The sequence below is a fragment of the Engystomops pustulosus genome, chromosome 1 (genome assembly GCF_040894005.1).
Source record: "Engystomops pustulosus chromosome 1, aEngPut4.maternal, whole genome shotgun sequence".
Taxonomy (NCBI): domain Eukaryota; kingdom Metazoa; phylum Chordata; class Amphibia; order Anura; family Leptodactylidae; genus Engystomops; species Engystomops pustulosus.
In genome coordinates, this window is record NC_092411.1 from 350,500 (window position 1) to 421,908 (window position 71,409).

General features: G+C 48.2%; 4 protein-coding genes across 4 annotated transcripts in view; all 4 read right to left on the reverse strand.

Moving 5' to 3' along the window:
* Window positions 1-1,372: 1,372 nt before the first annotated feature.
* Window positions 1,373-54,325, reverse strand: LOC140114334 (uncharacterized). The gene is made up of 10 exons (XM_072132699.1): window positions 54,212-54,325; window positions 52,428-52,600; window positions 52,203-52,346; window positions 52,016-52,124; window positions 51,869-51,930; window positions 51,665-51,785; window positions 44,553-45,138; window positions 25,662-25,867; window positions 24,896-25,535; window positions 1,373-2,282 (listed from the first exon to the last, which is right to left on the reverse strand). The coding sequence occupies exons 2-10, from the start codon at window positions 52,503-52,505 to the stop codon at window positions 1,553-1,555; spliced, it is 2,676 nt and encodes an 891-aa protein (XP_071988800.1). The 5' UTR covers window positions 52,506-52,600; window positions 54,212-54,325; the 3' UTR covers window positions 1,373-1,552.
* LOC140114282 (uncharacterized) lies at window positions 2,462-8,232 on the reverse strand. Its single transcript, XM_072132695.1, has 5 exons — window positions 8,103-8,232; window positions 5,058-5,468; window positions 4,871-4,979; window positions 4,724-4,785; window positions 2,462-4,640 (listed from the first exon to the last, which is right to left on the reverse strand). Exons 2-5 carry the CDS (start codon window positions 5,373-5,375, stop codon window positions 3,720-3,722), a joined length of 1,410 nt encoding a protein of 469 aa, XP_071988796.1. The 5' UTR covers window positions 5,376-5,468; window positions 8,103-8,232; the 3' UTR covers window positions 2,462-3,719.
* Window positions 54,326-67,245: 12,920 nt separating the features above from the next.
* Window positions 67,246-71,409, reverse strand: part of LOC140114503 (uncharacterized) — a 95,757-nt gene continuing 91,593 nt past the window's right edge. Inside the window, exon 7 of the mRNA XM_072132712.1 lies at window positions 67,246-71,254. Within this exon, the coding sequence (XP_071988813.1) occupies window positions 69,960-71,254 (1,295 nt within the window). The 3' untranslated portion in view covers window positions 67,246-69,959. The remainder of the gene's footprint in view (window positions 71,255-71,409) is intronic.
* LOC140114477 (gastrula zinc finger protein XlCGF66.1-like) overlaps window positions 71,230-71,409 on the reverse strand; it is a 20,929-nt gene continuing 20,749 nt past the window's right edge. Inside the window, exon 6 of the mRNA XM_072132711.1 lies at window positions 71,230-71,401. Coding sequence (XP_071988812.1) covers window positions 71,381-71,401 — 21 coding nt within the window. The 3' untranslated portion in view covers window positions 71,230-71,380. The remainder of the gene's footprint in view (window positions 71,402-71,409) is intronic.

The window sequence follows — 71,409 nt, forward strand, 5'->3', positions numbered from 1 at the left end:
CTCCCCCTCTCTACGCCCCGGTTAGAGAAGGGGAGGGGGTACAAGGGTTTTACCCCTTCCTGCTGCTGCCGCTCTAGTATCTTATACGTTATAATCATATCCATAAACATTCATAATTGCCCATATTTATTCTGGCACATGAAGTGTTAATGTGTGAAGTGCGGTAAATCCTGAAACACTTTAAAGCCAGAAAACTGACAAAATCAGAAATTTGTCAAAAAATTAGAACAACTATCAGTTTTTAAAATACAGGCAGTCCCTGACTTACAGACGACCCCTAGTTACGGACCTCTGGATGTTGGTAAGTTACTGTACTTTATCCTTATTGGCTACAATAATCAGCTGTAACAGTTATCACAGACTCTGTAATTAAGCCTTATTGTTAATTCTGATTGTTAAGACAACCCAATATTATTAAAATCCAAAAATTTGTCTCGAGTTAGAATGATAAAATATACAGTTCCGACTTACATACAAATTCAACATAAGAACAAACCTACATAACCCGGGCACTGCCTGTATACAATTTTCTATCCTGACTCCAATGACAGCGACCTCCTGCGCTGGCGGTGATAAAACACAACTCTGCCCCCAGTAAGGTGCCTGAGCATTGGGTTCAGTAGGTCACTGCTTTTCGGATGCCCGGGTTCCTGACTCTGTGTCGGCTCTTTGATTCTGTATCCTTTTCATGGCCTCGGCTCGTCTGGACGCTGATCCTTACGTTCCTACAGTCCTGTTGCAGTGAAGTCTAGATCCCTGTATAAGAGGCCTAATAATGGCCCAGGAATTAGACCCAAGCCAAACTGCTCGATGGCACAATCATATTGAGACTTCCCGTACTGGCTGCCAAACTCCCTCCGAGGGTGCACACGGCCGACTCTGCCCGGCTGCCCCCTCGCCTCCTGCACCGCCGCCCCCTCGCCCCCTGCCCCGCCGCTCCCTCGCTCGCCCCCCTGCCTCGCCGCTCCCTCGCTCGCCCCCCTGCACCGCCGCTCCCTCGTCTCCTACCCCGCAGCTCCCTCGCCCGCCCCCTGCCCCGCTGCTCCCTCGCTCGCCCCCCTGCCTCGACGCTCCCTCGCTCGCCCCCTGCACCGCCGCTCCCTCGCTCGCCCCCGGCCACGCCGCTCCCTCGCTCGCCCCCGGCCACGCCGCTCCCTCGCTCGCCCCCGGCCACGCCGCTCCCTCGCTCGCCTCCTGCCCCGCCGCTCCCTCGCCCGCCCCCTGCCCCGCCGCTCCCTCGCCCGCCTCCTGCCCCGCCGCTCCCTCGCCCCCCCTGCCTCGCCGCTCCCTCGCTCGCCCCCCTGCACCGCAGCTCCCTCGTCTCCTACCCCGCAGCTCCCTCGCCCGCCCCCTGCCCCGCTGCTCCCTCGCTCGCCCCCCTGCCTCGCCGCTCCCTCGCTCGCCCCCTGCACCGCAAGTCCCGGGCAAGTCCAAAGGAGCTGAGACATAAGAGGGAATCTCATTGGTTCCTCTATAGTTTTCCTTTTTTACTGCCCGATGGGAAAATCTATTAGATTTTTTTCTTTTGAGGGAAAAGGGAATAAAGAAAATCCTAGGATTCAGTGCGAGGTCTCTCAGGTTTATCGTGTGGACATGGAAACGTTTCCTGTGTGTGAGTCTTTTGATGCAAGAGCAGAGAGGACTTTTGGGTGAAGCGCTTCCCGCATGGACATGAGAAGGGCTTCTCCCCCGTGTGAATTCTCTGGTGCCTAAGGAGATCTGATCTTTGGATGAAACATTTCCCACATTCTGAGCACAGGAACGGCTTCTCCCCCGTGTGAGTTTTCTGATGTAAAATTAGAGACGACTTTTGGTAAAAACACTTTCCACAAACTGTACATGAAAATTGTTTCTCCTTTGTGTGAATTTTCTGATGTTCTAGAACGCTCGATTTCTGCGTAAAACATTTGCCACATTCTGGGCATGGAAAGGGCTTCTCCCCTGTGTGGGATCTCTGATGGTCAACCAGATAGGATTTCCAAGGAAAACACTTCCCACATTCCGGACATGAATACGGCCTCTCTCCTGTGTGAATTCTCTGATGTGTAACAAGATTTGTTTTCTCGGTAAAACATTTGCCACATTCTGTACATAGAAATGGCTTCTCCCCCGTGTGGGATCTCTGATGGTCGACAAGATAGGATTTTCGAGAAAAACACTTCCCACATTCCGAGCAGGAAAATGGCTTCTCTCCTGTGTGAATTCTCCGATGTACAACAAAATTTGATTTTTTAGTAAAAGATTTTCCACAATCGGAGCAGGAATACGGCTTCTCTCCTGTGGGATTTCTGTGACGTCTGTGATTCTTATCGAGGCCGACAGTCTGTGATGGTAGGTCTCGTCTGTGAGGGGCTGCGGGATCATCTGCATATAGATCTTGTGTGACACCACGAGCTTCTGCGTTACTATAGGAGGAGATTTCATGTCCCTCTGAGCTCCTGGCGCAGTCATCTGCCAAAAACAAAATGGATTTTACCATTTGTAAATAATATAACGTGAAAAAACTCTATAATATCATAAAAGATTTTTACACCATCATTAGTGGCGCCGGACACTACTTTTCCATCATGTAGAACAGCAGATATGAAGGAATCTGCATCATTATAGGTAACAAATGTGTAACAGAAGGAAAACTTGGACCTGGGAATGGACGGCAAAGAGAAAATCTTCCTTTTACCTCCAGTTTAAGGCCCGTTCCACACTTGCGAGTGTGATGTCATGTCAGTTCACTCCCGCGGTGCAGCGTTCGGGCCGTGCGTTCCCGGCAGCATGTGTTGCGAGTTCATTGCATCACACTCGCAAGTGTGGAACGGGCCTAAGGCGTCTGATATTCTATCCCATAAAAGCACAGAGTGCAATGACAATGGTGGAGACACAGAACGTGGGCTACTAGATAATGAGATGAGGCCACAGGAGTGCGCGGTTATTACTTGGGTCACGATATCTTTATATAATAATAATTTGTTATTTATATAGCGCACACAGATTACGCAGCGCTGCCCAGGGATTGTCACATCAGTCCCTGTCCCCATGGAGCTCACAATCTAATCATTTATGTTTTGCAGTGTGGGAGGAAACCCACGTAAACACGGAGAGAACATACAAACTCTATGCAGATGTTGAATTATATGTGTAACCTTCATCCTGCCCCAGCCATGGTCCTGCCGTTACACTGCTCCCCTTCTCTGTGCTGCTAAACGGGGATCGTATGAGGGAGAAGAAATGGCGACAAGCAGAACCTTCCGACTGGAAGTTTAGGGATTGATATAATAGAATCACAGAATATAACGAGGGTCGGGGTGTAAGTTACTTCCAGACACAGTCACAATACAAAACAACACAACTTTATCGATCCCCTGGGGGGAGGTTATTTTGTACACAGTGTTCTGGCGATTGTTACACAGTTAGAGACGGTTATAACGATACAAATATACATAGGCCTCTCACTCAGCCGATCCAGTTCTCTGCGCTGTACTGAAGAGACCCAACCGGGTCAAAACATCGTACAGCGCCGTCTACAGAGGGGAGTCCACTCCTTCTGGAATAAATAGACTGGTTTGGATTTAATCCCATGTTATTAGGCTCCCTGAAGGTCAGGCTTGATGTCATGGGAGCCACCCTACAAGAGGGTCCTACATCACAACATCCCGGTACAAATGTCATTACACAATCACGTTTTACGCTCCAGAGCGAGAGGACTAGAGGGTTACATGTAGTGGTCACTCCTCACCTGGGGGGACATGTGCCGGGGCGTCCTCCTCACACTCCTCACCTGGGGGGACACGTGCCGGGGCGTCCTCCTCACACTCCTCACCTGGGGGGACATGTGCCGGGGCGTCCTCCTCACACTCCTCACCTGGGGGGACATGTGCCGGGGCGTCCTCCTCACCTGGGGGGACACGTGCCGGGGCGTCCTCCTCACACTCCTCACCTGGGGGGACACGTGCCGGGGCGTTCTCCTCACACTCCTCACCTGGGGGGACATGTGCCGGGGCGTCCTCCTCACACTCCTCACCTGGGGGGACATGTGCCGGGGCGTCCTCCTCACACTCCTCACCTGGGGGGACACGACCAGGGGCGTCCTCCTCACACTCCTCACCTGGGGGGACACGTGCCGGGGCGTTCTCCTCACACTCCTCACCTGGGGGGACACGTGCCGGGGCGTCCTCCTCACACTCCTCACCTGGGGGGACACGTGCCGGGGCGTCCTCCTCACACTCCTCACCTGGGGGGACATGTGCCGGGGCGTCCTCCTCACACTCCTCACCTGGGGGGACATGTGCCGGGGCGTCCTCCTCACACTCCTCACCTGGGGGGACATGTGCCGGGGCGTCCTCCTCACACTCCTCACCTGGGGGGACATGTGCCGGGGCGTCCTCCTCACACTCCTCACCTGGGGGGACATGTGCCGGGGCGTCCTCCTCACACTCCTCACCTGGGGGGACATGTGCCGGGGCGTCCTCCTCACACTCCTCACCTGGGGGGACATGTGCCGGGGCGTCCTCCTCACACTCCTCACCTGGGGGGACATGTGCCGGGGCGTCCTCCTCACACTCCTCCTCATCACTCACACACGTCTCTTCTTTTATGGTTACGGCCACAACATCCAGACTCTCCGGATCCTTCTCCTGACTCAGAGGCTGCAACAAAATATAAAGGAACATGAGGGAAACGCAAGAAGTTTCTGCTTCATCTGCAGATTATAGGAGACATCTCCACCTACCTGATCCTCCTGTGCAGGACGGGGACATCTCTCCGGGGATCTGCTCTCCCTGGATGGAGGGACTGTAGGGATCACATACACAGACTGAATTCCTTCTTCTATACAGATAATACAGAGGGGACACGTGTCTATAGTCCTGTCTATTACCTGGTGATGCAAGGCTCCGCGGCTCCTGGTAGCGCTCCTTGTGTCCTTCTACATACTCCCACTCCTCCATGGAGAAATAGACGGCCACATCCTGACACCTTATAGGAACCTGACACACACAATGGCTACAGTCATCCCCCGGAGCCTCCATTACTGGATCATGTCCCAGCATTCCCAGCAGTGTCACCTCTCCAGTCAGCAGCTCCGTCATCTTCATGGTCAGTTCTAGGATCTGGTCATGTATCAGGGGGTGAGGCCGGGGGATGGGGCGCAGGGGTCCCCCCCATTCTTCATACACAGGGGCCGGACAGCGCTCACTAGACGTCTTCTTCACTAATGTGTAATCCTGGTTATGGGGAGACAGCGGGATAATATCCCCACATCCATGTCCCATCCCCCACCACCACATGATATGGGGGGCTCTCACCTCTCCTGTCAGCCGGTACAGGATCTCTAGGGTGAGGCGCAGGACGCTCTCCGCCATCTTGTCCCCCCCTCTCTCCATCAGGTGAATCCTGCGATACAGAAGATTTCGGCTGCGGATCCTCTGGTATAGGAATCTCAGTTACTCAGGACATTGATCTTCCATGAAATGAACCTAAAAACAAAGAAGAGGAGAAGATGTGATAAGATGCTCCAGATGTCAGTATAGGGGAAGGAGCCGGATAGAGGGGGAGGATACAGAACATACAGAAGGGTATACAGTATATACAGGACATACAGAAGGGTATACAGTATATACAGGACATACAGAAGGGTATACAGTATATACAGGACATACAGAAGGGTATACAGTATATACAGGACATACAGAAGGGTATACAGTATATACAGGACATACAGAAGGGTATACAGTATATACAGGACATACAGAAGGGTATACAGTATATACAGGGGATGTACAGGACATACAGAAGGGTGTACAGTATATACAGGACATACAGAAGGGTATACAGTATATACAGGACATACAGAAGGGTATACAGTATATACAGGGGATGTACAGGACATACAGAAGGGTATACAGTATATACAGGGGACATACAGGACATACAGAAGGGTATACAGTATATACAGGACATACAGAAGGGTATACAGTATATACAGGACATACAGAAGGGTATACAGTATATACAGGGGATGTACAGGACATACAGAAGGGTATACAGTATATACAGGGGACATACAGGACATACAGAAGGGTATACAGTATATACAGGACATACAGAAGGGTATACAGTATATACAGGGGATGTACAGGACATACAGAAGGGTATACAGTATATACAGGACATACAGAAGGGTATACAGTATATACAGGGGATGTACAAGACATACAGAAGGGTATACAGTATATGCAGGACATACAGAAGGGTATACAGTATATACAGGGGATGTACAGGACATACAGAAGGGTATACAGTATATACAGGACATACAGAAGGGTATACAGGACATACAGAAGGGTATACAGTATATACAGGACATACAGAAGGGTATACAGTATATACAGGACATACAGAAGGGTATACAGTATATACAGGGGATGTACAGGACATACAGAAGGGTGTACAGTATATACAGGACATACAGAAGGGTATACAGTATATACAGGACATACAGAAGGGTATACAGTATATACAGGGGATGTACAGGACATACAGAAGGGTATACAGTATATACAGGGGACATACAGGACATACAGAAGGGTATACAGTATATACAGGACATACAGAAGGGTATACAGTATATACAGGGGATGTACAGGACATACAGAAGGGTATACAGTATATACAGGGGACATACAGGACATACAGAAGGGTATACAGTATATACAGGACATACAGAAGGGTATACAGTATATACAGGGGATGTACAGGACATACAGAAGGGTATACAGTATATACAGGACATACAGAAGGGTATACAGTATATACAGGGGATGTACAAGACATACAGAAGGGTATACAGTATATGCAGGACATACAGAAGGGTATACAGGACATACAGAAGGGTATACAGTATATACAGGACATACAGAAGGGTATACAGGACATACAGAAGGGTATACAGTATATACAGTACATACAGAAGGGTATACAGTATATACAGGACATACAGAAGGGTATACAGTATATACAGGACATACAGAAGGGTATACAGGACATACAGAAGGGTATACAGTATATACAGGACATACAGAAGGGTATACAGTACATACAGAAGGGTATACAGTATATACAGGGGATGTACAGGACATACAGAAGGGTATACAGTATATACAGGGGATGTACAGGACATACAGAAGGGTATACAGTATATACAGGACATACAGAAGGGTATAGTAGGGTATACAGTATATACAGGACATACAGAAGGGTATACAGTATATACAGGACATACAGAAGGGTATAGTAGGGTATACAGTATATACAGGACATACAGAAGGGTATACAGTATATACAGGACATACAGAAGGGTATACAGTATATACAGGACATACAGAAGGGTATACAGTATATACAGGGGATGTACAGGACATACAGAAGGGTATACAGTATATACAGGACATACAGAAGGGTATACAGTATATACAGGGGATGTACAGGACATACAGAAGGGTATACAGTATATACAGGACATACAGAAGGGTATACAGTATATACAGGGGATGTACAAGACATACAGAAGGGTATACAGTATATGCAGGACATACAGAAGGGTATACAGGACATACAGAAGGGTATACAGTATATACAGGACATACAGAAGGGTATACAGGACATACAGAAGGGTATACAGTATATACAGTACATACAGAAGGGTATACAGTATATACAGGACATACAGAAGGGTATACAGTATATACAGGACATACAGAAGGGTATACAGGACATACAGAAGGGTATACAGTATATACAGGACATACAGAAGGGTATACAGTACATACAGAAGGGTATACAGTATATACAGGGGATGTACAGGACATACAGAAGGGTATACAGTATATACAGGGGATGTACAGGACATACAGAAGGGTATACAGTATATACAGGACATACAGAAGGGTATAGTAGGGTATACAGTATATACAGGACATACAGAAGGGTATACAGTATATACAGGACATACAGAAGGGTATAGTAGGGTATACAGTATATACAGGACATACAGAAGGGTATACAGTATATACAGGACATACAGAAGGGTATACAGTATATACAGGACATACAGAAGGGTATACAGTATATACAGGGGTCGGTCCCGGTCTCTGTTGCCGCTCACTGATCTCCGTCCTGTACTGTATCCTGGAGCTTCTCCTGTTACAGGACCTGTGATGATGTCATCGTCATGTGATCAGCCATGTGTGCGGGAGGAGTCAGGGAGTCACATGACCGGGTCTGTTCTGCAGGAGTATATGGCCTGTATGTGTGTCACAGGGACATAGCAGGGCTGTATATGTGTAGTGAGGATGTAGTAGGTGTGTATATGTGTAGAAGAGCTGTATATGTGTAGTGAGGATGTAGTAGGTGTGTATATGTGTAGCAGAGCTGTATATGTGTAGTGAGGATGTAGTAGGTGTGTATATGTGTAGCAGAGCTGTGTGCGTGTAGCAGAGCTGTGTGCGTGTAGCAGAGCTGTGTGCGTGTACTGTCATGGCCAGAAGATGTGAGAATGACACAAATCTCCTCCTGTCACATGATGTGTCCCTCTGGTCTGTCAGATGTTTATCACATACAGAGATACAAGTGCAATCATATTATGGGGAGCAGAAGCTTTTATTGTCAGGTGGGAGGAGTTACTGCAGCCAGTCAGTATCTGCAGGACCTCTCCTTCTTCTCCAGGACCTCTGCAATTCTCCCTGGCAGCTCTCACTCACCTCCTGCACCAGATCCTGACTGATCGCCGTCCATTCCTGCACTATCACTGCTGCATTCTGTCACAATGTGTTGGTGTTTGTTTGTCCCCCGTCTCCTGATGATTGACCACAAGTTCTCAATGGGATAAGATCCGGGGAGTTTCCAGGCCATGGACCCAGAATCTCTGTGTTCTGTTCTCGGAGCCATGGACCCAGAATCTCTGTGTTCTGTTCCCGGAGCCATGGACCCAGAATCTCTGTGTTCTGTTCCCAGGCCATGGACCCAGAATCTCTGTGTTCTGTTCCCTGAGCCATGAACCCAGAATCTCTGTGTTCTGTTCCCGGGCCATGGACCCAGAATCTCTGTGTTCTGTTCTCGGAGCCATGGACCCAGAATCTCTGTGTTCTGTTCCCGGAGCCATGAACCCAGAATCTCTGTGTTCTGTTCCCGGGCCATGGACCCAGAATCTCTGTGTTCTGTTCCTGGGCCATGAACCCAGAATCTCTGTGTTCTGTTCCCGGGCCATGGACCCAGAATCTCTGTGTTCTGTTCTCGGAGCCATGGACCCAGAATCTCTGTGTTCTGTTCCCGGAGCCATGGACCCAGAATCTCTGTGTTCTGTTCCCGGGCCATGGACCCAGAATCTCTGTGTTCTGTTCCCGGGCCATGGAGCCAGAATCTCTGTGTTCTGTTCCCGGGCCATGGACCCAGAATCTCTGTGTTCTGTTCCCTGCACCATTTAGTTCTCCCCTTTATGGCCGGTGCTCCATCATGCTGGAGGAGGCTCTGCTCATCACCATCTGCTCCTGGAGGGTCGGGAGAAGCGGCTCCTGGAGGACATTCTGCTCCATTCCTTATCCATGGAGGTGTTATTAGGCGATTCCCTTGGCTGAGAAGCCCTGATGGTTTCTGGAGAGAGGCGGCTTCTTCTCTTCCCTCCTGGACACCAGGCCTTGCTCCAGGAGTCTCCGCAGTGTCACAGTGCGTGCAGATGCCTCACACCTGCTGCTGCCATTCCTGAGCTCTGCGATGCTGGGAGCCCCATCCCCAAGCTGAGACACTTGTAAGAGACGCTCCTGGCGCCTGAGGTGCAATCTTTCTCGCTGCGATACTCTTCCCTGTTCGGCCAGGGAATGATGACGCAGTGCAATGATGACGCAGTACAGCTACTGCACAGGAGCCAAACCGGCATCGGGGGTCGCGGGATGTCAGCGGTAATCTACCATTGACATCCCCGGCTAACACCCGCGGTCGGGAGAGACACATGCAGGATATCGGGGCAGGATCTTAGTGACTCCCCGCACAGCGCATTATACACGGACAATGCACTTACATGCACCAGGAAGAAGAAGGTGAACTCCTGGGACCTGAGCGGAGAAGCGACACATGCAGGATATCGGGTGCAGGATCTTAGTGACTCCCCGCACAGCACATTATACAAGGACAATGCACTTACATGCACCAGGAAGAAGAAGGTGAACTCCTGGGACCTGAGCGGGGAAGCGACACATGCAGGATATCGGGCGCACGATCTTAGTGACTCCCCCGCACAGCGCATTATACACGGACAATGCACTTACATGTACCAGGAAGAAGAAGGTGAACTCCAGGGACCTGAGCGGGGAAGTGACACATGCAGGATATCGGGCGCACGATCTTAGTGACTCCCCGCACAGCGCATTATTCACTGGCAATGCACTTACATGCACCAGGAAGAAGAAGGTGAACTCCGGGGACCTGAGCGGGGGAAGCGACACATGCAGGATATCAGGTGCAGGATCTTAGTGACTCCCCGCACAGCGCATTATACACGGACAATGCACTTACATGCACCAGGAAGAAGAAGGTGAACTCCAGGGACCTGAGCGGGGAAGTGACACATGCAGGATATCAGGTGCAGGATCTTAGTGACTCCCCGCACAGCGCATTATACACGGACAATGCACTTACATGTACCAGGAAGAAGAAGGTGAACTCCAGGGACCTGAGCGGGGAAGTGACACATGCAGGATATCGGGCGCACGATCTTAGTGACTCCCCGCACAGCGCATTATACACTCACCGGCCACTTTATTAGGTACACCTGTCCAACTGCTCGTTAACACTTAATTTCTAATCAGCCAATCACATGGCGGCAGTGCATTTAGGCATGTAGACATGGTCCAGACAATCTCCTGCAGTTCTCCCGAGCATCAGTATGGGGAAGAAAGGCGATTTGTGGCCTGTGAACGTGGCATGGTTGTTGGTGCCAGAAGGGCTGGTCTGAGGATTTCAGAAACTGCTGATCTACTGGGATTTTCACGCACAACCATCTCTAGGGTTTACAGAGAATGGTCCGAAAAAGAAAAAACATCCAGTGAGCGGCAGTTCTGTGGGCGGAAATGCCTTGTTGATGCCAGAGGTCAGAGGAGAATGGGCAGACTGGTTCGAGCTGATAGAAAGGCAACAGTGACTCAAATCGCCACCCGTTACAACCAAGGTAGGCAGAAGAGCATCTCTGAACGCACAGTACGTCCAACTTTGAGGCAGATGGGCTACAGCAGCAGAAGACCACACCGGGGGCCACTCCTTTCAGCTAAGAACAGGAAACTGAGGCTACAATTTGCACAAGCTCATGGAAATTGGACAGTAGAAGATTGGAAAAACGTTGCCTGGTCTGATGAGTCTCGATTTCTGCTGCGACATTCGGATGGTAGGGTCAGAATTTGGCATCAACAACATGAAAGTATGGATCGATCCTGCCTTGTATCAGCGGTTCAGGCTGGTGGTGGTGTCATGGTGTGGGGGATATTTTCTTGGCACTCTTTGGGCCCCTTGGTACAACGCCACAGCCTACCTGAGTATTGCTGCTGACCATGTCCATCCCTTTATGAGCACAATGTACCCTGTAACATCTGATGGCTACTTTCAGCAGGATAATGCGCCATGTCATAAAGCTGGAACCATCTCAGACTGGTTTCTTGAACATGACAATGAGGTCACTGGACACAAATGGCTCCACAGTCACCAGATCTCAATCCAATAGAGCATCTTTGGGATGTGGTGGAACGGGAGATTCGCATCATGGATGTGCAGCCGACAAATCTGCGGCAACTGTGTGATGCCATCATGTCACTATGGAGCAAAATCTCTGAGGAGCTTCCAGCACCTTGTTGAATCTATGCCACGAAGAATTGAGGCAGTTCTGAAGGCAAAAGGGGGTCCAACCCGTTACTAGCATGGTGCACCTAATAAAGTGGCCGCTGAGTGTACACGGACAATGCACTTGCAACATCCCCCACCGGGGCCTAGCCCTTGAGGTGCGGCCTGGAGTCAGCCGGGGCCCGCGGTACCGGAGTGGCTGGCGGTTGCGGCCTAAGCACGCTGTTGTCACGGTGCTTGGTACAGGGGAACCGGAGGGCTGTCCTACAGCCTGGCAGGTCTCCAGCAGGGTGGTGTTGGCAAGAAAATGATATGGGAGCGGCTGCTATAGCGGATCTCCCTGGGGCAACCCCTTAATGACCCGAGGGTGAGTCTCTGGGTGATGGACAGGGTGCCGGTGATGAAGGCAGCCGTATTAGCAGGGACCAGACGGAGGCAGAAGTTGAAGCAAACAACTTACAGTTTATTGCAACCGGCAGGAACTGCAGGAAACGTGCCTTTAACAGGTAGGTAGGGTGCCGAGATGTGAGTTGGAGGGAGCCTCAGGAGATAGTTCACCAGCCTGGATGTAGAGGGCAGGCTGGGGGGCAGCTGTGTCCTTATAGGAAGCTTCAGCTTGTCCTGTAGAGCTTCAGGTATCACCCTTGAAGGTAGGAATGATACCCCTTTCCTCACTACACTACTCTAGTCTAATAGCTCCACTCTTCAGAGGCAGGGGCTAGGCTCTTCCTGCTCTGGTATGGGCTAGACAGAGTTACACTCGCTCACTCACTACATAGACTGAGAGACTTCTCTCAGTCTCACTCTCTAAGAGTGCTTGCTGAAAGAACTCTGGAAAGACTTCTCCTCTCTTCTCTCTCCTGAGAGAGACTTCTCTAGAACATTCCTCCCCAGAGGTTTTATTACCTCCCTTTGGTCAGGTGGTGGCTGCTCCTCCAATCACATCTCAGCTACAGAGCACAGGATGTAACACATACATTGGTTGACATAATTACATCATACATTAACATCTGCCTTGCCAGGCAGGATTAACCACTGCAATTTCCCTTTGATCCTACAAGGACCATGTAGTGTAATGTGATGTTACCTACAGGTGGGACGTATTCGCAAGCACTACCTCGCCATTGCATCGGCGAGGGTGTTGCATACCCCGGGGGCAATTGAAAGAGCCGCCCTCGGCTCGACTATAGATGTTTTGGGGCACAGAGGGGGCTAAGGGCACTTCTAGGAAGTGCAGGCTATGTGAGGTGTAGGGACAAACCGCCCATGGTCCTGGAGACAGGCACCTGGGTTGGTGTCGGACTAAGACAAAAATATAGCTGTATGACAGTTGGTCGCTGACGCCATTAAACCGAACTGTACAGTAGGAAAGGTGTGGTGTCATGTCCTGTAATCCACTCCTTGCACCAAGGCCTGTATATTTGTTTTATCAACGCTTCTTCCCTGGCGGCAATTATATAGTGTATATATGCATACATTGGCATATGTGACACAATAAAACATTGTACTACATAGAGACGGTCCGACACAGCCACTCTACAACCTGAAAAGCCTATTAAAGGGTTAATGCAGACTACTGGCAGATATGACAGTGTGCAACAGGTTAGCAAAATCACATTGGCTGAGCAGCCCAATGGGTACACATCTTATAACATAACGTTACAGATAGATAGGCTACTCAGAGTAGCACGGTAGCAAATGTCTCTTTTCCTGCAAAGAAAAGGCATAAAAAGTGCAAACAGAATGTCCATACCTAAAAAGGAAGGCATTAAGTGCAAAATAATCAGTCAATAGACATAGCAACTTTTCCTTGGAGTATCTGGCAAAAGTCTCTCAGAAGGTCTCTACTGACAAAGTCCATCTTCTGGGTACAGCCCTTGATGTGGGGAAAAGTGCAATAAGATGCAAAGGGTCTCCTCTGGTGTGGAGGGACAGAGTCCTTTGAAGAAATCTCTGCTGCGGCAGAGGAAGGGTGCTATCATAGCACATGACAGTGTATAATCTCTTGACTGAGATAAATAAGGGTAAGAGTCTCAGGAAAGTCTCTGGCTCTTTGGGGTAAGGACAGAAATATACACAATATGTACAGTACCTGAAGTGGGCTACAGCCCTTCAGGGGTTACTCTGCATCTTCTTCGGTGGTAAGTACTTCGGTGTCAGAAAAACGTACCTGCCTCCTGCTTCTGCGTGTCACCAGCTGGTACTCCTGCAGGTACGCAGGAGCTTTACCTTTTGTCTCCCTTTGAGACCTTCGAAGTTCCGGCCTGGAGAAGATAACAACCTCCTCATCGTCCTCCTCTAAGTCAAGCGCTGGAGTCGGAGTCTCAGCTGCCTCTGATGCTTCAGGGGTTGCAGACACTGGAGCCGGATCATCCTCCACAGGCAACAGTATTGGAGACTGCGGTGGGGATGATGGTCTCTGCGAGGTACCTCTTACTGGAGTGGAAACCAAACAGAATTGAGGCACAGTCACAAGTTCCAAGAAACTGGGGGTAGGTGAACACAAGGAGGTCTGTAAGTTGGGGGTCGAGGTGAGAGGTGTAGACATAGGGGCAAAAGGACGAAGACATCTCTTCAGCCGGTTCCTATGTACCCGGAGTGGTGGACGGTCTCCTCTTGAAATCTCGTAGACTTCAGGGGAGAGACTGTCCCTAACTAGGTATGGCTCACGCTCCCAACGCCCATCTAGCTTACTGGTGGGATGATTGTTGCGCAGCCACACTCGATCTCCTGGGGCAAAAGGCTCAGCACAGGCATTACGATCGAAGTCCCTTTTTTGTTTCTCTCGGGCCTCTTCCAAACGCAGATCCACAACCTCTCTGGCATCCGCCAGGCGCCTCTGGTGTTCGTGAACCCAGTCAGTCTGGGGGAGTAAAGACTGGGAATCAGGGGACTCCATGTCCCAGGTCATATCAGCAGGGAGATGGCCGTGTCTCCCGAACATCAGATAATACGGGGTGTATCCTGTGGAGCAATGAGTGGTATTGTTGTACAGGTACACTAATTCGGGCAATAGTTTTGGCCAGTCAGCCCTTTTTGCAGGGGTCAGAGTCCTCAGCATATTGATTAGAGTCTGATTCATCTTTTCACACAGCCCGTTGCCTTGGGGATGATAAGCTGTGGTCCTCAGCTTCTTGCAGCCATATAGGGTGCACAGCTCCTGGAAGACTTGGGACTCAAATGCTGTTCCTTGGTCTGTAAGGATCTGGTCCGGACAGCCATAGGGGAGGATGAAGCTCTTCCACAGGGCCGCTGCGGTAGTCCTTGCAGACAGATCTCTGACAGGTACTGCAACCACAAATTTGGTATAGTGGTCGATGATCGTAAGAGCATAACTGTGACCGGATCTGCTGGGCTCCAACTTCACGTGGTCCAATGCCAGGATCTCCAAGGGCCGTTGGCTCACAATGGGATGGAGAGGGGCCCTTTGGTTGTGTCGCTCTCCTCGAGCGATGGCGCAGGCCGGGCATTCTCGACACCAGGCTTCAATGTCGGACTTCATGTTGACCCAGAAGAATCGCCTTCGGAGGGTGGCTTCAGTCTTCTGAGCGCCAAAGTGTCCAGACTGGTCATGGTACATTTCCAGTACTATCTTGGCGTCCCTCCTGGGAATCAGAATCTGGTATATCCGATCATAAGTGATAGGGTCCAGAGTTCTTCTCTTGAGCAGACCCTGGTGCATGCTCAGAGTCTTTCTCTGGCGCCACAATTGAGACAGTTCTCCATCAGCTCTTCTGCGCCGGATTCTTTCAGGCACTCGCCCACTAGAGAGATAGTCCATTACTTCTCCTATGGCACGGCTATCAGCCTGAAGACTCATCCAGAGGTCCTTTTCCGCAGGGGGCTCTGACTCTTCTTGAGGAGTAGCTGGCGCTGCCTCTGTCGGTAGGGAGTAAACTCTCTGGGCATCTTGACGCACAAACCGGGCATAGAACGCTGGCATCTCCACATCTTCCCACTGAGCATCCGTGGAGGGTCCCTCCCACTGGTCAGGGAGACGGGACAGAGCGTCGGCGTTGTCATTGGTCTTACCAGCCCGGTACTTGATGGTAAAGCTGAAATTGGCAAGTCTGGAGGCCCACCGTTGTTCCAGTGCTCCAAGACGTGCGGTGTTCAGATGCGCCAACGGATTATTGTCTGTGAAGACAGTGAAAGATGATGCAGCTAGGTAGTCCTTGAACTTTTCGGTCACAGCCCAGACTAACGCCAGAAACTCCAACTTGAAGGAACTATAGTTCTGGTCGTTTTGCTCCGGTTCTCGGAGGGAACGGCTGGCGTAGGCTATGACCCTTTCAGTTCCGTTTTGGAGCTGGGATAATACCGCCCCTAGACCTTGCTTGCTGGCATCAGTGTATAGGGTGAAAGGCAGACTGTAGTCTGGATATCCCAACACCGGAGGTTCAGTCAGCCGTTGCTTGAGCATCTGGAAGGCAGCTTCTCGTTCGGCCGTCCACTCAATGGATACTCGGGAACGTTGGCTCTCTTTTGGCAGGCCCCTTAGGAGCTCTTGTAGGGGAGCCGCCAGCTGGGCAAACTTCGGGATGAAACGCCTGTAATAACTGGCACATCCCAAGAAGCTTTTGATGTCCCGTACGGTTGATGGGGTAGGCCAGTCGTAGACAGCTGCAATCTTCTCTGGATCTGGCTCAATTCCATGAGCGCTCACCACATGTCCCAGGTACTTGACGCTAGGCTGTAGCAGGTGGCACTTGGATGGCTTGACCTTCAACCCATGTTGGGTCAGGATTTGGAAGACTTCAGCCAGATGGTGGAGGTGGTCTTCATAAGTCTTGGAGTAGATGATGATGTCGTCCAAATATAGCAGGACGGTCTCAAAGTTGCAATGACCCAAACATCTCTCCATCAGCCGTTGAAATGTGCCTGGGGCGTTGCATAGCCCAAACGGCATGTTGTTGAACTCGAACAAGCCCATTGGGGTGGTGAAAGCCGTCTTCTCTCGGTCTTCTGGCGCCATGGCCACTTGCCAGTAGCCACTGGTCAGGTCCAGGGTAGAGAAGTAGGCAGCTGACCCTAGGGCTGCGAGGGATTCCTCAATTCGAGGCAGAGGATAGGCGTCCTTGTGGGTGATATTGTTGATTTTCCTATAGTCAACACAGAATCGAAGGGTTCCATCCTTCTTTTTCACAAGGACCAGCGGGGCAGCCCATGGGCTGCGACTCTCCCGGATAACGTTGGCTGTCTTCATCTCTTGTACCAGCTTCTTCACCTCTTGGTAACGGGCTGGAGGTATGGGCCGATATCGTTCCTTGATAGGAGGATGAGAGCCAGTAGGGATGGTGTGTTGGATCAGAGTAGTCTGCCCAAAATCCAGTGGGTGTTTGCTGAAGGCCTGGTGGTGCTTCATAACGACATCCAGGACACCTTGTACTTGGTCTGCAGGAGTAAAATCGTCGTCTCCAATATTGAGCTCAAGCCACCAGGATTGCTCGGCAGGCTCACCTTCAGCACTTTGCTTCACTTCCAACTGTTGGGAGGCAGACAGAGCGGTTTCCACCAAGTCTTCAGGATGCACGCTGAAGAGAGTGGCTACGGCTTGGTACTTTCTCAGATCCACTGGGGAGTCTCCCACATTTAGTAGTCGAATGGGTACTTGTCCTCGGGATACAGTGACTAGGCTCCTGGCGGCTAGAATGGGCAGGTCTTCATCAGCTGGTAGAGGTTCTACTATCGCCTGGTAGTCTTGACCTTGGATGCCCATGCAGGCTCGACACCATACTAACGTCTCAGTCCCAGGTTGAAGGCGGACAGGTTGGGGATCCTTGATCCGGGCTCTGCAGATTTCTCCATTAGGGCCAGCAAACTTCTGTTGCGCCGCTAGAACCTGCATAGTCTCCTGAATTACCTTCCGGGAACCGTTGGGCACTGTTGGCAGGGAGTCGTGGAGAGCCTTCAGCACTTCAGGGTAGCAATTGCGGAGGACATTGGTACCCAGTACCAGGGAGAAGTTACCGTTTTCGGGCACACGTGTCACCACTACGCCCTGTCTGGTTAACTCAGTGTCTCCAATGGTTAGCGTGGACTCCCAGTAGCCGCAGATGGGTACGGGTTTTCCGTTCGTAGCAATAATGTTCAAGTAAGCCTTGGGAGGCTGGATTAAGGATGCTTTTCCTCGGCATTTCTCGAAGGCAGCACTCCGGAGGGTGGTCACTTGAGAGCCGGTATCAATTAAGGCCGGTAGGGTAACTCCATTGATGGTTACATGAACCATGGGGCGAGTCCCCACGAACCTGGGCATCCAGTTAGCATCTCGGGGACTTACAAGTTCTTCCCTTGAAGGTCGTCCCTTAGCTCCAAGGGTTTGTCGTTTAACTGACGACAGTCATTCTCTTCATGCCCATATTTATGGCAGTAGCTGCACCGCTGACGGGGTTTCTTCTGACTCCAGGTGCTTAACGACTTTGCTTCTTTTGGGCGCTGCTTAGTCGGAGATTCACGAGGAGTAGCTGACCGTACCGGGTTCTCTGGAGGTTTCCTCCTCATAGCGGAGACAGTTACTTCCAACTGGGTCAACCGATCAAGGATTTGATGCAGGGTGTCCGCCAGATTAGGGACCGGTCCTGTTATGCCAGTAACTTCCATAGGCGCAGGAGTAGGTGATGCTGACTGCGTGGGATGGCAAGCGAGAGCAGATTCTTCCATTTCCACGAATTCAGGCTCTCTCTGCGATCCAGTAGGTGGTCGGTCTCCTAAGATGTCAATGGCAATTTCCTTAAACTCAAGGAAAGAGGCCTGGGCATGTTGAGAAGAGATGATCTTTAGTTGACACCTTTGATTTCTATCAACAAGTCCATTGATAAATTGCTCCCTTAAGGTTTGGTCAGAGGTTTCAGCGTCTTTGGGCTCAAGGCAGGTGATGGCCTTCCATGTCTCCTGTAGGGAGAGGGCAAAGTCACGGAGGGACTCTTGGGGCTTCTGTCTTTTCCCGAAGAATTTCTGCTTCAACTCGGAGACAGTACACTTGTCAAAGGTGTTACGCAGCCTATCAAGAATCTGGACCACATTCTGACACTGTTCTCGGGGCCAAGACTTGACTTCCCGGAGAGCGGGTCCTTTCAACTGCCCGATGAGGATGCCCACTTTCTGTTCCTCTGTAAACGGACACAGGGCGAAGGTGGCTAACAATTTGTCTCTGAATTCAGAGAGAGTGTGTGATTCTCCCTCGTAGTGGGGTAACCAGGGGGCCCCCGGATAGTAGGGCATAGTCAGAGGCATCATGGTGGGAGTCCCAGGGACACTAGCTGTAGCAGGGCTGAAGGGACTCTCTGGAGGACTTAACATGCTCCGGTACCCTGAGGAGGGACCAGGGGACGGGACTTGCGCCAGTCCCGTATCTTCGTCCTGGGCGGACATAACTGGCCTAGCTGAGGGAAACCTGTAGGGTTACACAATGTCCGTTGCTATGGGCGATGGCTAGAATGGGACGTGGGCACTTTAAGACACAGTCACTATTCCCTGGGAGGTGAGCCAATAACCTAGCATCGGAAACAATCTCTACCCCCCTTTAACTTCCCCAGCGGTACTCACTCAGGATCAGCCGCGGTGACAGGACAGTTCCGGTACACGAAGGTCTTCGTTCCCGATGTCCGGCAGGCAGCAGGGTCTCGGTGATGCTCAGCGGTGTTCTCCTCCAGTCGCAGGACACGTGCGCCGGAACTCCGGATGAGGCGCACACTGCTGGCAGGCTTCAGGCGCGGCCTGCGCCGAAATCCAAGATGGCCGATTAACCCTCTTCGTTGCCGGCCGCACACGCTCCAGCTCCTCCTCCACGGTGCTTCGCGCCACTCGCGCAGGGGGCGGGGCCTAATGACGCCTCTGGAGTTCCCGCCAGTGAAGATTTGGCGGGCTTGAAATACTTGCTGCGCCACACGCCTCTGAGGTAAATGCTTCAGGCGCAGCAGCGCCGGATGTAGCAGAGCTGACACAGTTCTTGCAGGAATTAACCTCTTGAGTGCTGGAGCGGCGCTCGACAGCACGTGGCAGCAGTATAAAGTTCAATGTAAAACACACAAATACTTGGGCCTAAACCCGGATGGCAGCAGGGTTAGGCAGCACAGTCTTTTTAATAATAAAGTACAGTCTTTAGTGCCAGGATAAGGCACAGAAGTAAATATCCTGTTCGTGACGCCACTTGCAACATCCCCCACCGGGGCCTAGCCCTTGAGGTGCGGCCTGGAGTCAGCCGGGGCCCGCGGTACCGGAGTGGCTGGCGGTTGCGGCCTAAGCACGCTGTTGTCACGGTGCTTGGTACAGGGGAACCGGAGGGCTGTCCTACAGCCTGGCAGGTCTCCAGCAGGGTGGTGTTGGCAAGAAAATGATATGGGAGCGGCTGCTATAGCGGATCTCCCTGGGGCAACCCCTTAATGACCCGAGGGTGAGTCTCTGGGTGATGGACAGGGTGCCGGTGATGAAGGCAGCCGTATTAGCAGGGACCAGACGGAGGCAGAAGTTGAAGCAAACAACTTACAGTTTATTGCAACCGGCAGGAACTGCAGGAAACGTGCCTTTAACAGGTAGGTAGGGTGCCGAGATGTGAGTTGGAGGGAGCCTCAGGAGATAGTTCACCAGCCTGGATGTAGAGGGCAGGCTGGGAGGCAGCTGTGTCCTTATAGGAAGCTTCAGCTTGTCCTGTAGAGCTTCAGGTATCACCCTTGAAGGTAGGAATGATACCCCTTTCCTCACTACACTACTCTAGTCTAATAGCTCCACTCTTCAGAGGCAGGGGCTAGGCTCTTCCTGCTCTGGTATGGGCTAGACAGAGTTACACTCGCTCACTCACTACATAGACTGAGAGACTTCTCTCAGTCTAACTCTCTAAGAGTGCTTGCTGAAAGAACTCTGGAAAGACTTCTCCTCTCTTCTCTCTCCTGAGAGAGACTTCTCTAGAACATTCCTCCCCAGAGGTTTTATTACCTCCCTTTGGTCAGGTGGTGGCTGCTCCTCCAATCACATCTCAGCTACAGAGCACAGGATGTAACACATACATTGGTTGACAATTGCCAGGCAGGATTAACCACTGCAATTTCCCTTTGATCCTACAAGGACCATGTAGTGTAATGTGATGTTACCTACAGGTGGGACGTATTCGCAAGCACTACCTCGCCATTGCATCGGCGAGGGTGTTGCACACTTACATGCATCGGGAAGAAGGTGAACTCCGGGGACCTGAGCGGGGAAGCGACACATGCAGAATATAGGCTCTACAGTAGGGATGGGCTGCACCTCAATGTGGAGGGGGCAGCTGTTTTGGGGGAAAAAATGGCTAGAAGGTTGGAGGACCTGGGGGAGGGCAACTACACTTGTGCAGGGCAAATAGACAGTGTACATAGAGAGCTGGGAAGAGTCATAGTCCATGGGGGAGGAAGGGGGGCTGGAATGAGTTTGGGGAATAAGAACAAAAGGAATACGGACAGGGAAAACCATATAAAGTGTATGTACACAAATGCCAGAAGCCTCACAAACAAAATGGAGGAACTGGAACTCTTGATGTTGGAGCGGAAATCTGATATAGTGGGTATCAGCGAGACATGGCTGGACAGTAGCTATGACTGGGCTGTTACTATAGATGGTTATAGTCTTTTTAGAAAGGATCGTATAAATAGACAAGGGGGAGGGGTTTGTTTATATGTGAATTCTTGCCTCAAGCCCGTCCTGCGAGATGACATCAGTAACGCAAATGCAAATGTGGAGTCCCTATGGGTGGAGATAAGGGGAGGGAAAAAGAATAATAAAATATTACTAGGGGTTTGTTATAAGGCTCCAAATATAATGGAGGCAGCAGAGGAAATGCTGATAAGTGAAATGGATGCGGCCTCAAAGCACAGGGAAGGACTTATCATGGGGGACTTCAATTACCCAGATATTGACTGGGGGGCAGAAACCTGCAGGTCCTTCAAAGGTAGCAGGTTCTTGTCAACAACAAAAGACAATTACCTGTCGCAACTAGTTCTGGAGCCAACAAGAGGGGGGGCACTGCTGGACCTTATCCTTACCAACAGACCTGATAGGGGATCAAAACTACAGGTTGGGGGGAACCTGGGGAATAGTGATCATAATATCATTGATTTTGTATTACGCTTTACTAAGAGCGTTAGTGAAGGGGCAACCAACACTCTAAACTTCAGGAGGGCAAACTTTCAGCAACTAAGGGAAGACCTTAAAGGCATAGACTGGGATAATGTTCTCAAAGACAAAAGCCCCCCCCAAAAAATGGGACTTTTTCTCATATATTCTGAAAAAGTCCTGTGAGAAACACAAACCTTATGGGAAAAAGCATAAAAGGAACAAGAAAAACCCTATGTGGCTAACTAGTCTTGTAAGGAAAGCAATAAGCGAGAAAGATAAAGCGTTTAAGGTGCTAAAACGTGAAGGTAGCGATGAGGCATTACAGGATTATAAAGAGAAAAATAAATCCTGTAAAAAGCAGATAAAGGCCGCAAAAATAGAGACTGAGAGAAATATTGCCAGGGAGAACAAAAATAATCCCAAATTATTTTTCAAGTATATAAATGATAAGAAACTAAAACAGAGAGTGTGGGTCCCCTTAGAAATAACATGGGGGTCATGGTGGAAGGAGATGAGGAAAGGGCCAATCTACTGAATGTCGCCTTCTCAACTGTCTTTACCCAGGAAAATCCCCTGGTGGAAGACACAATGAGGAATAATGTAAATTATTTTTGGAATGTCAACAGTTTAACCCAGGAAGAGGTACGGCTCCGCCTCGCAACCACTAAGATGGATAAATCACCGGGGCCAGATGGCATACACCCCCGGGTTCTGCATGAATTATGTACGGTGATAGACAGACCGTTATTTTTAATATTTGAAGATTCACTGAGGACTGGTTATGTTCCACAGGAATGGCGCATAGCAAATGTGGTACCAATATACAAAAAAGGATCAAATAGCGATCCTGGAAACTACAGACCCGTGAGTCTAACTGCTGTGGTGGGGAAAATATTTGAGGGGTTTATTAGAGATGCTATCCTGGAGTATCTCACTGTGCACAACCTTATAACCCAGCGTCAGCATGGGTTTATGAGGGATCGGTCCTGTCAGACTAATCTGATTGGTTTCTACGAGGAGGTAAGTTCGAGACTGGATCTGGGGGACGCTGTAGATGTTGTATATCTGGACTTTTCAAAGGCATTTGACACCGTGCCACATAAAAGGTTGGTATATAAAATGAGACTGCTGGGAATAGGAGAAAATCTGTGTATTTGGGTAAGTAATTGGCTTAGTGATAGAAAACAGAGGGTGGTCATTAATGGCACATTCTCAAATTGGGTTGACGTTACCAGTGGAGGCCACAGGGGTCAGTATTGGGGCCACTTCTTTTTAATATTTGTTTTAATTACCTTCTAGAAGGTTTACACAGTCAAGTTTCAATATTTGCAGATGATACTAAGCTCTGTAAAGTAATAAATACTGAGGTCGATAGTTTAGCATTACAGAGGGATTTGTGGAAGCTTGAGGAGTGGGCAGAGAAATGGTTGATGAGGTTTAATGTAGATAAATGTAAAGTTATGCACTTGGGCCATGGAAATAAAAAGTATAATTATGTTCTAAACGGTCAATTACTTGGTAAAACTGGAGCTGAAAAGGACTTGGGGGTATTGGTGGATGGTAAACTTAATTTTAGTGACCAGAGCCAGGCGGCTGCTGCTAAAGCAAATAAAATTATGGGATGTATCAAGAGAGGAAAAGATTCTCATGCAGATTGGGCACCAGTGTATAAAAAGGACATAGTAGAACTGGAATGGGTGCGGAGGAGAGCAATCAAGATTATTAGGGGAATGGGGGGACTAGACTACAATAAATAAATAAACTTGGGGTTATTCAGTTTAGAAAAAAGACGGCTGAGGGGAGACCTCATCACAATGTCAAATTCTTTTATTTGCAATATTTATATCATTCTATTTATTATTCGTGACTGCTGCGCTTATTCAAATTCTCTGAAGGCTCTCATGATCTGAAGGCTTCATATTCCGGATATTACCTTGTGTAGCGCATTCTAGAGAACAAGTGCCGCTCAAGGAACCTTTGGGAGACAGGAGCTCAGATTCTGGAACGTGTTACTGTTAGATGACAGGTAGAAGACATCACATGGGGGGTAGCGGCAGATATAGGGAGCAGAAGGACTGGAGACCTGCAGTTTTTTTCCACCGGTGTTTTTATTATTTTCATAAAGTTACAGAAATGTAAAAGGAGGAACAATGAATCCAATCACATGATTATAGACCATGTAACATCCAAATGACACGAGTCCCCAAACTGAGGGTTCCCCATATGAAGGCAGGTGCCGGAGCAAGTTCCGAGTTCTGATCAGATTGGATTCCTGACCCCGATTTTCTATGGGATTCTGTATCCTGGAGCTTGATGTGTAACTACCTGCCCTGAAGCCTATAACCTGAACTCTGCCTAACTTCTCCTACTCCGGCCTGTCCACCCGGCCCGGCTGCCACCAGCACCAGGACTATTCATCAAGGCAGTGGTCACTGTTGTAGTGAAGTTCAGATCCCGTAGGTTAAAGGGTGAAAACTTACAGGGTCACTTACATAACGTTCCTGGAATGACACCTGATGCTGCTAAGTCCCTCTCTACGGGTGCTCTGGTCTCATGACTTGTGCTGCCGTCGGCTGTCGGTTCCCAGGTCCAAAAGAGTCCACCTGCTTCATGTTCAGGGCTGGACCTCTCGGTCTGTCCCTGATCTGTCCCTTCCTTCTCCCGTGTGACCGATAGCAAAAGTTTGCATGAAAAACAATTCTAAGTGAACAAAGGATTGGATACAGAAGTCTTAGTCTTTTCCTTTAACCTCTTATTTTCAGATTTACAACCGCAAAATCAGAAAGGGGTCAAAAGATAATAAAAAAAAAGTCTCAAGAAAGTTCTCAACAAACAAAATCCAGAAAAGATCTATCACACCGTGTGAGTTCTCTGGTGACTAACGTGTGATTTGTGGGCAAAACATTTATCGCAGTCCGGACATGAGAAGGTTTCCCCCTTGTGAGTCTTCTGATGCGACAGCAGAGAAGACTTTTGGGTGAATCGCTTCCCACATGTACAGGAGTAGGGCTTCTCCCCTGTGTGGATTCTCTGATGTTTAACAAGATCAGAATTTTGGATAAAACATTTTCCGCATTCTAAACACGGGAAGGGCTTCTCTCCTGTGTGAGATTTCTGATGCGAAACTAGAGCTGATTTTTGGTGAAAACACTTTCCGCAATCTGTACACGAAAATGGCTTCTCGCCCGTGTGCAGTTTCCGATGTTCAAAAAGGTTTGATTTCTGTGTAAAACATTTCCCACATTCCGGACATGGAAATGGCTTCTCCCCCGTGTGGCTTCTCTGATGGTCAACAAGATAGGATTTCCGATAAAAACACTTGCCACATTCCGCACATGAATACGGCCTCTCTCCTGTGTGAATTCTCTGATGTGTAACAAGATTTGATTTATCTTTAAAACATTTGCCACATTCTGAGCATGGAAATGGCTTCTCCCCTGTGTGGGATCTTTGATGGTCAACAAGATAAGATTTCCGAGAAAAAGACTTTCCACATTCCAAACATAGAAATGGTTTCTCTCCGGTGTGAATTCTCTGATGTTTTACAAGATTTGATTTGTTAGCAAAATATTTCCCACAATCTGGACACAGACACGGTTGCTTCCACGTTGGAGTTCTGCGTGGTTTACTCTCTAAACCCAACTTGCTCCTTGTGTGAACTCTCTGGTGTTTAGCAAGAACCGTTTTACGGGCAAAACATTTCCCACATTCCGAGCATGAAAATGGCTTCTCTCCTGTGTGGATTCTTTGATGTGAAGTTAGGGTTGACTTTTGATTAAAACACTTGCCACATACAGTGCAGGAAAATGGCTTCTCCCCCGTGTGAATTCTCTCGTGTTGCACAAGATCAGATCGATGGGCAAAACACTTGCCACATTCGGAGCATGGAAACGGCCTCTCTCCCGTGTGAATTCTCTTCCGTTTAACAACCTTTTTGACATTTTTATCTGGCTCCATGGTTTGTGAAGAATCAGAGAATAAGACCTGCATGATAGGGTCATAGGAAAGATCTTGGGTGTGAGGGTCCGGGGGGGTCTCTGGGCCGGTGTCGTGTTCTCCACATATAACTTGAATGATATCACAATCCTCTTCTTTGATATCTGCAGACATCACAGGGTCCTCCGAGCTCCTATCGAAGTCATCTGTCAAAAATAAAAGTGATTTTACCTTTCATAAGTAAATGTGGACCCTGATACTAACAGGTCCCATCTGTGGCTCCAGAAGGTGCCACGCACATTGCGGCTTGTGCAGAGAGTGCGGAGACAAAAGCTTCCAGGCAGGACATAAGCGCACAGTGTAAGACTAGAGATGGGATCCTACGACTTCTAGACACGTAACGTCCGGAAAAGGATCCTCTTACGAGGAGAATAAGATCTGCAATCACATCCTATGCTCCAGAAGAGAGGACAGGACAGAGCGGCGACCACTCACCTGGGGGGACATGTGCCGGGGCGTCCTCCTCACCTTCCTCACCTGGGGGGACATGTGCCGGGGCGTCCTCCTCACACTCCTCACCTGGGGGGACACGTGCCGGGGCGTCCTCCTCACACTCCTCACCTGGGGGGACACGTGCCGGGGCGTCCTCCTCACACTCCTCACCTGGGGGGACATGTGCCGGGGCGTCCTCCTCACACTCCTCACCTGGGGGGACATGTGCCGGGGCGTCCTCCTCACACTCCTCACCTGGGGGGACATGTGCCGGGGCGTCCTCCTCACACTCCTCACCTGGGGGGACATGTGCCGGGGCGTCCTCCTCACACTCCTCACCTGGGGAGACATGTGCCGGGGCGTCCTCCTCACACTCCTCACCTGGGGGGACATGTGCCGGGGCGTCCTCCTCACACTCCTCACCTGGGGGGACATGTGCCGGGGCGTCCTCCTCACACTCCTCACCTGGGGGGACACGTGCCGGGGCGTCCTCCTCACACTCCTCACCTGGGGGGACACGTGCCGGGGCGTCCTCCTCACACTCCTCACCTGGGGGGACATGTGCCGGGGCGTCCTCCTCACACTCCTCACCTGGGGGGACATGTGCCGGGGCGTCCTCCTCACACTCCTCACCTGGGGGGACATGTGCCGGGGCGTCCTCCTCACACTCCTCACCTGGGGGGACACGTGCCGGGGCGTCCTCCTCACACTCCTCACCTGGGGGGACATGTGCCGGGGCGTCCTCCTCACACTCCTCACCTGGGGGGACATGTGCCGGGGCGTCCTCCTCACATTCCTCACCTGGGGGGACACGTGCCGGGGCGTCCTCCTCACATTCCTCACCTGGGGGGACATGTGCCGGGGCGTCCTCCTCACACTCCTCACCTGGGGGGACATGTGCCGGGGCGTCCTCCTCACATTCCTCACCTGGGGGGACACGTGCCGGGGCGTCCTCCTCACCTGGGGGGACATGTGCCGGGGCGTCCTCCTCACACTCCTCACCTGGGGGGACATGTGCCGGGGCGTCCTCCTCACACTCCTCACCTGGGGGGACATGTGCCGGGGCGCCCCCCTCACACTCCTCACCTGGGGGGACACGTGCCGGGGCGTCCTCCTCACACTCCTCCTCATCACTCACACACGTCTCTTCTTTTATGGTTACGGCCACAACATCCAGACTCTCCGGATCCTTCTCCTCATCCAGAAGCTGAGAAACAAATATTATAAAGAAGGTTCCAGAACCGAGGAACATGATGACAGGAGACATCTCCACCTACCTGATCCTCCTGTGCAGGACGGGGACATCTCTCCGGGGATCTTCTCTCCCTGGATGGAGGGACTGTAGGGATCACATACACAGACTATATGTATTATATATACAGATAATACAGAGGGGACACATGTCTATAGTCCTGTCTATTACCTGGTGATGCAAGGCTCCGCGGCTCCTGGTAGCGCTCCTTGTGTCCTTCTACATACTCCCACTCCTCCATGGAGAAATAGACGGCCACATCCTGACACCTTATAGGAACCTGACACACACAATGGCTACAGTCATCCCCCGGAGCCTCCATTACTGGATCATGTCCCAGCATTCCCAGCAGTGTCACCTCTCCAGTCAGCAGCTCCGTCATCTTCATGGTCAGTTCTAGGATCTGGTCATGTATCAGGGGGTGAGGCCGGGGGATGGGGCGCAGGGGTCCCCCCCATTCTTCATACACAGGGGCCGGACAGCGCTCACTAGACGTCTTCTTCACTAATGTGTAATCCTGGTTATGGGGAGACAGCGGGATAATATCCCCACATCCATGTCCCATCCCCCACCACCACATGATATGGGGGGCTCTCACCTCTCCTGTCAGCCGGTACAGGATCTCTAGGGTGATGTCTATTATTGTCTCCGCCATCTTGTTTCTGTCTCTTTCCATTGTTGGAAATTTCAATTATACAGAGATCGTTCTATGATCTTGTGTCGGGAGAAGGAGTCGGAGTCTGCAGTCACATTAGTCGGGGGTCTCTATAGATGTACTCGGGGTCTGCAGTCACATTAGTCGGGGGTCTCTATAGATGTATTCGGGGTCTGCAGTCACATTAGTCGGGGGTCTCTATAGATGTATTTGGGGTCTGCAGTCACATTAGTCGGGGGTCTCTATAGATGTATTTGGGGTCTGCAGTCACATTAGTCGGGGGTCTCTATAGATGTATTCGGGGTCTGCAGTCACATTAGTCGGGGGTCTCTATAGATGTATTTGGGGTCTGCAGTCACATTAGTCGGGGGTCTCTATAGATGTACTCGGGGTCTGCAGTCACATTAGTCGGGGGTCTCTATAGATGTATTCGGGGTCTGCAGTCACATTAGTCGGGGGTCTCTATAGATGTATTTGGGGTCTGCAGTCACATTAGTCGGGGGTCTCTATAGATGTATTTGGGGTCTGCAGTCACATTAGTCGGGGGTCTCTATAGATGTATTTGGGGTCTGCAGTCACATTAGTCGGGGGTCTCTATAGATGTATTTGGGGTCTGCAGTCACATTAGTCGGGGGTCTCTATAGATGTATTTGGGGTCTGCAGTCACATTAGTCGGGGGTCTCTATAGATGTATTTGGGGTCTGCAGTCACATTAGTCAGGGGTCTCTATAGATGTATTTGGGGTCCGCAGTCACATTAGTCGGGGGTCTCTATAGATGTATTTGGGGTCTGCAGTCACATTAGTCAGGGGTCTCTATAGATGTACTCGGGGTCTGCAGTCACATTAGTCGGGGGTCTCTATAGATGTATTCGGGGTCTGCAGTCACATTAGTCGGGGGTCTCTATAGATGTACTCGGGGTCTGCAGTCACATTAGTCGGGGGTCTCTATAGATGTACTCGGGGTCTGCAGTCACATTAGTCGGGGGTCTCTATAGATGTACTCGGGGTCTGCAGTCACATTACTCGGGGGTCTCTATAGATGTACTCGGGGTCTGCAGTCACATTAGTCGGGGGTCTCTATAGATGTATTCGGGGTCTGCAGTCACATTAGTCGGGGGTCTCTATAGATGTACTCGGGGTCTGCAGTCACATTAGTCGGGGGGTCTCTATAGATGTACTCGGGGTCTGCAGTCACATTACTCGGGGGTCTCTATAGATGTATTCGGGATCTGTAGTCACATTAGTCGGGGGTCTCTATAGATGTATTCGGGGTCTGTAGTCACATTAGTCGGGGGTCTCAGTAGATGTATTCGGGGTCTGCAGTCACATTAGTCGGGGGTCTCTATAGATGTACTCGGGGTCTGCAGTCACATTAGTCGGGGGTCTCTATAGATGTATTCGGGGTCTGGTCCTGGCCACTCTCTGATGTCTGCAGAGACTAGAAGAATAATTCTGAGATTAATATCAGGTAAATTATTTTACATTGTATATTAATATTTATGTGTGATCCCCGTGTGAACGTCGCCACTTTTTTGCCATTTCACAACAAAAATTGGAATAAAAAGTGATGAAAAGTTCACACAGTCCCCAAAATGTAATCAATGCGGATGTCACCTGGTCCCACAGACGCCTCACACGGCTCCGGACACACAAGTATGAAGTATTGGTACCTGAATATGACAAGACAAGAAAAACCTTATACACAAAACATTTCCATATGTTACAGATTTATGATCGTAACGACCCAAAGAATAAAAACCTCATCCAAAAGACGTGAAAACACGAAAGAAAATGGCGCTCTGGGCCCTAGAAATGAAATAGATCTGAATTTTAACCAGAGAGAAAACTAAAATGAGACATAAGTGGGAACAGTGGTAGATTATAATACGGGCGGTTGGGGCGGTAGCTCAGGGCCCAAGCCTTCGAGGGGGCTCATGGCCACCCAAACCACCCACCAAGTTCTACACTGAGAAGGACCTTCACCCATGAAATCCTCCTACATCTGTTCCTCAATACACATGTACAAAAGAACCATTTTAGGACCTTTGAAGGTACGGAAACCGCAGATTGAAAGCAGCAGATGTAGGAAGTGATTCGTGATGTGTAGGGGCTATAATATTCACACAGCCCAGGGCCCAATGGGGTGTAAGGGGCGTGTGACTATTTCGGGGTCCTATAGACACAGCACGGAGCGGCAGGACCCGTCGTGTCTGAGCTGATGATTATCACCCTCATCATCTGCTGGAAGACAATCAGATTGTTATCTCCCCCGACCAGCAGATACCGGAGCGGAACCACCAGTATCAGAACCATCTCCCCTCAGCACCAGGATTATCATTCAAATCTAAGAATATTTACCAGTCAGGTCCTCAAAGGGTTAATAATGAACGTGCCCCAAAATCCCTTCCTGGCGGTGACTCCTCTCACGCCTCCTCCTGTACTGCAGCTTCCAGGACCTGCGATGATGTCACCGTCATGTGATCAGTCAACTGTGGGAGGAGTCATGGAGTCACCAGTCTGATGTGCTGGTTGTGTTCTCTAAGGCAGTGATTTTCAACCAGTGTGCCGCGACACATGGTCAGGTGTGCCGCGGGGAAAGTTCCCCAAACTATGGTGCCCCCTGTGTTTTGTTTCCCGGCAATGTGCAGCGATGTAAAATGAGAAATACTATAGTCATGAGGCTGGAGTACTACAAGTACCAGCAGAGTATATGAGCTGGCACTTGTACTCTGCCCATAGCACTTCTCATTGTACCCCTTTATTTTGCAGTATATGAGCCACATGATAATCAGCACCATATACTAAAAACAGGGAGAAACTGAGAACTGTTGAGGAAGAGCTTCGTGTGTGTTTCCACCATTCCTGCCAGGATATCCCTTTTGTGTTTATCCAAACAGGCCCAGTGTTCACACTGAGTGAGTAAAATAAATTTAGAATCTATATTATTAGCTATATGTATAATATGACTGTTTTAGTGTCATTTTGTGCTATTTTGGTGGTGTGCCCCAGGATTTTCTAAGTATAAAAAGTGTGCCGTGGCTCAAAAAAGGTTGAAAATCACTGCTCTAAGGGATGTAAGAGCTGTGTGTAGTCAGGCTGTGTGTGTGTAACGTTTGTGTAGTCAGGATGTGTGTGTGTAATGTGTGTGTAGTCAGGATGTGTGTGTGTAATGTGTGTGTAGTCAGGCTGTGTGTGTAACGTGTGTGTAGTCAGGCTGTGTGTGTAACGTGTATGTAGTCAGGCTGTGTGTGTGTGTAACGTGTATGTAGTCGGGCTGTGTGTGTAACGTGTGTGTAGTCGGGCTGTGTGTGTGTAACGTGTGCGTAGTCAGGCTGTGTGTGTGTAACGTGTATGTAGTCAGGCTGTGTGTGTGTGTGACGTGTATGTAGTCAGGCTGTGTGTGTGTAACGTGTGCGTAGTCAGGCTGTGTGTGTGTAACGTGTGTGTAGTCAGGCTGTGTGTGTGTAACGTGTGTGTAGTCAGGCTGTGTGTGTATGAAACGTGTATGTAGTCAGGCTGTGTGTGTGTAACGTGTATGTAGTCAGGCTGTGTGTGTGTGTGACGTGTATGTAGTCAGGCTGTGTGTGTAACGTGTGTGTAGTCAGGCTGTGTGTGTATGAAACGTGTATGTAGTCAGGCTGTGTGTGTAAGGTGTATGTAGTCGGGCTGTGTGTGTGTGTAGTCAGGCTGTGTGTGTGTAACGTGTATGTAGTCGGGCTGTGTGTGTGTAACGTGTGTGTAGTCAGGCTGTGTGTGTGTAACGTGTATGTTGTCAGGCTGTGTGTGTGTAACGTGTGTGTAGTCAGGCTGTGTGTGTAACGTGTATGTAGTCAGGCTGTGTGTGTGTAACGTGTATGTAGTCAGGCTGTGTGTGTGTGTAACGTGTGTGTAGTCAGGCTGTGTGTGTGTGTAACGTGTGTGTAGTCAGGCTGTGTGTGTAGTGTGTGTGTAGTCAGGCTGTGTGTGTGTGTAACGTGTATGTAGTCGGGCTGTGTGTGTGTAACGTGTGTGTAGTCGGGCTGTGTGTGTGTGTAGTCGGGCTGTGTGTGTGTAACGTGTGTGTAGTCAGGCTGTGTGTGTGTAACGTGTGTGTAGTCAGGCTGTGTGTGTGTGTAACGTGTGTGTAGTCGGGCTGTGTGTGTGTGTAGTCGGGCTGTGTGTGTGTAACGTGTGTGTAGTCAGGCTGTGTGTGTGTAACGTGTATGTAGTCGGGCTGTGTGTGTGTAACGTGTGTGTAGTCAGGCTGTGTGTGTGTAACGTGTATGTAGTCAGGCTGTGTGTGTGTAACGTGTATGTAGTCGGGCTGTGTGTGTGTGTAACATGTGTGTAGTCGGGCTGTGTGTGTGTGTGTAACGTGTGTGTAGTCAGGCTGTGTGTGTGTAACGTGTGTGTAGTCAGGCTGTGTGTGTGTATCGTGTGTGTAGTCAGGCTGTGTGTGTGTATCGTGTGTGTAGTCAGGCTGTGTGTGTGTGTAACATGTATGTAGTCAGGCTGTGTGTGTGTGTGTAACGTGTGTGTGTAGTCAGGGTGTGTGTGTGTGTAACGTGTGTGTAGTCAGGGTGTGTGTAACGTGTGTGTAGTCAGGCTGTGTGTGTAACGTGTGTGTAGTCAGGCTGTGTGTGTGTAACGTGTGTGTAGTCAGGCTGTGTGTGTGTAACGTGTGTGTGTAGTCAGGGTGTGTGTGTGTAACGTGTGTGTAGTCAGGGTGTGTGTAACGTGTGTGTAGTCAGGCTGTGTGTGTGTAACGTGTGTGTAGTCAGGCTGTGTGTGTGTAACGTGTATGTAGTCAGGCTGTGTGTGTGTAACGTGTATGTAGTCAGGCTGTGTGTGTGTAACGTGTATGTAGTCGGGCTGTGTGTGTGTAGTCGGGCTGTGTGTGTGTGTGTAACGTGTGTGTAGTCAGGGTGTGTGTAACGTGTGTGTAGTCAGGCTGTGTGTGTGTAACGTGTATGTAGTCGGGCTGTGTGTGTGTGTGTAACGTGTGTGTAGTCAGGGTGTGTGTAACGTGTGTGTAGTCAGGCTGTGTGTGTGTATCGTGTGTGTAGTCAGGCTGTGTGTGTGTATCGTGTGTGTAGTCAGGCTGTGTGTGTGTGTAACATGTATGTAGTCGGGCTGTGTGTGTGTGTGTAACGTGTGTGTGTAGTCAGGGTGTGTGTGTGTGTAACGTGTGTGTAGTCAGGCTGTGTGTGTAACGTGTGTGTAGTCAGGCTGTGTGTGTGTAACGTGTGTGTAGTCAGGCTGTGTGTGTGTGTAATGTGTATGTAGTCAGGCTGTGTGTGTGTGTAATGTGTATGTAGTCAGGCTGTGTGTGTGTGTAACGTGTATGTAGTCAGGCTGTGTGTGTGTAACGTGTATGTAGTCAGGCTGTGTGTGTGTAACGTGTATGTAGTCAGGCTGTGTGTGTGTGTAACGTGTATGTAGTCAGGCTGTGTGTGTGTAACGTGTGTGTAGTCATGCTGTGTGTGTGTAAGGTGTGTGTAGTCAGGCTGTGTGTGTGTGTGTAACGTGTGTGTAGTCAAGCTGTGTGTGTGTAAGGTGTGTGTAGTCAGGCTGTGTGTGTGTAACGTGTGTGTAGTCAGGCTGTGTGTGTGTAACGTGTGTGTAGTCAGGCTGTGTGTGTAACGTGTGTGTAGTCAGGCTGTGTGTGTGTAACGTGTGTGTAGTCAGGCTGTGTGTGTGTAACGTGTGTGTAGTCAGGCTGTGTGTGTAACGTGTGTGTAGTCAGGCTGTGTGTGTGTAACGTGTGTGTAGTCAGGCTGTGTGTGTAGTCAGGCTGTGTGTGTAACGTGTGTGTAGTCAGGCTGTGTGTATATGTAACGTGTGTGTAGTCAGGCTGTGTGTGTGTAATGTGTATGTAGTCAGGCTGTGTGTGTGTGTAATGTGTGTGTAGTCAGGCTGTGTGTGTGTGTGTAACGTGTGTGTAGTCAAGCTGTGTGTGTGTAAGGTGTGTGTAGTCAGGCTGTGTGTGTGTAACGTGTGTGTAGTCAGGCTGTGTGTGTGTAACGTGTGTGTAGTCAGGCTGTGTGTGTAACGTGTGTGTAGTCAGGCTGTGTGTGTGTAACGTGTGTGTAGTCAGGCTGTGTGTGTGTAACGTGTGTGTAGTCAGGCTGTGTGTGTAACGTGTGTGTAGTCAGGCTGTGTGTGTGTAACGTGTGTGTAGTCAGGCTGTGTGTGTAGTCAGGCTGTGTGTGTAACGTGTGTGTAGTCAGGCTGTGTGTATATGTAACGTGTGTGTAGTCAGGCTGTGTGTGTGTAATGTGTATGTAGTCAGGCTGTGTGTGTGTGTAATGTGTGTGTAGTCAGGCTGTGTGTAACGTGTGTGTAGTCGGGCTGTGTGTGTGTAACGTGTGTGTAGTCAGGCTGTGTGTGTAACGTGTGTGTAGTCAGGCTGTGTGTGTGTAACGTGTGTGTAGTTAGGCTGTGTGTGTGTAACGTGTATGTAGTCGGGCTGTGTGTGTGTAGTCAGGCTGTGTGTGTGTAACGTGTGTGTAGTCAGGCTGTGTGTGTGTGTAACGTGTGTGTAGTCAGGCTGTGTGTATGTTTAACATGTATGTAGTCAGGCTGTGTGTGTGTGTAACGTGTGTGTAGTCAGGCTGTGTGTGTGTAACGTGTGTGTAATCAGGCTGTGTGTGTGTAACATGTGTGTAGTCAGGCTGTGTGTGTAGTCAGGCTGTGTGTATATGTAACGTGTGTGTAGTCAGGCTGTGTGTGTGTAATGTGTATGTAGTCAGGCTGTGTGTGTGTGTAATGTGTGTGTAGTCAGGCTGTGTGTAACGTGTGTGTAGTCGGGCTGTGTGTGTGTAACGTGTGTGTAGTCAGGCTGTGTGTGTGTAACGTGTGTGTAGTCAGGCTGTGTGTGTAACGTGCGTGTAGTCGGGCTGTGTGTGTGTAACGTGTGTGTAGTCGGGCTGTGTGTGTGTAACGTGTGTGTAGTTAGGCTGTGTGTGTGTAACGTGTATGTAGTCGGGCTATGTGTGTGTAACGTGTGTGTAGTCAGGCTGTGTGTGTGTAACGTGTGTGTAGTTAGGCTGTGTGTGTGTAACGTGTATGTAGTCGGGCTGTGTGTGTGTAACGTGTGTGTAGTCAGGCTGTGTTTGTGTAACGTGTGTGTAGTCAGGCTGTGTGTGTGTGTAACGTGTGTGTAGTCAGGCTGTGTGTATGTCTAACATGTATGTAGTCAGGCTGTGTGTGTGTGTAACGTGTGTGTAGTCAGGCTGTGTGTGTGTAACGTGTATGTAGTCAGGCTGTGTGTGTGTGTAACGTGTGTGTAGTCAGGCTGTGTGTGTGTAAGGTGTGTGTAGTCAGGCTGTGTGTGTGTGTAATGTGTATGTAGTCAGGCTGTGTGTGTGTAACGTGTAAGTAGTCAGGCTGTGTGTGTGTAACGTGTATGTAGTCAGGCTGTGTGTGTGTAACGTGTATGTAGTCAGGCTGTGTGTGTGTGTAACGTGTGTGTAGTCAGGCTGTGTGTGTGTAACGTGTATGTAGTCAGGCTGTGTGTGTGTGTAACGTGTGTGTAGTCAGGCTGTGTGTGTAACGTGTGTGTAGTCAGGCTGTGTGTGTGTAACGTGTGTGTAGTTAGGCTGTGTGTGTGTAACGTGTATGTAGTCGGGCTGTGTGTGTGTAACGTGTGTGTAGTCAGGCTGTGTGTGTGTAACGTGTGTGTAGTCAGGCTGTGTGTGTGTGTAACGTGTGTGTAGTCAGGCTGTGTGTATGTTTAACATGTATGTAGTCAGGCTGTGTGTGTGTGTAACGTGTGTGTAGTCAGGCTGTGTGTGTGTAACGTGTGTGTAGTCAGGCTGTGTGTGTGTAACGTGTGTGTAGGCAGGCTGTGTGTGTAACGTGTGTGTAGTCAGGCTGTGTGTATATGTAACGTGTGTGTAGTCAGGCTGTGTGTGTGTAATGTGTATGTAGTCAGGCTGTGTGTGTGTGTAATGTGTGTGTAGTCAGGCTGTGTGTAACGTGTGTGTAGTCGGGCTGTGTGTGTGTAACGTGTGTGTAGTCAGGCTGTGTGTGTAACGTGTGTGTAGTCAGGCTGTGTGTGTAACGTGCGTATAGTCGGGCTGTGTGTGTGTAACGTGCGTGTAGTCGGGCTGTGTGTGTGTAACGTGCGTGTAGTCGGGCTGTGTGTGTGTAACGTTCATGTAGTCAGGCTGTGTGTGTGTAACGTGTATGTAGTCAGGCTGTGTGTGTGTAACGTGTATGTAGTCAGGCTGTGTGTGTGTAACGTGTGTGTAGTCAGGCTGTGTGTGTGTAAGGTGTGTGTAGTCAGGCTGTGTGTGTGTAACGTGTATGTAGTCAGGCTGTGTGTGTGTAACGTGTATGTAGTCAGGCTGTGTGTGTGTGTAACGTGTGTGTAGTCAGGCTGTGTGTGTGTAACGTGTGTGTAGTCAGGCTGTGTGTGTGTAACGTGTATGTAGTCAGGCTGTGTGTGTGTAACGTGTATGTAGTCAGGCTGTGTGTGTGTGTAACGTGTGTGTAGTCAGGCTGTGTGTGTGTAACGTGTATGTAGTCAGGCTGTGTGTGTGTGTAACGTGTGTGTAGTCAGGCTGTGTGTGTGTAAGGTGTGTGTAGTCAGGCTGTGTGTGTTTAATGTGTATATAGTCAGAATGTGTAGAGAGACTCCTCTCTCCAGTTATAGTTCGAGATGAGCGAGCACTAAAATGCTCGGGTACTCGTTATTGGAGACGAACTTTTCCCGATGCTCGAGTGCTCGTCTCGAATAACGAGCCCCATTGAAGTCAATGGGAGACTCGAGCATTTTTCAAGGGGACCAAGGCTCTGCACAGGGAAGCTTGGCCAAACACCTGGGAACCTCAGAAAAGGATGGAAACACCACGGAAATGGACAGGAAACAGCAGGGGCAGCATGCATGGATGCCTCTGAGGCTGCTTAATCGCACCTTTATGCCAAAATTATGGGCAACAGCATGGCCATGACAGAGTGACAGAATGAGGCTAGATAGCATCTAAAACATGCAATAATTGACCCTGACACTATAGGGGACGGCATGCAGAGGCAGCCTCAGGCTCAGGCTTCAAACCTATTTAAAAAATTCCTTTTGGTGAGGATAATGTGTAGCACTGTATGTATCAGTATTTTGCCTGGTTAAGGCGGCAGAGAGGAACCAAAGGAGGTGAGCAAGAAGCGCTGAAATGATTTCCTATGTGAACAAAAGGTTGACGGTATATTTAGTCGATAACACAGCATGGTGGCGACATAGTGACCAAGTTCCATAACGTATCTGGTGAAACACCCGAAAAATGAGCCTGACACAGCTCGTTTGCTAAGGGGACGACATGTGGAGGCAGCTATGGAGACGACTTTTGGAGGCTGCTATGGAGACAACGTGTGGAGGCTGCTATGGAGACGGTGTGTGGAGGGTGCTATGGAGACGATGTGGGGGGGGGGGCGCACTCAGTCATACAGCTTTGCATCCATTGTCAAAATGAGTGACCCATATAAAATACCAGAAAATCACAGCCGGTAAAACACCCGAAAATGTAGCCTGACACAGCTCATTTGCTGAGGACGTGTGGAGGCAGCTATGGAGACGATGCATGGAGGCAGCTATGTAGACGACTTTTGGAGGTAGCTATGGAGACGATGTGTGGAGGCAGCTATGGAGACGATGGGGCAGATTTATCAAGCTGTCTGAAAGTCAGAATATTTCTAATTGCCCATGGCAACCAATCACAGCTCCCCTTTAAAATATTCATGAGCACTGTTTAAATGAAAGCTGAGCTGTGATTGGTTGCCATGGGCAACTAGAAATATTCTGACTTTCAGACAGCTCGATAAATATGCCCTGATGTGTGGAGGCAGCAATGGAGACAACGTGTGGAGGCAGCTATAAAGACGACGAAGAAATCAGACAGCAACCTCAGAAGATGATTGCTATGGCTAGTTTCTAACCAACACAGACAATTTTTAAAAAAATGTCCCGGTATTGATGTGAACAAAAGACTGTATTAGATTACGCCACACGTGACGTACAGTGCGCTTCACCGGCGCAGAGAATGTGGATTGGGATTTCTGGAGACTAGCTTGCGAAACAGAAGCAGGCACAATAGCTCAACTACAGTAGACAAAATTTGATTGCTATAACGGAGATTTCCCACCCCCAAAAAAAATTTAAAGAAATTTATTATGTTTTGTTTTTTTTCGTTTTTATAACTTTGCGGATTGCTGAATGTCCCGGGACTAATGTGAACAAAAACCGTATTAGATTATGCCACACGTGACGTACAGTGCGCTTCACCGGCAGAGAGAATGTGGATTGGGATTTCTGGAGACCAGCTGCTAAACAGTAGCAGGCAGACTAAGCTAGATGAAATTATATTTGCAACACTGACAGCACACAAAAGGATTTTTCACTTATGAAAAAAAAAAATAAATCAGCAGACTCTGCCTAATTCTAATCAAACCCCTAATAAATTGTCCCACTTTGGTGTTTGAGGTGGATATGTGTGTCACTAAGAGCTAAACACAACGGTAGCAAGTCCCCCTGCTAATTCCTCACAATATGGTACTAGCTGCACTACTAATGGCAGCAAGCCCAGCCACAAGCAAACAAAAAAAAAAAAAGTATAACGTTATTGTAGCCCTAAGAAGGGCTGTTGGGTTCTTGTAGAATCACTCCTGCCTAACAGTAAGCTAATAGAACACCCTAACGCTTTCCCTGACCAGCAGCAGCTCTCTCCCTAGCGGCATCCAGACACAGAATGATCCGAGCAGCGCGGGCAGCGGCTAGTCTATCCCAGGGTCACCTGATCTGGCCAGCCAACCACTGCTATCTACGTGTAAGGGTACCACGTCATGCTGGGTGGAGTGCAGAGTCTCCTGGCTTGTGATTGGCTCTGTTTCTGGCCGCCAAAAAGCAAAACGGCGGGAGCTGCCATTTTCTCGAGCAGGCGAAGTATTCGTCTGAGCAACGAGCAGTTATAGTATATACAGCCTCCCCTCCCCAGTTATAGTATATACAGCCTCCCCTCCCCAGTTATAGTATATACAGCCTCCCCTCCCCAGTTATAGTATATACAGCCCCCTCTCCCGAGTTATAGTATATACAGCCTCCCCTCCCCAGTTATAGTATATACAGCCTCCCCTCCCCAGTTATAGTATATAGACTCCTCTCTCCAGTTATAGTATATACAGCCCCCTCTCCAGTTATAGTATATACAGCCTCCCCTCATAGTATATACAGCCCCCTCTCCCGAGTTATAGTATATACAGCCTCCCCTCCCGAGTTATAGTATATACAGCCTCCCCTCCCCAGTTATAGTATATACAGCCTCCCCTCCCCAGTTATAGTATATACAGCCTCCCCTCTCCAGTTATAGTATATACAGCCTCCCCTCCCTAGTTATAGTATATACAGCCTCCCCTCTCCAGTTATAGTATGTACAGCCTCCCCTCTCCAGTTATAGTATATACAGCCTCCCCTCCCCAGTTATAGTATATACAGCCTCCCCTCCCCAGTTATAGTATATACAGCCTCCCCTCTCCAGTTATAGTATATACAGCCTCCCCTCCCTAGTTATAGTATATACAGCCTCCCCTCTCCAGTTATAGTATGTACAGCCTCCCCTCTCCAGTTATAGTATATACAGCCTCCCCTCCCCAGTTATAGTATATACAGCCTCCCCTCTCCAGTTATAGTATATACAGCCTCCCCTCTCCAGTTATAGTATATACAGCCTCCCCTCCCCAGTTATAGTATATACAGCCTCCCCTCTCCAGTTATAGTATATACAGCCTCCCCTCTCCAGTTATAGTATATACAGCCTCCCCTCTCCAGTTATAGTATATACAGCCTCCCCTCCCCAGTTATAGTATATACAGCCTCCCCTCCCCAGTTATAGTATATACAGCCTCCCCTCTCCAGTTATAGTATATACAGCCTCCCCTCCCCAGTTATATTATATACAGCCTCCCCTCTCCAGTTATAGTATGTACAGCCTCCCCTCTCCAGTTATAGTATATACAGCCTCCCCTCCCTAGTTATAGTATATACAGCCTCCCCTCCCTAGTTATAGTATATACAGCCTCCCCTCTCCAGTTATAGTATATACAGCCTCCCCTCCCCAGTTATAGTATATACAGCCTCCCCTCCCCAGTTATAGTATATACAGCCCCCTCTCCCGAGTTATAGTATATACAGCCTCCCGTCCCCAGTTATAGTATATACAGCCTCCCCTCCCCAGTTATAGTATATAGACTCCTCTCTCCAGTTATAGTATATACAGCCTCCCCTCCCCAGTTATAGTATATACAGCCTCCCCTCCCCAGTTATAGTATATAGACTCCTCTCTCCAGTTATAGTATATACAGCCTCCCCTCCCCAGTTATAGTATATAGACTCCTCTCCCCAGTTATATTATATACAGCCTCCCCTCCCCAGTTATAGTATATAGACTCCTCTCTCCAGTTATATTATATACAGCCTCCCCTCCCCAGTTATAGTATATAGACTCCTCTCTCCAGTTATAGTATATACAGCCTCCCCTCCCCAGTTATAGTATATAGACTCCTCTCCCCAGTTATAGTATATACAGCCTCCCCTCCCCAGTTATAGTATATAGACTCCTCTCTCCAGTTATAGTATATACAGCCTCCCCTCCCCAGTTATAGTATATAGACTCCTCTCCCCAGTTATATTATATACAGCCTCCCCTCCCCAGTTATAGTATATAGACTCCTCTCTCCAGTTATAGTATATACAGCCCCCTCTCCAGTTATATTATATACAGCCTCCCCTCCCCAGTTATAGTATATACAGCCTCCCCTCCCCAGTTATAGTATATACAGCCTCCCCTCCCCAGTTATAGTATATACAGCCTCCCCAGTTATAGTATATACAGCCTCCCCTCCCCAGTTATAGTATATACAGCCTCCCCTCCCCAGTTATAGTATACAGCCCCCTCTCCCCAGTTATATAATATACAGCCTCCCCTCTCCAGTTATAGTATATACAGCCTCCCCTCTCCAGTTATAGTATATACAGCCTCCCCTCCCTAGTTATAGTATATACATCCCCCCTCTCCAGTTATAGTAAATACAGCCTCCCCTCCCCAGTTATAGTATATACAGCCCCCTCTCCCGAGTTATAGTATATACAGCCTCCCCTCTCCAGTTATATTATATACAGCCTCCCCTCTCCAGTAATAGTATAAACAGCCTCCCATCCCCAGTTATATTATATACAGCCTCCCCTCCCCAGTTATAGTATACACACTTTCCCTCTCCAGTTATAGTATATACAGCCTCCCCTCCCCAGTTATAGTATATACAGCCTCCCCTCCCCAGTTATATTATATACTGCCTCCTCTCTCCAGTTATAGTATATACAGTCCCCCTCCCCAGTTATAGTATATACAGCCCCCCATCCCAGTTATAGTATATACAGCCTCCCCTCCCCAGTTATACTATATACAGCCTCCTCTCTCCAGTTATATACCGCCTCCCCACCCCAGTTATAGTATATACAGCCTCCCCTCCCCAGTTATAGTATATACAGCCTCCTCTCTCCAGTTATAGTATATACAGCCTCCCCTCCCCAGTTATAGTATATACTGCCTCCTCTCTCCAGTTATAGTATATACAGCCCCCCCATCCCAGTTATAGTATATACAGCCTCCCCTCCCCAATTATATTATATGCAGCCTCCACTCTCTAGTTATATTATATACAGCCTCCTCTCTCCAGTTATACTATATACAGCCTCCTCTCTCCAGTTATAGTATATACAGCCTCCCCCCTCCAGTTATAGTATATACAGCCTCCCCTCCCCAGTTATAGTATATACAGCCTCCCCTCCCCAGTTATAGTATATACAGCCTCCCCTCCCCAGTTATAGTATATACAGCCTCCCCTCCCCAGTTATAGTATATACAGCCCCCTCTCCCGAGCTATAGTATATACAGCCTCCCCTCTCCAGTTATAGTATATACAGCCTCCCCTCCCTAGTTATAGTATATACATCCCCCCCTCTCCAGTTATATTATATACAGCCTCCCCTCCCCAGTTATAGTATATACAGCCTCCCCTCCCCAGTTTTAGTATATACAGCCTCCCCTCTCCAGTAATAGTATATACTGCCTCCTCTCTCCAGTTATATTGTGTACAGACTTATCTCTCTTTTATAGTATATACAGCCTCCTCTCTCCAGTTATAGTATATACAGCCTCCCCAGTTATAGCATATGCAGCCTCTCCAGTTATAGTATATACAGCCCCCTCTCTCCAGTTATAGTATATACAGTCCCCCTCCCCAGTTATAGTATATACAGCCTCCCCTCCCCAGTTATACTATATACAGCCTCCCCTCTCCAGTTATATACCGCCTCCCCTCCCCAGTTATAGTATATACAGCCTCCTCTCTCCAGTTATAGTATATACTGCCTCCTCTCTCCAGTTATAGTATATACAGCCTCCCCTCCCCAGTTATAGTATATACAGCCTCCCCTCCCCAGTTATAGTATACAGCCCCCTCTCCCCAGTTATATTATATACAGCCTCCCCTCTCCAGTTATAGTATATACAGCCCCCCCATCCCAGTTATAGTATATACAGCCCCCCCATCCCAGTTATAGTATATACAGCCTCCCCTCCCCAATTATATTATATGCAGCCTCCACTCTCTAGTTATATTATATACAGCCTCCTCTCTCCAGTTATAGTATATACAGCCTCCCCCCTCCAGTTATAGTATATACAGCCTCCCCTCCCCAGTTATATTATGTACAGACTTAACTCTCTTTTTATAGGATATACAGCCTCCCCTCCCCAATTATATTATATACAGCCTCCCCATTGTAGTATATAATTTCTTGGGGTTGGGCAAAAGATCGGTTGCTATGACAGGCTTGGGTATTCTGAAGACCCAAGGCTGTCACGTTTTAACCTATTCATTACAATGTTCGATTTGCACATTGTAAAGAATTTGGAGAAAAATCCCCATATATTTCCATAGTGCAGTATGATAGTATATGGTAGGATCAATCAGACAACCTAGGTTTAAAGTACCCTAGGGGGTCTAAAAAATAGTAAAAAAAAAAAATAATAATAAAAATTTTATTTAAAAAACCTAAGAATTCAAATCACCCCCCTTTCCCTAGAAGTCATATAAATATGAATAAACAGTAAAAATCATAAACACATTAGGTATCTCCGTGCCCGAAAATGCCGGATCTATCAAAATATAATAAAAGTTGTTCACAGCGTTTAAGCATGTAACAGAAAATAGCGCCCAAAGTCGAAAATGGCACTTTTTTGCCATTTTGAAAAATATTTTTAAAAAATCTATAAAAAGTGATGAAAAGTCCATCAAAAAATTCAAAAAATTAAACCACCCACAGATCCGTACACCAAAGTATGAAAAAGTTATTAGCGCAGGAAATTTTTTTTTTTTTACAGGAGGTTTTAATTTTTGTAAATGTAAGAAGAAATTATAAAACCTATACAAATTTGGTTTCCCTGTGATTGCACCAACCCAAAGAATAAAGTAGACACGTTATTTGGGGGACACAATGAAAGCCGTAAAATCCAAGCCCACAAGAAAACCCGGATCCCATTACACAACATGGAATACCAAATACCATCACTATGAAGAGCGTTTTGTTACGCAGAAAACAAGCCATCACACAGCTCTTTACGTGGAAAAATAAAAAAGTTATAGATTTTTGAAGGTGGGGAGTGAAAACAAAAATGGGCTTGGTCGTTAAAGGGTTAATTTAAAGTAGGTGGTCAGATCTTCAGCCCCAAGGCCTGTAACAGGTGGCTGCACATTTGGTGTTAGTAAGAAGTGAAGAGTATTCTCAGGTTTGGAGGAATGACAGAATTACAAACCATCATAGGACAGAGCAGCGGGGGAGGCAGTGTCATCCTGTTGGCTTCACAGTACAGAGATGGCTAGCAGGTAAAACGACTTCGAAAGAAACAGGTTGTGAACGGAATGGAATAAGTTTCTTATTCGCAGACATTTATTACTCATCAATTATTGATCTGAATCTCTTATTTGTTATTTTGCTGTGCAATTGTTTTTACCTAATCATTTTCTATTAATTTTTGCCAATAAAACACATTTATGAAGAAAATATCTACTGCCCCGTGTGAGTTCTTTGATGTTTAAGAAGATCTGATTTGTAGCTGTAACATCTCCCACAATCTGGACATAAAAATTGCTTCATTCCCGTGTGAGTTATCTGATGCTTTATAAGATCGGACCTGTGGTTATAACATTTGCCACAATCGGAACACGAAAACGCTTTCCCCCCCGAGTGAGTTTTTTGATGTGCGGTCAGCTCTGACTTTTGCTTGAAGCACTTTCCGCACACTGTACATGCATATGGCTTCTCTCCCATGTGGCTTCTCTGATGAACAACAAGAGTCGATTTTGCGGTGAAACACTTCCCACATTCTCGGCATGAGAAGGGCTTCTCTCCCGTGTGAATTCTCTGATGTTTCACAAGATCTGATCTCACAGGAAAACATTTCCCACATTCTGAACACGGAAATGGCCTTTCTCCCGTGTGGATTTTTTTATGCTGTGTGAGATGTGATCTCTGACCAAAACATTTCCCACATTCTGGACAGGGAAACGGCTTCTCTCCTGTGTGGGTTCTTTGATGTATAAGGAGATATGATTTCCTAGCATAAGATTTCCCACATTGTGAACAAGGAAATGACTTCTCCCCTGTGTGAATTCTCTGATCTAAGACTCCATATTTATTTTGCTCGACAGTCTGTGAGGGATCAGAACACTTTTCATGTATTTCTTTTAGGATATCTTGGTCGTCATGTTCCAAATCTGATAATATCACATAAACCTCTAAACTCGTGGTACTGGCATCTGCAAAAAATAAAGAAGAAAAAACATTCTGAAATGATTATTATACCGATATTGAATACATATAAAACTAACGTAAACTTAAAAGTAAATAGCAAATCAGTAGATGACGATATTTCCAGGGGTTTTCCACTGTTACTGTCACCCCTTTAGTTCCCAGCCTCATAAGCCCCTTATAGTCTCCTAAAATTTTAGGTTCCATAGACTTGGCTCCAGTTCCTAATCCCGGGATGCCCATAGGCGTCGCCAAGGTAGTCTGCGATGTGTCAACACTTCTGCCATTGTGAGTGTTTGAGATCCTCCTGAGTTTCCCAGGCGACGTCTGGTTGTCGTAGCCATGGACGGCATGAGCTGGACCTCGGCAGGTCTTCCAGGAGGTTTGGCTTGGTGTTCTCCCCAGCGGTGGTGATTTCTGCTCCACGCCTGTCGGTCTTCCCTCCCTTTGGTGAGTTTCTGTTTGCAGGAGCGCGGGTTGGCAAGGAGGAGGGAGGGTTTAGAGGGGTCCTCTCGTAAAACAGTATTGGATAGCTATGCCCCTACAGCTGCTCCTTTGGCTATCCCCTCTTCTATCCCCTATGCTCCTCTACATACCGGTGTCTACAAGGACCCATTCTTCTTTGCCGTTAGCCCTCTGGGTTCTGAAAGCTAAGACCACATAAAAATATGGGCTGATGACTGAATATTTGGTTACTGATGTGGTACCAGCACCCGGTGGATAAGGAGCAGCTATTGTCCCCAGGATCATAATCCTTGTGTGACAAGTCCTATGGCAGTTATCTTGGTGGGTTATAATGAGTTCCGAAGGCATTTGGCTCTTCATCCACGGATGGGATGAGGTGTAAAGGCCGCGGATATGTGGCTTTGTCAAATATTTTTATTGAAGCCGCCCAGAGCAGGTGCCCCCCAAGGGTAGGAGGGCGTCTGTCACCTCGATGCCTGTTGCCTCTTTAACCAGGATCAGTGCTGTTACTTCAGCCTTTGTAATCTAAGTAACATTACTCCTCGTGCGGCTTTTCCCATCCAGAGGTGCGATGCCCATGACTCAAAACTGCCAGCAAAATCTTATAAAAAAAGTTATAGATTTTTGAAGGTGGGGAGTGAAAACAAAAAAGGGTCTGGTCGTTAAAGGGTTAATTTAAAGTAGGTGGTCAGATCTTCAGCCCCAAGGCCTGCAACAGGTGGCTGCACATTTGGTGTTAGTAAGAAGTGAAGAGTATTCTCAGGTCTGGAGGAATGACAGAATTACAAACCATCATAGGACAGAGCAGCGGGGGAGGCAGTGTCATCCTGTTGGCTCCACAGTACAGAGATGGCTAGCAGGTAAAACGACTTTGAAAGAAACAGGTTGTGAACGGACTAAGTTTATTTAACACTGAGGGTGCATTCCAGAGGGGACCACCAGGGTGTTCCAGTCTATTTCCATCCAGAAAAATCTAGTGAGCATTTTTGGCAGTACGACATGCCATGTAGTTGCAAATAGAAGCCTTTCTACAATCTGCTCACAGCACATGGCCACTGCACAGTGTATGGAGACAACTTCTCTATGGTATACACTCACCGGCCACATCTGTCCAACTGCTCGTTAACACTTAATTTCTAATCAGCCAATCACATGGCGGCACCTCAGTGCATTTAGGCATGTAGACATGGTCAAGACAATCTCCTGCAGTTCAAACCGAGCATCAGTATCGGGAAGAAAGGTGATTTGAGGCCTTTGAACGTGGCATGGTTGTTGGTGCCAGAAGGGCTGGTCTGAGTATTTCAGAAACTGCTGATCTACTGGGATTTTCACGCACAACCATCTCTAGGGTTTACAGAGAATGGTCCGCAAAAGAAAAAACATTCAGTGAGCGGCAGTTCTGTGGGCGGAAATGCCTTGTTGATGCCAGAGGTCAGAGGAGAATGGGCAGACTGGTTCGAGCTGAGAGAAAGGCAACAGTGACTCAAATCGCCACCCGTTACAACCAAGGTAGGCAGAAGAGCATCTCTGAACGCACAGTACGTCCAACTCTGAGGCAGATGGGCTACAGCAGCAGAAGACCACACCGGGTGCCACTCCTTTCAGCTAAGAACAGGAAACTGAGGCTACAATTTGCACAAGCTCATCGAAATTGGACAGTAGAAGATTGGAAAAACGTTGCCTGGTCTGATGAGTCTCGATTTCTGCTGCGACATTCGGATGGTAGGGTCAGAATTTGGTACAACAACATGAAAGCGCGGATCCATCCTGCCTTGTATCAGCGGGTCAGGCTGGTGGTGGTGGTGTCATGGATCCATCCTGCCTTGTATCAGCGGGTCAGGCTTGTGGTGGTGGTGTCATGGTGTGGGGAATATTTTCCTACCTGAGTATTGCTGCTGACCATGTCCATCCCTTTATGAGCACAATGTACCCTGTAACATCTGATGGCTACTTTCAGCAGGATAATGCGCCATGTCATAAAGCTGGAATCATCTCAGACTGGTTTCTTGAACATGACAATGAGGTCACTGGACACAAATGGCTCCACAGTCACCAGATCTCAATCCAATAGAGCATCTTTGGGATGTGGTGGAACGGGAGATTCGCATCATGGATGTGCAGCCGACAAATCTGCGGCAACTGTGTGATGCCATCATGTCACTATGGAGCAAAATCTCTGAGGAGCTTCCAGCACCTTGTTGAATCTATGCCACGAAGAATTGAGGCAGTTCTGAAGGCAAAAGGGGGTCCAACCCGTTACTAGCAGGGTGGACCTAATAAAGTGGCCGCTGAGTGTATGTCTCGGCCTGGTGGAGGTCTCTAACAGTTTACCGAGGTGAGGAGGGGGCTTCCCATCCACCAATCAGATATGGGAAGCCTATTTTAAGCCCATCAAAATATTTCAGACAACCCCTGTATCCTGAAACCTTCTTTTGCTCACAGATGTTTATTCTTATTCGCAGACATTTATTACTCATCAATTATTGATCTGAATCTCTTATTTCTGTTATTTTGCTTTACAATTGTTTTTACCAGAAGATTTTCTATAAATTTTTCCAAATAAAACACATTTATGAAGAAAATATCTACTGCCCCGTGTGAGTTCTTTGATGTTTAAGAAGATCTGATTTGTAGCTGTAACATCTGCCACAATCGGAACACGAAAACGCTTTCCCTCCTGAGTGAGTTTTTTGATGAGCGTTGAGGATTGACTTTTGCTTGAAGCACTTTCCGCACACTGTACATGCATATGGCTTCTCTCCCGTGTGGCTTCTCTGATGAACCACAAGAGTCGATTTTACAGTGAAACATTTCCCACATTCTGTGCATGAATACGGCTTCTCCCCTGTGTGGAGTTTCTCGTGATCTGTGAGGGTACCTCTTCTTGAGAAACACCTCCCACATTCTCGGCATGAGAAGGGCTTCTCTCCTGTGTGGAGCTTCTCGTGATCCGTGAGGGGCCGTCTTCTTGAGAAACACCTCCCACATTCTCGGCATGAGAAGGGCTTCTCTCCCGTGTGAATTCTCTGATGTTTCACAAGACCTGATCTCACAGGAAAACATTTCCCACATTCTGAACACAGAAACGGCCTCTCTCCCGTGTGGATTTTTTTATGCTGTGTGAGATGTGATCTCTGACCAAAACATTTCCCACATTCTGGACAGGGAAACGGCTTCTCTCCTGTGTGTGTTCTTTGATGTATAAGAAGATATGATTTCCGAGTAAAACATTTCCCACATTGTGAACAAAGAAATGACTTCTCCCCTGTGTGAATTCTCTGATCTATGACACCATCTTTATTTTGCTCGACAGTCTGTGATGGATCAGAACACTTTTCATGTATTTCTTTTAGGATATCTTGGTCGTCATCTTCCAAATCTGATAATATATCATAAACCTCTAAACTCGTGGTACTGTCATCTGCAAAAAATAAAGAAGACAAAACATTCTGAAATACCTTTGATATGACTGTGTATTATACCGATGTTGAATAGATATAAAAATAAAGATATAATAAAGTAAATAGCAAATCAGTAGATGACGATATTTCCATGGGTTTTCCACTGTTACTGTTGCCCACCCCTTTAGTTCCCCACCCCTTTAATTACCCCTGCGGTTCCCAGCCTCATGCGCCCCTTATAGTCTCCCAACATTTTAGGTTCCATAGACTTGCCGATAGGCGACGCCATGGTGGCTCTGCGATGTGTCATCACTCCGGCCATTGTGAGTGTTCGAGATCCTCCTGAGTTCCCCCAGCCCCACCGGCGAGGTCTGGTTGTCGTAGCCATGGACGGCATGAGCTGGACCTCGGCAGGTCTTCCAGGAGGTTTGGCTTGGTGTTCTCCCCAGTGGTGATGATTTCTGCTCCACGCCTGTCGGTCTTCCCTCAGTTTGCAGGATCGCCGGGTGGCAAGGATGGCGATAGAGAAGGTTTACTGGGGTCTGATCTAGTGTCCCCCCTTAAATCAGTATTGGATAGCTATGACCCTACAGCTTGTCTAATAGTTTCATCGAAGCCGCCCAGAGCAGGTGCCCTCCAGGGGTAAGTGGGCGTCTGTCACCCCGATGCCTGTTGCCTCTTTAACCAGGATCAGTGCTGTTACTTCAGCCTTTGTAATATAAGTAACATTACTCCTCATGCGGCGCTTCCCATCCAGAGGTGCGATGCCCAGGACTCAAAACTGCCAGCAAAATCTTCCGCCCCCATAAGATAAAAGACTCTAAATGGGACCATGATCCAATCCCTATCCTGATAAGGATCCGACCGGCAATGCACTTTGTGTTTTGTTTTTTTCTTAATTCCATTCCAGTTTCTAAAAATGTTTCCTCTGAGGATTGAGGGCCCTTTCTTTTTCCGTCTATTTTCTAATTTAGAAAATTTCTGCACAACATGTTCCAAAAAAGGAGCCCGGAAACAGGAGAATAAAGAAAATTGTCTCATTCACCAGACAAGGGGCTCGTCAGTGAATGATCCAGAAGCTTTTGTTACTGACATGCCCTATGACAAGGCGATTGCTCTTCTAAGGGACATTGGCCCTATGACAAGGCGATTGTTCTTCTAAGGGACATTGGCCCTATGACAAGGCGATTGCCCTTCTAAGGGACATTGGCCCTATGACAAGGCGATTGCCCTTCTAAGGGACATTGGCCCTATGACAAGGCGATTGCCCTTCTAAGGGACATTGGCCCTATGACAAGGCGATTGTTCTTCTAAGGGACATTGGCCCTTTTGCCCTTATGATTGGATATACAAACCGCTTTTATGTTGCTGCCGGGCCTATTATTTTCTTTCAGGCTCCTTTCTGGTTGGTGGAGATCAGAGCTCCGTGTAGGATTGTGCTAGTTCACAGTTTAGCTCGGGAGTCCGGTCGGTCATGGAGTCTCCTAGGGCGCGGGCACGCTGGCTTCAGGAGATTTAAATGGCCAGCGTGACAATAATTGGCGCCGGCCGCCCGTTCTGTTTAGATTCCAGCCCCTTCCTGTTTATCCTGCCAGATCTTCGTGCCTTGGGCCCGATTCTATGCTGCATGTCCTGACCTCCTGCCTGTCCGCGACTACGATTTTGCTCAACGTCTCTGTAACTCACCTTGGCTGCCATTGCGGACGAAGTGGCACCTGTGGAACGACCTGGTGGTAGCACGCCGCAACAAGTCCAACCCGCTTTGCGTCAGGCTTTGGTGAAAACCGGGTACCACTTAGACTCCGGTCCCAGGTGTCGGCTTATGTCATCGTCTGTGGTGGTCCAGTGGGTCCACTACCCCTGGTGCTTGACAGTGGCAGTCCTGAGTGTATAGTCTCGCTATTTCTTGGCACCGCCTCCCCTTTCAGCCCGGCTGCAGGAAAGGGGTCAGTGGAAGTGGTTGCACCCGTCCTGTGGATTTGCATTTAGGACCATAGAGGACAGGACTAGAGCATTACATGTAGTAGTGACCACTCACCCGGGGGGACATGTGCCGGGGCGTCCTCCTCACACTCCTCACCTAGGGGGACATGTGCCGGGGCGTCCTCCTCACACTCCTCACCTGGGGGGACATGTGCCGGGGCGTCCTCCTCACACTCCTCACCTGGGGGGACATGTGCCGGGGCGTCCTCCTCACACTCTTCACCTGGGGGGACATGTGAAGGGGCGTCCTCCTCACACTCCTCACCTGGGGGGACATGTGCCGGGGCGTCCTCCTCACACTCCTCACCTGGGGGGACACGTTCCGGGGCGTCCTCCTCACACTCCTCACCTGGGGGGACATGTGCCGGGGCGTCCTCCTCACACTCCTCACCTGGGGGGACACGTGCCGGGGCGTCCTCCTCACACTCCTCACCTGGGGGGACATGTGCCGGGGCGTCCTCCTCACACTCCTCACCTGGGGGGACATGTGCCGGGGCGTCCTCCTCACACTCCTCACCTGGGGGGACATGTGCCGGGGCGTCCTCCTCACACTCCTCACCTGGGGGGACATGTGCCGGGGCGTCCTCCTCACACTCCTCACCTGGGGGGACACGCGCCGGGGCGTCCTCCTCACACTCCTCACCTGGGGGGACATGTGCCGGGGCGTCCTCCTCACACTCCTCACCTGGGGGGACATGTGCCGGGGCGTCCTCCTCACACTCCTCCTCATCACTCACACACGTCTCTTCTTTTATGGTTACGGCCACAACATCCAGACTCTCCGGATCCTTCTCCTGACTCGGAGGCTGCGACAAAATATAAAGGAACATGAGGAAAACACAAGAAGTTTCTGCTTCATCTGCAGATTATAGGAGACATCTCCACCTACCTGATCCTCCTGTGCAGGACGGGGACATCTCTCCGGGGATCTTCTCTCCCTGGATGGAGGGACTGTAGGGATCACATACACAGACTGAATTCCTTCTTCTATACAGATAATACAGAGGGGACACGTGTCTATAGTCCTGTCTATTACCTGGTGATGTCAGGCTCCGCGGCTCCTGGTAGCGCTCCTTGTGTCCTTCTACATACTCCCACTCCTCCATGGAGAAATAGACGGCCACATCCTGACACCTTATAGGAACCTGACACACACAATGGCTACAGTCATCCCCCGGAGCCTCCATTACTGGATCATGTCCCAGCATTCCCAGCAGTGTCACCTCTCCAGTCAGCAGCTCCGTCATCTTCATGGTCAGTTCTAGGATCTTCTGCCCGTGGATCAGGGAAGGGGGCGGCTCTGTGATGGGGCTCCGCCCTCCTGACTCCTGGCGCTCCCCTGATGTCTTCCTCATTAATGTGTAATCCTGGTTATTGGGAGACAGCGGGATAATATCCCCACATCCATGTCCCATCCCCCACCACCACATGATATGGGGGGCTCTCACCTCTCCTGTCAGCCGGTACAGGATCTCTAGGGTGAGGTGTAGTATCGTCTCCGCCATCTTGTCCCGGTCTTTATACATCCTTGTCAGGTAATTAGGACAGAAAGGAGTCAGATATGAGGTGCGGGGTCTCTGTAGATGTATTCGGGGTCTGGCCGCTCCGATGTCTGCAGAGTCTAGAAGAATAATTTTTATTTTAATATCTGTAAAACTGATTCGGGGGAGCGGGATATTTGTGTGACACGGCCATTAACCCCTTGCTAAACTATTACTGTGTCCTGCTCTCTCTCCATGCACCCAGGTTTAGTTCTGGTTCTGATCCCAAGTGTTAACCAGTGAACGGATCAGCGAAATATGAAAAAAGTTATTGGCACCAGAATGTGCTAAATGTGCAAAATATTTGTAAAAATATGTTAAAACACAATTAAACCATTAATTTCAGAGCATTTGGAAATTTTCCTGGCCTGGAATATTCAGCGCTGACACTAAGACACACGTGGCGTTTTAAAAAACATTTTTGGTCCGTTTTTAAGCAATCCGTTAAAAACGGACCGCTCCGCGGATAACGAGCACCACGCCGCTCCGCAGATAACAAGGACCACACCGCTCCGCGGATAACGAGCACCACAAAGCTCCGCAGATAACAAGGACCACACCGCTCCGCAGATGAGCACCACAAGGCTCCGCAGATAACGAGCCCCACACCGCTCCGCAGATAACAAGGACTACACCGCTCCGCAGATAACAAGGACTACACCGCTCCGCAGATAACAAGGACTACACCGCTCCGCAGATAACAAGGACCACACCGCTCCGCAGATAACAAGGACCACACCGCTCCGCAGATAACGAGCCCCACACCGCTCCGCAGATAACAAGGACCACACCGCTCCGCAGATAACAAGGACTACACCGCTCCGCAGATAACAAGGACCACACCGCTCCGCAGATAATGAGCCCCACACCGCTCCGCAGATAATGAGCCCCACACCGCTCCGCAGATAACGAACACCACACCGCTCCGCAGATAACGAGCCCCACACCGCTCCGCAGATAACGAGCCCCACACCGCTCCGCAGATAACGAGCCCCACACCGCTCCGCAGATAACGAGCCCCACACCGCTCCGCAGATAACGAGCCCCACACCGCTCCGCAGATAACAAGGACCACACCGCTCCGCAGATAACAAGGACCACACCGCTCCGCAGATAACAAGGACCACACCGCTCCGCAGATAACAAGGACTACACCGCTCCGCAGATAACAAGGACCACACCGCTCCGCAGATAACAAGGACCACACCGCTCCGCAGATAACGAGCCCCACACCGCTCCGCAGATAACGAGCCCCACACCGCTCCGCAGATAACGAGCCCCACACCGCTCCGCAGATAACGAGCCCCACACCGCTCCGCAGATAACGAGCCCCACACCGCTCCGCAGATAACAAGGACCACACCGCTCCGCAGATAACAAGGACCACACCGCTCCGCAGATAACAAGGACCACACCGCTCTGGACACTGAAGTAGAAAACACTGGAAGCAAAAAATATAAAAGGCCTCGGCCGGAAGGGGGGCCCCGTTTTACTATTTCGGGGTCCTATAGACACAGCACGGAGCGGCAGGACCCGTCGTGTCTGAGCTGATGATTATCACCCTCATCATCTGCTGGAAGACAATCAGATTGTTATCTCCCCCGACCAGCAGATACCGGAGCGGAACCACCAGTATCAGAACCATCTCCCCTCAGCACCAGGATTATCATTCAAATCTAAAGAATATTTACCAGTCCGGTCCTCAAAGGGTTAATAATGAACGTGCCCCAAAATCCCTTCCTGGCGGTGACTCCTCTCACGCCTCCTCCTGTACTGCAGCTTCCAGGACCTGCGATGATGTCACCGTCATGTGATCAGTCACCTGTGGGAGGAGTCATGGTAGGTCACGTGACCAGGGTTCTTCTGTGTTGGTTGTGTTCTCAGTGTCAGGACTGAGGTGCATGTAGCTGAGCTGTATATGTGTGACGTGCATGTAGCTGAGCTGTATATGTGTGAGGTGCGTGTAGCTGAGCTGTATATGTGTGAGGTGCGTGTAGCTGAGCTGTATATGTGTGACGTGCATGTAGCTGAGCTGTATATGTGTGACGTGCATGTAGCTGAGCTGTATATGTGTGATGTGCATGTAGCTGAGCTGTATATGTGTGAGGTGCATGTAGCTGAGCTGTATATGTGTGAGGTGCATGTAGAGGAGCTGTATATGTGTGAGGTGCATGTAGAGGAGCTGTATATGTGTGAGGTGCGTGTAGCTGAGCTGTATATGTGTGATGTGCTTGTAGCGGAGCTGTATATGTGTGAGGTGCATGTAGCTGAGCTGTATATGTGTGAGATGCGTGTAGCAGAGCTGTATATGTGTGACGTGCATGTAGCTGAGCTGTATATGTGTGAGGTGCATGTAGCTGAGCTGTATATGTGTGAGGTGCGTGTAGCTGAGCTGTATATGTGTGAGGTGCGTGTAGCTGAGCTGTATATGTGTGAGGTGCATGTAGCTGAGCTGTATATGTGTGAGGTGCGTGTAGCTGAGCTGTGTATGTGTGAGGTGCATGTAGCTGAGCTGTGTATGTGTGAGGTGCATGTAGCTGAGCTGTATATGTGTGAGGTGCATGTAGCTGAGCTGTATATGTGTGAGGTGCGTGTAGCTGAGCTGTATATGTGTGAGGTGCGTGTAGCTGAGCTGTATATGTGTGAGGTGCGTGTAGCTGAGCTGTATATGTGTGAGATGCGTGTAGCTGAGCTGTATACGTGTGAGGTGCATGTAGCTGAGCTGTATATGTGTGAGGTGCGTGTAGCTGAGCTGTGTATGTGTGAGGTGCATGTAGCTGAGCTGTATATGTGTGAGGTGCATGTAGAGGAGCTGTATATGTGTGAGGTGCGTGTAGCTGAGCTGTATATGTGTGATGTGCTTGTAGCGGAGCTGTATATGTGTGAGGTGCATGTAGCTGAGCTGTATATGTGTGAGATGCGTGTAGCAGAGCTGTATATGTGTGACGTGCATGTAGCTGAGCTGTATATGTGTGAGGTGCATGTAGCTGAGCTGTATATGTGTGAGGTGCATGTAGCTGAGCTGTATATGTGTGAGGTGCATGTAGCTGAGCTGTATATGTGTGAGGTGCATGTAGCTGAGCTGTATATGTGTGAGGTGCGTGTAGCTGAGCTGTATATGTGTGAGGTGCATGTAGCTGAGCTGTATATGTGTGAGGTGCGTGTAGCTGAGCTGTATATGTGTGAGGTGCGTGTAGCTGGGCTGTATATGTGTGAGGTGCGTGTAGCGGAGCTGTGTATGTGTGAGGTGCATGTAGCTGAGCTGTGTATGTGTGAGGTGCATGTAGCTGAGCTGTATATGTGTGAGGTGCATGTAGCTGAGCTGTATATGTGTGAGGTGCATGTAGCTGAGCTGTATATGTGTGAGGTGCATGTAGCGGAGCTGTATATGTGTGAGGTGCATGTAGCTGAGCTGTATATGTGTGAGGTGCATGTAGCTGGGCTGTATATGTGTGAGGTGCATGTAGCGGAGCTGTATATGTGTGAGGTGCGTGTAGCTGAGCTGTATATGTGTGAGGTGCATGTAGCGGAGCTGTATATGTGTGAGGTGCATGTAGCTGAGCTGTATATGTGTGAGGTGCATGTAGCTGGGCTGTATATGTGTGAGGTGCATGTAGCGGAGCTGTATATGTGTGAGGTGCATGTAGCTGAGCTGTATATGTGTGAGGTGCATGTAGCTGAGCTGTATATGTGTGAGGTGCGTGTAGCTGAGCTGTATATGTGTGAGGTGCGTGTAGCTGAGCTGTATATGTGTGAGGTGCGTGTAGCTGAGCTGTATATGTGTGACGTGCGTTTAGCAGGGCTGTATATGTGTGAGGTGCGTGTAGCTGAGCTGTATATGTGTGAGGTGCGTGTAGCTGAGCTGTATATGTGTGAGGTGCGTGTAGTTGAGCTGTATATGTGTGAGGTGCATGTAGCTGAGCTGTATATGTGTGAGGTGCATGTAGCGGAGCTGTATATGTGTGAGGTGCATGTAGCTGAGCTGTATATGTGTGAGGTGCGTGTAGCTGAGCTGTATATGTGTGAGGTGCGTGTAGCTGAGCTGTATATGTGTGAGGTGCGTGTAGCTGAGCTGTATATGTGTGAGGTGCGTGTAGCTGAGCTGTATACGTGTGAGGTGCGTGTAGCTGAGCTGTATACGTGTGAGGTGCGTGTAGCTGAGCTGTATATGTGTGAGGTGCGTGTAGCTGAGCTGTATATGTGTGAGGTGCGTGTAGCTGAGCTGTATATGTGTGAGGTGCGTGTAGCTGAGCTGTATGTGTGTGAGGTGCATGTAGCTGAGCTGTATATGTGTGTGAGGTGCGTGTAGCTGAGCTGTATATGTGTGAGGTGCGTGTAGCTGAGCTGTATATGTGTGAGGTGCGTGTAGCTGAGCTGTATACGTGTGAGGTGCGTGTAGCTGAGCTGTATACGTGTGAGGTGCGTGTAGCTGAGCTGTATATGTGTGAGGTGCGTGTAGCTGAGCTGTATATGTGTGAGGTGCGTGTAGCTGAGCTGTATATGTGTGAGGTGCGTGTAGCTGAGCTGTATGTGTGTGAGGTGCATGTAGCTGAGCTGTATATGTGTGAGGTGCATGTAGCAGAGCTGTATATGTGTAATGGGGATGTAGCAGAGCTGTATATGTGTGAGGTGCATGTAGCAGAGCTGTATATGTGTAATGGGGATGTAGCAGAGCTGTGTTTGTATAATGTCTATATGGAGATGAGTGTAATGTGGATGTAACAAAACTGTGTGTGTGTACAGTGCATGTAGTAGAGCTGTATACATGTAATGGGGATGTAGTAGAGCTGTGTGTGTAAGGTGGATGTAGCAGTGCCGTGTGTGTGTACAGTGCATGTAGTAGAGCTGTATACATGTAATGGGGATGTAGTAGAGCTGTGTGTGTAAGGTGGATGTAGCAGAGCCGTGTGTGTGTACAGTGCATGTAGCAGAGATGTATACGTGTAATGGGGATGTAGCAGAGCTGTGTTTGTATAATGTTTATATGGAGATGTGAGTAATTTCGATGTAGCAGTCCTGTGTGTGTAATGTGCATGTAACAGAGCCGTGTGTGTAATGTGCATGTAACAGAGCCGTGTGTGTAATGTGCATGTAACAGAGCCGTGTGTGTAATGTGCATGTAGCAGAGCCCTGTGTGTAATGGGCATGTAACAGAGCCGTGTGTGTGTAATGTGCATGTAGCAGTCCTGTGTGTGTAATGGGCATGTAGCAGAGCCGTGTGTGTGTAATGTGCATGTAGCAGTCCTGTGTGTGTAATGTGCATGTAACAGAGCCGTGTGTGTAATGGGCATGTAGCAGAGCCGTGTGTGTGTAATGGGCATGTAACAGAGCCGTGTGTGTGTAATGGGCATGTAGCAGAGCCGTGTGTGTGTAATGGGCATGTAACAGAGCCGTGTGTGTGTAATGGGCATGTAACAGAGCCGTGTGTGTGTAATGGGCATGTAGCAGAGCCGTGTGTGTGTAATGGGCATGTAGCAGAGCCGTGTGTGTGTAATGGGCATGTAGCAGAGCCGTGTGTGTGTAATGTGCATGTAGCAGAGCCGTGTGTGTGTAATGGGCATGTAGCAGAGCCGTGTGTGTGTAATGGGCATGTAGCAGAGCCGTGTGTGTGTAATGGGCATGTAGCAGAGCCGTGTGTGTGTAATGGGCATGTAGCAGAGCCGTGTGTGTGTAATGGGCATGTAACAGAGCCGTGTGTGTGTAATGGGCATGTAACAGAGCCGTGTGTGTGTAATGTGCATGTAACAGAGCCGTGTGTGTGTAATGGGCATGTAACAGAGCCGTGTGTGTGTAATGGGCATGTAACAGAGCCGTGTGTAATGGGCATGTAGCAGAGCCGTGTGTGTGTAATGTGCATGTAACAGAGCCGTGTGTGTGTGTAATGTGCATGTAGCAGAGCCGTGTGTGTGTAATGTGCATGTAACAGAGCCGTGTGTGTGTAATGGGCATGTAACAGGGCCGTGTGTGTGTAATGGGCATGTAACAGGGCCGTGTGTGTGTAATGGGCATGTAACAGAGCCGTGTGTGTGTAATGGGCATGTAACAGAGCCGTGTGTGTGTAATGGGCATGTAGCAGAGCCGTGTGTGTGTAATGGGCATGTAGCAGAGCCGTGTGTGTGTAATGGGCATGTAACAGAGCCGTGTGTGTGTAATGGGCATGTAACAGAGCCGTGTGTGTGTAATGGGCATGTAACAGAGCCGTGTGTAATGGGCATGTAACAGAGCCGTGTGTGTGTAATGGGCATGTAACAGGGCCGTGTGTGTGTAATGGGCATGTAACAGAGCCGTGTGTGTGTAATGTGCATGTAACAGAGCCGTGTGTGTGTAATGGGCATGTAACAGAGCCGTGTGTGTGTGTAATGGGCATGTAACAGAGCCGTGTGTGTGTAATGTGCATGTAACAGAGCCGTGTGTGTGTAATGTGCATGTAACAGAGCCGTGTGTGTGTAATGTGCATGTAACAGAGCCGTGTGTGTGTAATGGGCATGTAACAGAGCCGTGTGTGTGTAATGGGCATGTAGCAGAGCCGTGTGTGTGTAATGTGCATGTAACAGAGCCGTGTGTGTGTAATGTGCATGTAGCAGAGCCGTGTGTGTGTAATGTAGCAGAGCCGTGTGTGTGTAATGTGCATGTAGCAGAGCCGTGTGTGTGTAATGTGCATGTAGCAGAGCCGTGTGTGTGTAATGTGCATGTAACAGAGCCGTGTGTGTAATGGGCATGTAGCAGAGCCGTGTGTGTGTAATGGGCATGTAGCAGGGCTGTGTGTGTAATGTGCATGTAGCAGAGCCGTGTGTGTGTAATGGGCATGTAGCAGAGCTGTGTGTGTAATGTGCATGTAGCAGAGTTGTGTGTGTAATGTGCATGTAGCAGAGTTGTGTGTGTGTAATGTGCATGTAACAGAGCTGTGTGAGTAATGGGCATGTAGCAGAGCTGTATACGTGTAATGTGCATGTACCAGAGCCGTGTGTGTGTAATGGGCATGTAGCAGAGCCGTGTGTGTGTAATGGGCATGTAGCAGAGCCGTGTGTGTGTAATGGGCATGTAGCAGAGCCGTGTGTGTGTAATGGGCATGTAGCAGAGCTGTGTACGTGTAATGTGCATGTAGCAGAGCTGTGTACGTGTAATGCCATTGCTCATTGCTGCCAGTCTCATCTTCTGCTTTGTTTCCAGCACTGGATTTATTTCTGCTATCACTTCTCTCCTAATATCACGGATTTCCCCGGCAGCTCCAGGATTTTATATGCAGTGTTCAGACATGTCATCATTTTATACATGAATATTCGCCATCTTATCCGTGTTTCAGTCTTCTCCACTTTGAACAGAAAGAGTTGTTATAGACTATCCGTCATTTCAGATGATTTTAATAAAGTATATTAGAAAAATGTTCACCCCCCCCCCTTCCCCCGAAACGCAATATCAAAAATGATCTCAAATGACACTTTATGGGACTTTTAATATTAAAAGCTGTTTTTACAATAATTCACTTGGCCTAGTTACAAGCAGCGAATTAGGTTATCCCAAAGGCTCGTAGAAGTTTCCTGTAGTTGGAATAATAGTCATTACTGTATGTAACTACTACTTCTGTATGTAGGAGCCTTTGTCCAGGGATATTGTAAATGTTAATAAAGTTGGGATGTTTAAAAAAACTTCTGTGACAGGAAGAGACGGCTCAGACATCTTTCCTCCCTGACAGCAGGACAGACATGTAATCCTGGATGCTGAGAAGTTCTGTCAGTTCTGTTCAGTAATAAAGTCCCTTTTACTGTTCCACTTCTGGGCCCAGTAAGAGGATAAATGAGAACCATAAGATGGCTGACAGCAGCAATCCTGGGAAGTTCTCAGCGCCTGACAAACCAGAACCACCAATCCTGGGAAGTTCTCAGTGCCTGACAACCAGAACCACCAATCCTGGGAAGTTCTCAGTGCCTGACAACCAGAACCACCAATCCTGGGAAGTTCTCAGCGCCTGACAAACCAGAACCACCAATCCTGGGAAGTTCTCAGCGCCTGACAAACCAGAACCACCAATCCTGGGAAGTTCTCAGTGCCTGACAACCAGAACCACCAATCCTGGGAAGTTCTCAGTGCCTGACAACCAGAACCACCAATCCTGGGAAGTTCTCAGTGCCTGACAACCAGAACCACCAATCCTGGGAAGTTCTCAGTGCCTGACAACCAGAACCACCAATCCTGGGAAGTTCTCAGTGCCTGACAACCAGAACCACCAATCCTGGGAAGTTCTCAGTGCCTGACAACCAGAACCACCAATCCTGGGAAGTTCTCGGTGCCTGACAACCAGAACCACCAATCCTGGGAAGTTCTCGGTGCCTGACAAACCAGAACCACCAATCCTGGGAAGTTCTCGGTGCCTGACAAACCAGAACCACCAATCCTGGGAAGTTCTCGGTGCCTGACAAACCAGAACCACCAATCCTGGGAAGTTCTCAGTGCCTGACAAACCAGAACCACCAATCCTGGGAAGTTCTCAGTGCCTGACAAATCAGAACCTCCAATCCTGGAAAGTTCTCAGTGCCTGACAAACCAGAGCCACCAATCCTGGAAAGTTCTCGGTGCCTGACAAACTAGAACCACCAATCCTGGAAAGTTCTCGGTGCCTGACAAACCAGAGCCACCAATCCTGGAAAGTTCTCAGTGCCTGACAAACCAGAACCACCAATCCTGGGAAGTTCTCAGTGCCTGACAAACCAGAACCACCAATCCTGGGAAGTTCTCAGCGCCTGACAAACCAGAACCACCAATCCTGGGAAGTTCTAATTGCACGACAAACCAGAACCTCCAATCCTGGGAAGTTCTCGGTGCCTGACAAACTAGAACCACCAATCCTGGAAAGTTCTCGGTGCCTGACAAACCAGAACCACCAATCCTGGGAAGTTCTCGGTGCCTGACAAACTAGAACCACCAATCCTGGGAAGTTCTCGGTGCCTGACAAACCAGAACCACCGATCCTGGGAAGTTCTCAGTGCCTGACAACCAGAACCACCAATTCTGGAAATTCAAGGTGAAGATGCAGTACGTGGAAATATACACAGGGGCTCAAGCCTGAAACTTCGGAATAGATAGAGAAGGATCAGAAAGCACAGAGCATCTCCCTCAGTATAGATGATGACCAGATTGTACACATATGCAAACAGGCCCGGCGTCAGCACCCGGCTGACCCGGGCAAGTGCCGGGGCCCCGGAGCTCCCCAGGGGCCCACCGGGAAAGTATGGGAAATTTTTTTTTTTTTTTTAAATGCCATCAGCGGTGCCGCTATGGCATCCTGCGGCGGTGCGGCGAGCTTACTTACTGTGCCGCCGGGCTTGACGGGGGGCGGCGTCACACAGGAGTCTCCTGCCAGGAGACATCAGCACAGAGGCACCGCATAGATGTGCCTGAGCCGCGCGATGACTTCACTGCGCATGCGTCCCTGACGGACGCTGCGCTGAAGTCAGACAGACAGAGTGATCCGGACAGAACGAGTCAGGAGACTGAAGAGTGGAGCGGACGGATCATCGCTGGAGCCGAGTGGAGACGGAGTACCTGCATCCTGGTGGTAAGTTCCCAGTTTTTTTATTTAATTAAACCGTGGGGGCCCGGGCCAGCTACTTATTAATTAATATAGTCTGCAGCCAGGCCATGATAATTTATAGAGGCTGCAGCCTGGGCACTAGTCTGTGGGCATGGCTGGGGCTGGGCCTAAAAATTAATATAGACTGCACTGCAGCCTGGCCCTGGGCTTAATCATTAATATCGGCTGCAGCCAGGCCATGAGAATTTTTTTATAGAGGCTGCAGTGGGCCCTGGGCACTGTGGGCATGGCTGGGGCTGGGTCTAATAATTAATATAGGCTTCACCGCAGCCTGGGCCTAATAATTAATATAGGCTGCACCGCGGCCTGGGCCTAATAATTAATATAGGCTGCAGCCTGGGCCTAATAATTATTATAGGCTGCAGCCTGGGCCCAATAATTAATATAGGCTGCAGCCTGGGCCCAATAATTAATATAGGCTGCAGCCTGGGCCCAATAAATAATATAGGCTGCAGCCTGGGCCCAATAATTAATATAGGCTGCAGCCTGGGCCCAATAATAGATAGAGGCTACAGCATGGGCCCAATAATTAATATAGGCTGCAGCCTGGGCCCAATAATAGATAGAGGCTAATGCCTGGGCCCAATAGTTAATATAGGCTACAGCCTGGGCCCAATAATTAATATAGGCTGCAGCCTGGGCCCAATAATTAATATAGGCTGCAGCCTGGGCCCAATAATAGATAGAGGCTACAGCCTGGGCCCAATAATTAATATAGGCTGCAGCCTGGGCCCAATAATTAATATAGGCTGCAGCCTGGGCCCAATAATTAATATAGGCTGCAGCCTGGGCCCAATAATAGATAGAGGCTACAGCCTGGGCCCAATAATTAATATAGGCTACAGCCTGGGCCCAATAATTAATATAGGCTACAGCCTGGGCCCAATAATTAATATAGGCTGCAGCCTGGGCCCAATAATAGATAGAGGCTACAGCATGGGCCTAATTAATCATAGAGGCCTCAGTTCAACATATTAATTAAGGCTAAAATTATGAAGGGCTATATTAGCCTATAAATAATTTATCCATGGGTCCTGTAGTTAATCCCTTGGGGCTGTATATAATTTTTCCTTGTGGGCTGAATGTAAATTTTCCATGGGTGCTGAATGTAATTAATTCATGGGGGATGTATTTAATGACTTAATGGAGCCTGTATGTACCCTAAAACTACAAGGGGGTTGTATATAATTCATTTGTAATCATCCAGGTCCAGAATCAAAAACAGTAAAACAGCTCTGAGAAAACAGAATATCTGGATTCATTGACTTCCGGTAAGTGAACCATAGTTGCTTAAGGAGCCATAATGTATCTTGGCTTGTCCTTTAGTATTATAGTAGTATATAGGCAGATACTGGAAGCGCACATAGCAGGGCAGCTAAGATAGACCTGTGGTCCACCATTTTGTTGATTCCTGGTGGTCTTGCCTGTCTGAACAATCAGACATTTGTCCAATATCAACATTTGCCTAAGTTATCAGAACTCCATTAAGAAGTTCTTTGAAAAATCAAGAAGTCGTGAGCTTTGGAAGAAACCAAGAAAGTAAATTATTGTGTTGATAAAGAAAAGGGGCCATTTTTATGCTTATTTATAGTCCAGTATGAATAACAGTGATCAGGCACAAGAACTGACAGATCAACATGCACCTCCTTCCAAGAGATACAAGTCTGGAAGCCAGAAAAGAAAAGAGAAGCAGATATTGGAAGAGAAAATTAAGAAACTACCTTCCATTGAGCGCTTCTTCAGGAAGAGCACACAGAAAGAGAATGAAGAGTCTTCAACTTCCACTGTATCTAATACTGAACCAAGTGTCAGTGCATCTCAAGAAGGATGTTCCAGCAGTGAGAATGTTGTTGAACTGGCTGTAGATGCTCCACAACAGCCAGTCTTAGTTTGTCATTCTGGACCGCAGCCAGAGCTTAGTGATGATCCAGCAGAATGGCCTGATATAATCACTGATGCACTGAGATGTCAAACCATAAAAAGGGGTCCTAAACAAGTAAAGCTGGAAGATTCTCCTCTTTCAGAATTTCAAGATGGTACAAAGAGCCGATTTTCTTCTGCCCATTATTACCGATTGATTGGTACAGGAGAAAAAGTTGCACGGGATTGGCTGATTTACTCAGTGCTCGGAGATTCGTTATATTTTTTTTGTTGCAAGCTTTTTGATAATGACTCAAAATCCATTTTCTCAAGCCCAGGTGGATTTAGAGATTGGAAGCATGTCGGTGGTAAGGGATCCTTGCGTTCCCATGAAACTTCCTGCAGCCACATGTTAAATTATGCCAAATGGAAGGAATTGGAGGAAAACATATGTTCTGGAAGAACTATTGACAGAGATTTGCGCCAACAACTCCATTTGGAAGAGCAACGGTGGCGTGAGGTGTTGCTGCGGTTACTGAAGGTTATTAGATGGATGGCAAAAAATAATCTACCATTCAGAGGATCATCAGATACAGTATTTACTGATCATAATGGGATTTTTTTGCAATTATTGGAGCTGATCTCTGAATTTGATTTGGTTTTGAAGGAGCACATGCAGCGTGCTAAAGAGAAAACCAACGTGCATTATCTTAGTAAAGATATGCAAAATAATTTTCTTCGTTTGATTGCAGATGAGGTCATTGAAATTATAGTTAAAAAAATTAAGCAAGCTAAATTTTTTAGCATAATAGTGGACTGCACACCAGAAATCTCCAAACAAGAGCAGTTATCACTTGTGCTGAGATATGTGGACATTGACAATGTGGAGGTTAAGGAAAGCTTTTTGGAATTTCTACACGTCACAGAAACAACTGGTATAAATCTTGCTAGTGTTGTCTTGGAAAGACTGACCAAACTTGGCCTATGCGTTTCAGACATAAGAGGTCAGTGCTACGACAATGGTGCTAATATGAGGGGACAATACAAGGGAGTGCAGGCCATTATTTTAGAAAAAAATCCCTATGCTTTCTTTGTGCCATGTTCTCCACATAATTGGAACCTTGTTATAGTTCATGCTGCAGAGAGCTCCAGCCAAGCCAAGCACTTTTATGACGTTCTCAATCGGATTTATACATTTTTCTCAGGAGCAACTAAAAGGTGGGAAGTGGCCTCTGAACATTTGTCCCATCTAACACTCAAGGCTTTGTCTCAGACACGTTGGTGCGCTCGTCTTGAAGCTGTGAAAGCCATTTTATTACAGTTTCCCCAACTAGTTGAAGCCTTGGAAGTATTTACTCATGGTAACAAATTTTCTAGTGACACATTCAGCGAGGCAAAGATTATCTTAGATTCCATTTGTAAATATCCGTTTGTTGTCTCGTTGTGTGTATGGTATCACTTTCTTCTACAGGTAAACCATATTAGCCATGCTGTCCAAGCACAATCAATGAACCTTTCTCATGTTATTCCGCTTGTTGAGTCTGTTACTACTGCGTTTAACGAATACTTGCTGTCGGGTTTTAAAGAAGCTGAGTGTAAAGCTGCAGGTATTTGTGAGAAGCTGGATATACCAACAGAGTCAGAAAGAAAACACGACAGTGCAATGAAAAAGATTGCCAAGAGCCAGCATGCCAGCAAGCAAGTGGATCGTCATTTTCAAATCCAAGGACAGAATTTGAAGAAACCTTTTTCAAGCCTCTATTGAACACTGTCCTTGAGGAAATAAGAACAAGATTTGTTTTTTTGCAAAAATTCACTGCCAAGTTTGGATTTCTCAATGACCTCAAGGAGGCAGCCATTGATTTGCCTGTGTTACAGCAACATTGTTTAAGGTTCTCGGATCCAGGGGTTGATGGAGAGACTATGCTAGAGGAGCTGAAGACACTCGCTAGGATGCTTCCTGATCATCTAGGCCCACAGGAGACTTTACAGTATATAGTATCTCGCTCACTCGTTCCAGCATTTCCAAATCTTGTTTTAGCATTGCGACTGTTGTTAACAATAGCAGTTTCAGTCGCATCAGCTGAAAGGAGCTTTAGCAAACTAAAGTTAATTAAAAACTACCTAAGGTCCCAGATGTCGCAAGACAGGTTAAATGCCTTGGCAATACTTTCAATTGAGTCGAAAGAAGCGCAATGTGTAGATTTTAATCAGGTGATACACCGTTTGGCAGATGAAAAAACAAGAAGAATAACTTTTTAAAAGGCCTATTCCATTGGATACATTGCACTTTTACAAATGTTTTGCACTAATGTTCTTTTAAAGTTTACCTGTTTACAATGCATGGAAGTCCTTGGGTACATTGCACTTTTACAAATGTTTTGCACTAATGTTCTTTTTCTAAGTTTACCTCTTTACAATGCATATAAATAAAATGTTTCATATTTGGTGTTTTAAGTTTATCTGTTTTTAATGCCGTCACATGAGTTCACTGTTAAGGGGCCCACTGAGGCTGTTTCGCCCAGGGGCCCACTGAAACCTGGAGCCGGCCCTGTATGCAAATATAAAACTGCAATGGACATGTGGAAGGAGCTACAGAGAGTGCATGAAAGAACAAATCTCAGCAATAACCTTTATCTAATGAGGATAAGCAAGGGCCAGAATATGCAGGACTCCATCAGAGACCCCCTAGAAATAGTGGAGCGTTTGCGCGTTGTACGAGAAGACATAAAGGTCTTCCATGTTACTCATCGGTCTCCCAGAAAGCATGAAACGCTGGTCACCGCACTGGATGCACGGTCAGATGATGCGCTCACATTAGAGGAAAGGCAAACTTGTGGAGGAGTACAAGAGAAAAACAGAGAGTGCAAGCAGCAGCGATGTGTCAAGCGCAGGATCCGCATTACAGACACAGGACTATTCAACACATATAAGAAGGAAACACGTGAAAGCTTTGTATGCAAGAAACCACCTGGTCATTGAAGGCAAACTGCAGAGTCAGGCAAGTACAGGCAGATCTGCGAGGCGTGTAGGGTGTATAGACTCTGCTGCTACATGCCATAGCACAAATATCTAAGCTAGACCAAAGCAGGTCAGAAAAAGTCAGCTTAGCCAATGGTCAGTATATAAGTTCAGAAGGAATAGGAGATGCTGCCTCCACTGCCAAGTCTCTCCAAGATTGAAGGTATGAACTACCCTTTAAGCAAAACACATGGGCACATTAATGCTGAGATAAACCGCTTATAAACCAACTATAAATAAAACACATCACAACGCTTGCTGGGTGTATAAAGGTCACAGCTTTATTTCCTCCACACAAACAATGCCAAACGCTTAAGGCACTTGATTTTTTATCCGGTCTCATCGTGCTCGGCCGCTGTATGGCAGCTGGCAAGTCGGCCAACCGAGCATTCTCCATCACCTTCCACTTTCCACCAGCTGCGACTTTAGAGATAAACAAGAAAAAAAACCACATAGATTGACATAAAACAACAAGAAACACAACACAGGGAGGGAGGGGGGGCCGCTTCGGAGCCAAGAGGTAGGTGAGAGGGAAACAGGGGCTTATAAAACCCCACGGAAACTAGGGGGGACGTGGTGAGGTAGCCAGAGGGGAGAGATGTTAGCCCCAATACAAGCCCGCCCCCTTAACATTAAAGTGCCAGCAGCCCAAAATAAGGCTAATTACAAGGAAACCACCCCAGCCTCCAGTCCCAGGGCACCTTCCTTATCTAGTCAGGGGTGCCCTCCACACAAACCAGAAAGATACAAGGAAAGGATCTTCTCTATGTTCCAAGTCTTGAAAGCAACTTGTTATCAGTGAAGAAACTCACAAGAGAAGGGAATGGAGTTACTTTTAATGATCACATCTGCATCATCACAAGAGAGGGTCATAGTCTTGCAGAAGGAAATATCAAAGACGAACTGCACTAGTTACAGCACCAAGAGGCTGATTATACTCAGTCATGAGAGATCGAATCCCTTCAACAGCTTCAGACATGGAAGATTACCAAGCCACCACAGGGGAAGAAAGCAATAGCATGTATGACTGATGGTAAAGTGTAAGCTTTAAGGCAAGATTAGTTGCAAAAGGTTATTTACAAAAGTATGGAGAAGATGGAATGATGATAAGGTGCTAAGCAAACAACATAGCCACGACTACTCGCCCTGATATCATAGCGACAATGGACACTTTGTGCCGACGTGTAAATAAATTCACTCCAATTGCATTTCTGCAAGCAAAAGCTCCGTAGACCAAAAATAAGGATGAATAAAAATTAACTTTTATTTCCATTACAGGCAGTCCCCAGGTTACGTACAAGATAGGGTCCGGAGGTTTGTTCTTAAGTTGAATTTGTATGTAAGTCGAAACTGTATATTTTATAATTGTAGATCCAGACAAAAAAATTTTGGGCCCAGTGACAATTGGAGTTTAAACATTTTTTTGCTGTAATTGGACCAAGGATTATCCATAAATCTTCATTACAGACACCTTACAGCTGATCATTGCAGCCTGGGGCTATAGTAACATCCAGAGAGCTTCACCAGAGGTCACAGGGGTCCGTCTGTAACTATGGGTTGTCTGTAAGTCGGGTGTCCTTAAGTAGGGGACCGCCTATATTAATAAAACCAGAACTGTGTCTGTGTTATTCATTGTTTGAAATATATGTACTAACCAAAAAACTGTTAAAAACTTAGTGTGGTGGGAGTGGGTTTTTAATTCACACTATAGAGAGAGGCGGGAGTATGAATTATGGGGGCGTAGATGTGTGTTTACACTTGTTCGTTTGTTTCGGGAGATCGTTATAGACTCTGGTGGTAAAGCAGGGGGCCTTACACTGGTAACTAGTACCTAGTGATGGTCTGATGTGGACTGTCAATGTGTCCCACTTGAATATTAACCGGCTCCGCTTGGCCACTCTCTCCCAGCAACCACACAATACATTTATTCTCTGCTTATAGATTAGCTCACACACTTTTGACACTGTTTGTATGACCAGCTTACTCCTACACCGCCGCTTATAGCTGTCTATATGAAATATAGCTAAATGGTCCCTTTTACTCCCAACCCTGACTGCGCTCTAATTTGATTGGATATCCTAGTGCTTTATATCGCTGCAGTCAGATATGTGCCTAGGTTGAGTATCCCTACTCCTTATCACCACTATTTAACATTTTTAAATGCTCAAACAGGGGGGGGGGGGGAACTCACAATCTAATCTACCTACCAGCGTGTTTTGGAGTGCGGGAGGAAAACCGGATTGAAACAACTGTTAGAGGAACTTGGTAAAACTCCAACTCAACCTGTTACGATTTATGAAGACAACCAAGGATGTATTAAACTCGCCATCAGTGAAAGGCTCGAGGACCAGGACCAAGCACATTCATGTAAGACATCACCACCTGCAAGATTTAGTGGAACGTGGTATCAGTGGGCTTATTCACTAAGGGTCTGTGAGCCCCATTGACTTTATCTACTGCGAACCTGACAAGATGATAGCTGATGCCATGACCAAGCCATTGCCAAGAACCAAGTTGGAAGATTGGAAGTGTTGGAATAATAGTCATTACTGTATGTAACTACTACTTCTGTATGTAGGAGCCTTTGTCCAGGGATATTGTAAATGTTAATAAAGTTGGGCTGTTTAAAAAAAAAAACACTCTCTGAGACAGGAAGAGACGGCTCGGACATCTTTCCTTCCTGACAGCAGGACAGACATGTTATCCCGTGTGCTGAGAAGTTCTGTTCAGTAATAACGTCCCTTTTACTATTCCACTACTGGAGAATGATCTGGATAATCTGCTGCTCACACCGATCTACATTCATGTGCCCTTATAACACAAAGATCATCAAACTGTTTTAACCAAATTATTTTCTTTTATGATTTGCCAATTAAACACATTAATGAAAATATCTACTGCCCCGTGTGAGTTCTTTGAGGTTTAAGAAGATCTGATTTGTAGCTGTAACATCTCCCACAATCTGGACATCAAAACTGCTTCATTCCCGTGTGAGTTCTTTGATGTTTAAGAAGATCCGACCTGTGGGTGTAACATCTGCCACAATCGGAACACGAAAACGCTTTTTCCCCCGAGTGGGTTCTATGATGAGCGTTCAGGACTGACTTTTGCTTAAAGCACTTTCCACACACTGTACATGAGAATGGCTTCTCTCCCGTGTGGCTTCTCTGATGGACCACAAGAGTCGATTTTGCAGTGAAACATTTCCCACATTCTGTACATGAATACGGCTTCTCCCCCGTGTGAGATTTCTGATGGTGCGTGAGGTAATCTTTCCGCGAGAAACATTTCTCACATTCAGAACAGGAGAACGGTTTCTCTCCTGTGTGAACTAAAAGATGTTTCACCATCAGTGATTTCAAAGTGAAGCATTTGTCACAATGTGTACACGAGAAGGGCTTCTTCTCCCCCGCGTGAAGTTTTCGATGTTCAACTAGAGTCTCTTTTCTTGTGAATATTTTCCCGCACTCTGGACACCCGTGTGGCTTCTCTCCTGTGTGAATTTGTTGATGTCTATCAAGATGCCTTTTCTGATAAAAACTCTTCCCGCATTCTGCACATGAAAATGCTTTAGCCATGTGAGTCTTTTCGTGTGTGATGAGAGATGCTTTTTGGTGAAAACATTTCCCACATTCTCCACATGAGAAGGGCTTCTCTCCTGTGTGAATTCTCTGATGTTTCACGAGATCTGTTTTCATAGGAAAACTTTTCCCACATTCTGAACATGGAAATGGCCTCTCTCCTGTGTGGATTTTTTTATGCTGTGCGAGATGTGACGTCTGACCAAAACATTTGCCACATTCTGAACATGGAAACGGCCGCTCCCCCGTATGGATTATTTTATGCTTTATGAGATGCGATGTCTGAGCAAAACATTTCCCACACTCCGGACATAGAAACGGCTTCTCTCCCGTGTGGGTTTTTTTATGTTGTGTGAGATGTGATTTCTGAGCAAAACATTTCCCACATTCTGGACAGGGAAACGGCTTCTCCCCCCTGTGGATTTTTTGATGTATAAGAAGATATGATTTCCGGGTAAAACTTTTCCCACATTCTGGACAAGGAAACGGCTTCTCTCCCGTGTGGATTTTTTGATGTATAAGAAGATATGGTTTCTGAGTAAAACTTTTTCCACATTCGGAACATGAAAACGGCTTCTCTCCCGTGTGGATATCAAGATGTTCAACAAGATCTGATTTCTGAGTATAAGATTTCCCACATTCTGCACAAGGAAATATCTCCTCCCCTGTGTGAATTCTCTGATGTACGAGTCCATTTTCATGATTTTTATCGTGTTCGACAGTCCGTGATGAATCAAAAAGCTCTTCATGTACATCTTGTATGATACCATCATCATCTTCTACAAATTCTGATAACATCTCATCACCCTCTAACCTCCTGCTACAATCATCTGCAAAA

Excerpts from the sequence above, each read along its gene's own strand:
- LOC140114282 (XM_072132695.1), bottom strand. The coding sequence starts at position 5,375 with ATGGAGAGAGGGGGGGACAAGATGGCGGAGAGCGTCCTGCGCCTCACC. Across the intron at positions 4,980-5,057 it reads CGGAGCTGCTGACTGGAGAG|GTTCCTATAAGGTGTCAGGA; the intron begins GTGACACTGCTG and ends TGTGTGTGTCAG. Across the intron at positions 4,786-4,870 it reads GCGGAGCCTTGCATCACCAG|TCCCTCCATCCAGGGAGAGC; the intron begins GTAATAGACAGG and ends TGATCCCTACAG.
- LOC140114334 (XM_072132699.1), bottom strand. The coding sequence starts at position 52,505 with ATGTATAAAGACCGGGACAAGATGGCGGAGACGATACTACACCTCACC. Across the intron at positions 25,868-44,552 it reads ACTCACTCGGGGGGGAAAGC|AATTCACACGGGAGAGAGGC; the intron begins GTTTTCGTGTTC and ends TAAACGGAAGAG. Across the intron at positions 2,283-24,895 it reads CTGTCGCATCAGAAGACTCA|CACAGGAGAGAAGCCGTATT; the intron begins CAAGGGGGAAAC and ends TCACAGAAATCC.